This window comes from Arvicola amphibius, chromosome 15 (genome assembly GCF_903992535.2).
Source record: "Arvicola amphibius chromosome 15, mArvAmp1.2, whole genome shotgun sequence".
In the NCBI taxonomy this organism is placed as follows: Eukaryota; Metazoa; Chordata; class Mammalia; order Rodentia; family Cricetidae; genus Arvicola; species Arvicola amphibius.
The window spans coordinates 46,796,591-46,868,679 of NC_052061.1; positions in this window are offsets into that span (position 1 = coordinate 46,796,591).

Consider the following 72,089-nt stretch of genomic DNA (forward strand, 5'->3'; position numbering starts at 1 on the left):
ACTTAGCTGAGCTGCTGTCTCTCTAAAGACCTGCAAATGACACAGCGGGCATCAGGAAGGGGGCTGCCAGCCTGGACACCCCTCTGTCTTTTCTCTGAGCCCAAACTGTAGGGCCAGGAGCTCCCCCTTATCACAGGGTCTTGGCACAATCTACACACAGGTTGTAAATTGTGTCTTCAGTGTTTGCTCTCTTCTAGATGTTGTGAGTCTAAATCTAGATGCTCACGTGCACATACACACACATACACACTCACTTATGAGAACATTCAACGGCACATGCATGCACGCATGTATATACACACTTATGAGAACATTCACAACCATGCATACATGCACACACACATACTTATGAGCACATTCACACACATGCATACATGGACACACAAATACTTATAAGAACATTCACAACCATGCATACATGCACTCACGCAGTTATGAGGACATTCACAGGCACCATGCATACATTCACAGGCACATACATACATGCACATACACATGTTCACACACAGGCACATGCACACACATGCAAAAACACACCCTTAGTCATCTTCACACACATCTGAGAACATTCAAACACACACATGTGCACACACACTCAGGCACATTATGCCCTGCAATCCCCGCCCCACCTTCAGCATCTTCCCGTTCTAGGCCATTGGGAAATGTCTCAATAGGCTAATGTTTCTTTGAGGCTAATGAGATTCAAGTGACTTCTTTACCCAGCATCCTCTCTATCTCTTCTGGTCTCTTCCCTGTAAGATTGTGGTGGCTGATCTCTAGTCCACCCTCATTGAGAACCCTAGAGGTGTGGATAACCCCAGGAATCCAGTTCAAATCCACAGTTCACTCAGAAAACACTCTGAACACGAGGAGCCTATTTGACCAGTCTCAAACACTACCCTCCCTTTCTCTGAGGGGTCTATCGGTGGTGCTGTCCTGACCCTCAGAAGCCAGTGGGGCTGTCACTTACCTCAGAGTGGGTTTCGGTGGTGAGAGTCTAGAGCGGGCTTGTTCCCAGGACATGAGCTGAGAAAGCGTGCTCCATGAAAAGGAGGAGGAAACCTGAGAGAAGCGTCCAAACATGGACGCCTGAGTCCCACAAGGCAGGTGCAGCACCCCCCACCCTAGTCCCCCCCGAGTCCTCTGAGCTGTCCTGCCCACCCTGAGGTTCTGAGTAACACTGGACAAACTACCTAATCTCTCTCTCTGAGCCCCATCTTTGTCATCTGTGAATCGGAACTAACAGCTTCACCATCCTGCGGAGGATACACGCACAGGCCTGTAGATTATGGAGGTGTTTTCTGAGTCTGCATGCCGGCTAAGCATTTAGGACGGCAGGTGACACAGAGCAAGCGCTAAGCGATTCTTAGTTCTCATTGTCGTCACTGAAGGGCACATGCTAGGGCTGCAGCCTAGTGGAAGAGTCTTAGAAGATGGGTGGGGGGACGCTGGCATGGAGGAAGTTACAAGGTTGTGAAGTCTGGTGAGTGGACATGTAACTTTTAGATCTGTATCAAGGGTCTGCAGTCTCCATTGTGGAAAGCATGCAGTGAAAATTCGTAACCCTGTAGAAAGTTTTGGGAGCTGCCCAGGAGGGCCTATCCGCTTGCTGCCAAGCCTGATGAGTTGAGTTCAAACCCGGGACCTTATCTCTCCTTTAAATTGCTCCATAACCTCCATGTGTGTGGCATGGCACACCCCAACAAGCAAGCAAGCAAGCAAATAAATAAATAATTGTAATTAAGGTTTATGAAGATCTGTATAAGAACACTCAGGTACCTGCCATTCATTTGTGACTTTGAAATGTTGCTTGCCTGGTTCGCCACCCATCTGACCCCTCCATCTTCCCTTCTGTTCATCAATAACCCTAATTTTGGGTGTGCTTTTGAGCCAGTTGTGGACACCAGGCTCCTCCGCCTACCTGTGTTGTGGTGTTCGCTAGAGTTCAGCACTGCTTCATAGGGCTTTTTTCCCCTTTTCTTTTCTTTTTTGGAGTAGAATACACATGAAGCCAAACTGGATGTGGTAGCCCACACCTGTAATATCATCATTTGGGAAGCTGAGGTAGGAGAATTGATATAAATTCAAAGCTAGCCTGGGCTACATAGCGAATACCAAGCCAGCCAGAGCTTTATGGTACTGTGCCAAAAACAATAACACCCAAATGTATGTGGAGTTGGGTCTGAAGTATTGTGGTTTTGACAATACATTGTCTATCTTATTATTTTAGATTATTTGTCTGTGTGTGAAAACGTGTCACTGTTGTGGTGTCTGTGCACGTGTGTGATATGTGTGCGTGTCTGCGTGTGCATGTGGAATTCAGAGGTCAAACAGAGCTGTCCTCCTCAGGAGCCATCACCATTTTTTTAACCCATCTTTTCTCATTTTACATACCAGTCCCACTCCCTCCCCTCCTCCTACTCTCCCTGACCTCCCTTCCCCCTCCATCCACTCCTCAGAGAGGGGAAGGCTTCCCTGGAGAGTCAACAAAGTCTGACACTCACTTTGAGGCAGGACCAAGGCCCTCGCCTCTATATTTAGGCATTCCACCATTTTTAAAGACAGGCCTCCCTAGTCTGGATCTCACTGATTGGCTAGGCCAACTGGTCCCCAGGAATCCTCCTGCCTCCACCTCTTCAGTGCTTGGGTTACAGCATGAACTACCATGCCAGACTTTTTTGTATAGGTTCTAGGGATGGAACTCGGATCCTCCAGGCAAGCACTTTATCCACTAGGCCATCTTTCCAGCCATGATTGCCTACAATAAAAAAGGAAAATGAGCACAGAAACCATGGCTCCTTCTACGGTGGAGCTGAGAGAGGGGGCAAGGAATGGAGGACCAGAACCACCAAAGGAAGGATGCCTGGTGAAGTCGTCATGACAGTTTATCAGGGCCAGGGATCTGTGTGTGACAATGACCTTGACATCTGGGCCAGGGTCTGCTGCTGTTTCTATTCCCAATGACTGTCTCCTGCAACCTCACCTTAGATTCCCAGGCAGGGAGCACACTGGCTGAAGTCAAAGCTACTGGCCTCAGCCTGAAGGACATCGAATTCTGGTCTCTCTGCTCCAAGCTGTGTCCTAGTGGGTGAGTTTCTCAGAATTTGGGGGCCTTAGGATCTACATCTGGACCACATACTGCTCCCGGCATCCCAGAGGGGGAGAATTCTGGAAGCTTCGAACCTTGCACCTTGAGGATGACTTTTCAAAGTTCTGTCTGTTTTTGGCTTCTTTCAGAATTGGAAAGAGTCATAGGACACAAACCCAAGAGGGTTTCCTCCTCTCCCCGTGGCATCTCTGCCTTGCCTGGTCTCTGCAGAAATCCAGAGTGATGAATCGGCTTGCAGCCCGGTGCGCGCATTCTTTCTTTGGTTACAGCATGATTGCAGCATCTACTCAGTCTGGGGCTCAAAAATCGAAAGAAATTCTTGAGCCCTCTCCAGGTCCTGAATCTGACACCAGTGTTCCTCCCTGGGTTTTGGCAGAACCTTGGAGACTAGTGACCCAGCAGGGGTAAACAAGTTTAGGTAAACACTCTGCACACTGATTCGGGCCCTAAATCCATCAGTTAGCATTTTGCTTCACTCACCACAATGTTTTAATGTCATTAAGAATGTAACTTCTTAGGAAAACTAAGAGAGCCTGTTTTTAGCCCAGACATGCAATTAAGGGAATTAGTAACTCGATCCATCACCCGCCCAGCTCCAGCACGGTAAGAAAGCTCGTGTGACCCTCTATAAAGACATCCTTACAGCCCACGCCAGAGTTCGTCCAGCTCCCATCTGAGGGCAGCAGTAGGAGGAGAAACCAACAACAACAAAAACCCAAAACCAGAAAGAAGGTGGGATCCACAGAGAACGGGAGGATGGTTCAATGGCCAGAAAGTGGGGTCTGCACTCTGGAACACAGTCACTTGTGAAAACCCCTCGCCCCAGGCCTAAGGGGTCACAGATTTTGTGATCTGGGGGCTGGTCTGGGAAAAATAGAGAAAGGATTTTTAATTTTTTCCCCCTTAGGGGTTGTGACAGGGAATTCTGCTTCAACATCTTTGGGTTTTTTTTTCTCCTCAGCCTAGGGAACTTGGCCCCCATTCTTAACAGTGGAGCTTCCTGTACAGCTCGGGAGAATTAGGATTAGCAGCCTCCCTCCCTCTGGATATCAGATGTGCCCCTCACTCCGAGGAAAGACCAGAAAGGTCCCTGAGGCAAAGTCACTTTTGAGTGAGATCCACGGCTACTGATGAGTCCATCTGTCCAGTGCATGTAGGAAAGCTGAGGCCAAAGAAGGTGCCAGACTTAGACCAGGAGCACAGACTACAGGAGAGAGGGTGGCACAGGGCAGGTGACCCAGGCTCCGGGGACCAATGCCCAGACCCTCTATTCGGTCCTTGTGGAGTCCAGGTAGGGTTCTCAGCCAGGGTGAGGGCTTTTCCCTGTGGCCTAGAGGTCATGCCTCTGCCTGGCAGAGGAGAAGGCTTCAGTTACATAGGCTGGGCATCCCAGGTGCTGCACAAATGGTGCCCACTGTGGTGTGTGCCCATGTCAGAAACACAGACAAGCAGGCTGGTGACTTCCCACAATGCCAGAATTTACTGATTAACAATTTTCTAGATAACCCCGCTTGGCTTGATGGCCTTGGCTGAGACAAATATATACTCTTTTGTTCTAATTTTAATTATTTATGTTAATTCCCAGCTTGCATGTTATACATTAATAATAATAGTAAATATATTTATCTTCTATCAATCAATTGATCATCTAGCCGTCATTTATCTATTTATATAATTATATGTATATACATACATATACATCTTTATGTAAGTTGTGTGACAGCTACAGAGGTTGAAGAGACAAGAGGCCTCAAGGGGCCTCAAGGGTTTCAAGAGGCCTGGGAAGCCAAAGCTGGGAAACCGACAGGGGTGTGAGCATCTCTGTCTTGATAAGATAATGGACAAATGGAGCTGAGAAGCTGGAGAGGCTGCAGGTGGCTGGCCATGGTCAGGCTGCAGAGTCAGAGCTGAGCTGCAAGGGTGAGGCCAGGTGAACAAATGGGTGGGTTGATGAGGGGCAGGGCCTTGAGGGTAAATGGTAGCCAGGCAGGTGAGGATCGGTGTGTGCTGTGTCAGTAGCTGGCAGAGACGTCCTGGACCCCCTGGGATAACCAGGAGTCCTCTGCCTGGCAGCTCCTAACATAGTTGGATTGGGCAAATCAGAGGTCCTGTTGGGGCATCTCCATCTCAGGGCTGAGTGTCTGCTTATTTGTGGAGTTCTGGTGAGGGAGTTACATCTCCTTGGTTTGAGCTATGTGATGGGTTCTTAAATCTTGCTTCATCCTCATGGCTCGAGGTACCAGCTTGGCCAGGGGTGGCAGGAGAATGAAGAAAAGGCAAACACATGGATACACAGAAAAGCTGAGATTGGTTAGAATGGAATCTCTGATGGAGAAACCGCAGCAGCCCGGAAGCTCAGCGTGTTTATTATATAGAATCGAGCAGACGAGAGGCAGCGTTATTGCACACAGCTGAACAAGGAGGAAGGGTTTATGGCGTACAGCCGGATGGAGGAGGCAGGTTTAGATCAGCTCAGGAGCAGTCTTTGGATCTTGTTGGTCCGCTGGGTCTCCACCTCAGAGCGGTCTCTGTAGGGAAGCGGTCTTCAGGCCGTGAACACGCAGGGGGAGAAAGCTATGGTGGCCAATTTCTGTACGCACTGTCAACAGTCACAGGTGAACTCCAGATGAATGCTTTGCCGTCCCTTTGAGTCTTACCCAGAGGAGGCTTGGCCACTCCCGTGGAGATGGAGCGTTGAAGTCATGGCCACACTCATGTTAAGAACCTGCAGTTACCCAGGACTTCATCCACCTGGATCTCCCTTCACCCACAGGTGAAGCACCCCACTGGGCCTGCAAGGATTTTAAAATATGGTATATATATATAAAACCTTATGTACCCTTTCTGTTTCAATTCACCTGGAGAAACAATTAGGGTGCATCCCTTTCTGCTCTCAGAATAAATCATTTATCAGTCTGTACCACGTGGGTGATATGAGGCAGATGGTGGTATTCTCATGCCCACCCGAGTGCCAAGTCATCCTCCATCTTTAAAATGGAGGGGGGATCTGCTTATAAAATGGAACACAATGCCCAGCCTGAAACCCACTGTTCTGCCCAGTATGGAGTAAGTTAGAGCAGGGCGTGGCCTCTCTAGAATGGTGATGGTGACCGGCGGCGTTGGCACTATCAGTGGTGGAAATGCTGATGCTGATGTTGGCCTTAGTGTTAGGGCTGTGTGCTGCCTGATATTGGCGTTGGTTGTGTGGGTTTTGATGGTAATGTTATTTTTCCTAATTTGCTTTCCTGTTGCTGTGACCAAAAGCAACAGGGGGAGGAAGGGTTCATTTCATCCTGTCCTTCCAGGACACGGCTCATCACTGAGAGAAGTCAGAGTAGGAACCCAGGCAGAAACCTGCAACAGAAACCACCAAGGAATGCTGCTAGTTCCCAGATATCTTTCTTATGCAGCCCAGGCTCACCAGCCTAAGGATGGACCCTCTCCCATCAATTAGCAATCAAGAAAATGACCCACAGACATGCCCACAAGCCAGTCTGATGGAAACAAATCCTCAGCCGAGCGTTCCTCTTCCTAGGTGTGTCAGGCCAACAAACTAGCTATACGTTGTTATTGGTTTTGTTAATGGTGATAGTGTTCATGATGGTGGTACTGGCATTGATGTTGTTGCTAATATTGTTATCTGTTATTCTGGCATCATATTCATGGTGAGGGTGTTGTTGATATTGGCGTTCATATTACTGGTGTTGATATTGTTAGTGGTCATCATAGAAGAGGGTGAGGGGAGAACAGGGGCCTGATATCAGTGGCTGATGGGACTGGAAGGGTTGAAGAAAGAGGACACTCTGCCTATGAGCAGGGCCAATCTTTTGTGTCTCCCTGATGCCCTACTCCTGGGACCCAATGCAATGATGAGTCTCTGCAGGGAACCCAACAAGTGCTGCACATGAGAAGACAGAAGAGGTTGAGCACTTGGGTCTGTCTCTCTGAGTCATCTGTGTGTGAGAGAGAGCAAGTGAGAGAAAGACAGACAGAGACAGACACAGAGACAGAGAGAAACAGAGACATTATTGTGTGGATTATATATGAACACAGAGACATATATAATTTGCAGACAAATCTGGAATGGAACAGTCAGGGTTGCTTCCCGGATACCACCCCTTCCAAGCTGTTGGAGAGATGGGGGAAGGTGGAGCCTCAAGAGTGCCAGAGCAGCTGTCCGGGAGGTGGCTCAGCCTCAGTTATCCATCTTCTCCTCCTGAACCCTGATCTCTAGTTGCGGCTCTTCCTGCTTGGCTGCAGCCGGGAGGCCAGGACTAGGGAAACGGCCAGGCCCTGCAGAATGCCCGACCTCCTGGGCTCTGCATCTGCCCGGGAGCTTTGCTGGTTGCTCACTCTGCTCCTGAAATGCTCTGAAGCAGGGAGCAGCAGACTGGTCCTCCACCAGGAAGCCATGGAGGCTCACCCAGGCTCGTCCAGTCTGCCCTGACCCATGGCCTTGGTCTGATGTGAGCATTTCTGAGCTCTGGGAGAAAGTGATGTGGTATGGATGTGGCTGGGACTACAGGATGGGCCCCACTGGCTCTTTGCGGGGCTGCAGCTTCTTCACGAGGTGTACTGGGCTGGCTGCCCACTCTTCAGATGGGATCCTGGAGTATGTAGCTGGGGTACTTGCCACTTGCCAGTGCCGAGCTTCCAGGAGTGGCACTGCTGTGGGTCAGCACATTTCCCAGGTCAGGCCAGCAGGCCAAGAAGAGTTGCTTGACAAAGAGAATGTAGGATGGCAAGGACCCACTCTTGAGGAAGTGAACTGCTGGCTCTGGTCACCTTTTCACCTCCTACAGTACTGGGACATACCAGTTCCCCGTGTATGCTGGGTAAATATTCTGCACTGGGCAGATCCTGAGCCCTCTTCTTATCTTTAATTTTGAGACAGTGTCTCACTAAGTTGCCCAGGCTGAACTGAACTTTAAATCTTCCTGCCTCAGCCTTGAAGCTGGGCTCCAGCCTAGTGTCTTAAAGAACTGGTGGAGAAGCGTGTGTCTCATGTTCTGAACCAACCCCACACTCTCCCTGCTCTATGTTTCTGGGAGGCCTGTAGGCTGAGGTGACAGCCCAGCCTGAGTGTGGCATAAAGGGAATGCCAACCGGGTAGGCACCTATCGGACCCACTCTGCTCTCCCTTTCGTTTTGTTCCCCTGATCTCTTTCCCGGCACTAACCCTACAGCTCCAACCACTGTGTTCTCAGTGGTACACCCCGGGGCCATGTTGTTTCCCTGATCTCTTTCCCAACACTAACCCTACAGCTCCAACTACTGTATTCTCAGTGGTACACCCCGGGGCCATGTTGGGAGAAGAACTTGATTTTTTTGAGGAACTATGACCCTTAGCCTCTGACCCTTTCTGACCTCTAAACATGGTTCAAGCATTCAGGAAAGTTATGTGGTGAGATGTGCAGCCAACACTAAGATGCGGGGCACCCGACCCTCTCTCCCACCTGTCACCCTTCTGTCCTTCCTCCCTCTCTCTTTTCCCCTCTTACTTCCTCCCTTCCGCCTTTTCAGTCATACTGGTCATTTCAGCGCCATTATTTTTAGTATGTGTTTAGACTCACAGAAGCTTGAGTGCTGGTGCCCCCACACTCACCCAGACTCCCCTATTCTGTCAGCCAAGCACTTGTCCTAAGCAACCCGCCATGTTGGCAGGGTGGGAATCAAGCTTTTATTTCCCCGATGGTCCCACCCATCCAGGCCACCAGCATGTCTCCATGGGATCCTGGTCCTGCTGATCTCAGAGCTCCTGCAGGACGGTGCCCTGATGTGGGATTCCCCTCTGTGTGCTGTGAATACCATTGGTTAGTAAAGAAGCTGCTTTGGGCCTATTGCAGCGCAGAATAGGGAAAGGTGGGAATTCAGATCAGATAGAGGAGGACAGAGTAGGCAAAGTCAGGGAGGCACCATGTAGCCGCCACAGGAGACAGACGCTGGATGCCGGACAGAACCTTATCAATGCCACAACCACGTGGCATTGCACAGATTAATAGAGATGGGTTGATTTAAGATATAAGAAGTAGCCAGAAATGTTCATAAGAGCTAATAGGCCAAGCAGTGTTTTAATTAATACAATTTCTGTGTGGTTATTTTGAGTCTGGGTGACCAGGAAACAAATAAGCAGCCTCTGCCAACAGTCCCCTGATGGGACCCAGAACCTTCACTCTTGCTAGGTGAGGTCCAGGTTATTTTCTGATGAGTTTCTGGGAACCAGAGAAGCCATACCCACATCATGAGGTGCTGTGAGCCAGTGTCACAGGCACCTGCTGGAGCTTGACCCCCGAGTCAGGCTGAGGACAACCAATGCCCAGCATCCTGGGTTCTCAATTCCCTGTTGGACAAAATGAGCAGGGAACCCTTCTCATTCCTAAGCTGCATGGGGACTGACTCAGCCCTGGCAGGAATTAGAGTCACCATGGGGAAAACTGGGCCTATCCGTGAGGAAGTTTTTGTGTTAATTGAAAGGGGAAGACCCGCCCTGAATGTGGGGGCATCATTCCCTGGGCGAGGGTCTCAGACTGAACAAAAAGAAAATGGTGAGCTGAGTACCAGCACCCCTCTCTATCCGCTTCCTGACTGTGATGCCCTGTGATTCCTGCCTCCCTGTGATGGACCTGACCAACAAATTGCGAGTCAAAGTACATCCTCCCTTCCCTAAGCTACTTTAGTTAGGTATTTAGTGATATCAAGTTATAAATCAGCTAGTAGAGGTGATGATCACAATGAGAACTTCGGAGGCTTTATGTCATCTCTGACACATCAGGCACACACATACACACACACACACACACACACACTAAAATACAGATACACACTCACACATACACACACTTGTAGACACATACATTCATACACACACATGCATACATATACCCATAGACATATGCAGCACATACACACTCACATACAGACATACACTTATGTACATACTCATAGACATATAACAATGTAGCACAACACTCATAAACACACAGAAAACACACACACACACACAAACCGCATAAAAAAACAAATATTAAACAAATCCTACATCCCCCCTCTCTTCCTCAGCTCCAGTTTTCAGCCACTGGTCTCCCTAGGTTTCTGTCCACCCGCTGGGGCCCACACTACCCTGATAAGGAAGGGAGGCATAGGGAGACATTTCACTGTTGCAAATCTTTCCTCTTTATTGGCCCGACAGGAGATAAGCCAGGACCGCAGAGGGGCCTGGACTGCCTTGGGAAAGGGACCGTCCCAACCTCACAGGATCACTTGTGGAAGAGTAGGATTGCTAGGAAGCCAGAGCCCCACAGCCCAAGACCATGCAGGGCTCTTCAGCTGTCTCCTCTGTTTTACATCAGACGCCTTCTGGAAGCTTCTCTATGCTAAGGAGGCCACGATGCTGTGGCTCATTTGCAAGAGAGGGCAGAGCCACAACCTTCCCAAGGAAGCCAACGTTGCTGGAAGCCCAGACTTCCCTCAAAGCTCCTCAGAGCCCAGTGCAGGGATGCCACAGCTGGAAAGAGCTCAGAGCTGTCTCAAGGGCTGACATTTACGACATTCTCACTTTGTGGCTGGCTCTGAGCTAAGAATGTGGGGTGCCTCTCCCCACCACATTTCCATTTACGGGCAAGGAAACTGAGGCACACAAACCAAAGTATTGCTCCCAGACGCTGTGACCTGGGATTGTCAGCCTCTAGAACACGCTTCTTTAAAAGAAAATTATATTACATTTATTCATGTGTACATGTACTGTGTGTGTGTGTGTGTGTGTGTGTGTGTGTGCGTGCATGTGTGTGTGTGTGTATATGTGTGGAGGGCAGAGGTAGTCAGTTCTCATTCTACCATGTGAGACCCAGGGGTCAAACCCAGGTCACCGGGCTTGATGCTGAGTGCCTCTATTCACTGAGCCCTCTGCCCTGGTCTTCACAGCTCCCATAGCTCATTCATGGGGATACTCTGGGCAGAGCAAAGTCTCACAACCTATGTTGGGCACCTGTGTATTTTTTTCTGGGATTCTAAGCATTTAGAGAGACCCACTCTCACTAAAGGTGTGCCCCCAGTCTTCAGAGGGGAATGGGTTGCCATGGTCACCCAGTAAGCTGCGGGTGTGGCTGCCATCCTCCACAGGAAACCCACCTCTTTCCATCGCCATCTAGTGAGTCAAGATGCTCCTAGATTATTCTTCCAGAACCTTCTGTCTATGTGATACGCGGAGTCCAAACTTTCTGTGTGGAAGAATCAAGAAACAAACGCACCTGTGTGTCCCTTACCAGCATCTAGAATAGCATGGGACCAGAACCCTGGAAGTCCCGGGTCTCTCCCGATCACAGCCCCTGGAGTTCTCCTAGCATTCAAGGGTCTGTTGGAGGGCTATATGAATGGCATCAGAAGGCCTACAGTCCTCAGGCACCACCATTCTGTGGACTGGCCCATCTTCAGTACTATAGGCTGTGTCCCTTGTTTCCTAAGGGTCACTGGCAGCATTTCTTACTGGGAGCCACACAACTAGGGTGTATTTTACATTCTTGGGCACATACATGTTGGCCATCTTCCTGTTGTGTATATCTCTGGGGGAAAAACACTTCTTGATTACCCAGCAGCCATCATGTCTGCTTTAAGCAGATTCAGCCAAACCTAATCAAACCTAGAGAAGTCTGCACTCCCAAGATCACTTGCACATCCTTGCCAAGTGTTAATTTTAGCCCACTTGGTGGGCGAAGGCATACGCACATGGTAAAACATTCAGCTCTTTCACCTTCCCCATCCTGAAAGAGTTGTTTTTTTTTTTTTAAATCACTTTCATTTCCTGTCCCCATGATACACGCAAAGCCAGATACTGGATATAGATGATGCTGTTGGCCTAGGGCCTTAGAGGAAGGAGACCTGAGAGCAGGGTCCTGTCCTTATATGAATGTCTGTGGGAGTGTCTCAGGAAACTGCCTCTTCTCTTTGATTCAGACTGATACTGCATTGGGTGGGCATTGAGGATGGGCCCAGAACGACTGTGATGAGTCTGGCTTGTGTGGGAGGTAGTCTCCCTAATGGAGCTGTCCCGAGCATCCTTGGCTGTTTGGTTTTAGAGAAGCCCTGAATGGCTGTCCTAACTGTTCCGGGGTCTGTAGATACTGAGCGTCTAAATCAGCCCTGGGCTGCTGGGAGGGAGTGGAAACTTAGGGGAGACTTATGACTGGTGCCTGATACTTGTCCGGCCGGGATTTGATGAGAAGTCGACCCTTCCCATAAGCCCTACCAGCTGAGTCCATTAAGAACAGAACATGGCTTGCTCAGGCCCAGCCCTCTCCCTGGGTGGCCTGGGAATCCTGGTGTGCAGACCCTCCCCCCGGCCACCCACATCTGGGGTTTTGTGGGGGAAAGGATGCAGCAGGCTCAGCTGCCTGGGGATGGGGTATTTGTCACAGTGTCTCTGAGATGGAAGTGGGGTGCCCACCCTTCAGGCCTAAAACCCTCAGCAGCATCAGAAAGGTGACCTTCTATTATAGGGGGAGATGTCCCTGGCTAGCCAACTGTATCTTTAAGACCAGATAAGCTTGCTCAAAGATGAAGGTACTAATTCTGCTAGGAATCCTGAGAACTCACCTTCTTAGACCTGGGGAGTGGGAAGTTGTTTGCCCGGTTAGAGCTGGGGACCAGGCAGAACATGCAAAGGTCCAGGATTCCTGGGGGTCTCATTCTGTGGAGTCCACGGGCAGCAAGATCCTGGGACACTACAGCCACAAGTGGGTGCTGCTGCCATTCACCTGCTCTTGCTAATGCTCCTCAGTGTCAGGATGGCACCTTAAAAACACTGACTTTGTTAGCTTACCTTATTGGGCTGTTGAAGAAAAACAAGCTACCTTTTGTTCCGTATGCATGTGCCTACATGTGTGCGTGTGTGTGTGTGTGTGTGTGTGTGCGCACATGTGTGCGCGCGCGTGTGGGTAGGTGCAGCATGAGTACCTGTGCACATGCTATGAGGGCTAGAAACCACCATCTGCCTTGTGTACTGAGTCAGCTCCTCTGCTCTCAAGCTCACCAATAGACTCAGTTGGCCAAGAAGCCCAGTGCGCCACTGTCCCCACCTCCCCAGCCCTGGCATCACAAGCATGCACCACACCTGGCTTTCTCACCTTGGCTCTAGGGCTCTGCTCCTTTCCTCTGGTCATCCTTTACTGCCTGGCATTCCCTCTGGCCTACAGGATGTCTCCTGATCCTCTTCTGTGTCCTGTCAGACAAGGTTGCAGTGAGGAACCTGGGACAGGGGTATGGCCACCAGTAGCCCCACCTCTGCTGCTGCTGCCCCTCTAGTTTGATGGGCCCGGCTCCTTTATTCCTTTATATTTGTCTACTTCTTTGGACATCTGGGTTGCCTCACCTTTCCCCTCAGGTCTCCTAAGGTCATTTGCACACACACATACATACACACACACACACACATACATACACACACACACATACACTCTCTACATACGTGCATCAACACATCCATATATGCACATACACATGCACTTGCATACAATCTAGACCCATAAATGCACACACACAATCTATATATGCACATGTGTGTTCATACACACAATCTGTATACACACACACATCACACACATATACAGTCTGTTTTCAGAAGGTACATAAGTCACAGATCCCATCAGCCCGCATAAACATCGCACACGAAGTCTGCTTGTTCTGGTCTCGTAGGAGAACAGGAAATATTGCTTAAGTGACATTCACATTACAAAAGTTTGCAGTCCTGGCTACTTGGTAGACTGAGGCAGGAAGATGGCAAGTTCAAGGCCAGTCTGGGCAACTTAGTGAGGGCAAGTCTCAAAGTAAAAAGAATAAAGGGGCCAAGGATGTGGCTCAGAGGCAGAGCACCGGTCTGGTGAGCCCTCCAGGGCCCAGAGGTAAACCGCTCAGTCATTTACACTGTGGAAAAGAAAGGAGCTGGTGTGTAGGGTGGCACAGAGGGATGTGGGTGACACCGGAGGGAAAGGGTGGCTTCTTCCTGGAAAATATTATTCTCAATTTGGCACAGGGCCAGAAATATTTCAGGTAACTTAATTTTTCCTCCCAGTATTCTCTCTCTCTCTCTCTCTCTCTCTCTCTCTCTCTCTCTCTCTCTCTCTCTTTCTCTCTCTCTCTCTCTCTCCACCTTTCCCCAATCTGATCCCTCCTGTTCCCATCTCCAACCTCCCCTCCAACCCTCCCACCCAATAGCAATGTCTTTTCTATTTCCCCTTCACAGTGAGATTTATGATTCATGAGCCCACCCCCTCCCCTTGAAATTCAGGTAACTTTAAAAACGGTCATCCTTTAATGATGCTTGGGAACTGAACTGGAGAGATGGCTCGCAATTAAGAGCCCTAGCCATTCTTGTGGGTTCAGTTGACCTGGGTTCAATTCCCAGAACCAGTGTGGCAGCTCACAAAGGTCCATAACTCTCTAGTTCCAGTTCTGACCTCTGTGGGAACCAGGCACACATGTACAGACACACGTGCAGGCAAAATACCCGTACCCATTAAATAAAATAATTTCTAAGTCACTGGGCATGTATTTGCCCACAAAGACATTTTATTCTACTCGGGCAAAGAGTTCTAACTGTGTCACAATGTAAGAGCCATCCAGCCTGGGTGCAGAGAGCGTCCCAACCCAGTCTGCCACCTTGTCTCTCCATGTCTGTGCCTCAGAGAGAAATGGACACACAGATTGAAAATCTGTTTTCTGACTGAAAGTCTCGGTAACACCAAATGATCTGCACCAACTCTCGGCAGCTTCGGTTCCTCTGAGGATGCCCCGGAAAGGGCTGGAAAGGCCCTTCTCTGAGGATGCAGCCCTCTCCAGCTCCCACAAATCCTGACATTCCTTTGTTTAAAACAAAGCAAAACAAACTTGTGGTTTTTCTCAAAATGACAAACCAACACACAGAATCCGAGACTCCCCAAGCAGGGCCCAGCCATAAACCTTCCTGACCCAAAGAACAGATTTTATGGAGACCCCAGTAAAACCCAGGGCAGCCATAAATAAATCCCAGCCTGCCCTTGCCCACAGCCCATGCCTTGAGACTCGAACCTCTGGAGGCAGAGGGCAGCAGAGGATAGCCCAGTACCCACAGTTCTGGGTCCTCTAACCAAAGTGCTTCTGGAAAAAGCCAGTGGACAGAAGCTAAGAGCAGAAGTAGGGGGGGGGGCACACAGGTCCACCTCTCATGGGAATTTAGAATAAGAAGGGAAACCATAGAACAATCTTTTAGCTGGCAGATGACAGCCATGCACAGAACGGCATATCCCGAGGCTTACCCCAGTTCTGCCACACCTGCTGGCTATGACAACGGTGCCCCTTCACCCAGTCAAACTTCACACCCTTTGTCCAGGTATGGTGTGGCTTCTCCCTTCCAGTTCTCTCTGGGACTTTGTGTGGAGATAAGATGAAAGGGGGCCAGCAAGATGGTTCAGTGTGTAAGGGTCTTTGCCGTCAAATCCAACACCCTCCATTGAATCTCTAGAATCTGCATGGTGGAAGGACAGAGCTGACGCCTGATTTTATATGTGTGCCATGGCACATGAGTGGCCCCGCCCCCCGATAAATAAATAAGTCTAATTTTAAAAGGAAAAATATAGAAAATACTTCATAAGATATTTAAATGAGAGCATGTGTAACTACAGACAGGAGTGGAAGTCATTGTCCTCTTCATGGGCCACTCAGCCTCATCTGTCCCCTCTTGAGTGTCCAGGAACTGTGCATCCCAGGGTGCATGAGGGGCAGAAGTCCCTGCTGCTGCACACAGAGCATCTATTCCATGCCTGCCAGGCAGGGGCTTCTCTCTGGCAGGCAGCAGCTTCCTCTGCAGGTGGTCCTGATGTCACCTCTTCCAGAAATTCCTCAGCAAACAATGATTCATCCGAAAGAGACTAGATCCCTGGCACAGGAGCGCATGCGGTACCTATGAATGTAAAACCTCTCTTACACACACACACACACTCAGAATGCCCCCTCTACACACTCCTGCACAGCCTTGCCCACACTACACTTGCACACATCCACATCCACATTTGTGTGTTTCCTGTACCTTGTGTCTGAAATAAGGGCCCAACATGGTTTCCATTTGATTTGGAGCCCCCCTTGTCTATAGCCCCCTATGCAGAGCCAGCTATGAGGGTGAGCTCTGATGGTCATGCAGGGGAGAGATTGAAGACAATTAGGAACCAGGTGGTTTCCACTGGGAATCAGTTTCCTCTCGTGTTCCCTGTCTTCTGGTCACAGAACCTTCCACCCCACAGCAACAGGTCTAATATTATATTATAAATGCAGGCCAGCTTTTCCTGTAAGTTCTGGGGGCAGGGCGGGGCCGGGGGCACACCTGTCTTTATAGCAGTCATTCAGGGCTGCATGACCCTTGTAAGTGTTATAGCTGGTTGTGGAAGCCAAGGGATCCTTACAGTCCTGAGCCACGTCAGCTGCCCCACCATGCTTGTGTGGGTTGGGATAGGCAGGATCCTGTGGGACACACGTGCAGTCTGAGAATCACGGGGCAAATGACATTCTTTAAAGCCCAAGAATTCTCAAAGGAGACCAGGGTTGAGACAGTCTCCAGTTCCCTCTGCTGTCACTCATAGTAGGGGTTGAGCCCCTAGTAGGTTCCATCCTAGATTCAGTGTGGGAGGGCCCCAGTACAGAGGACTCTTCGCTGCCCACAACCCAGTCTCATGCCCCCAAAACTCTCGTAGGCTGACAAGTGCCGGCCTCAGGCTGGGTGTTCATCCATTCCCGTGTCCTCCTGCAGGTCAAGCTCTACTCCCTCCAGAGGATGCTGACATGCTGGCTGTAGGGCTCCTGCATGTGTCTGAAGTTGCAGGAGGTGCGAGACCTCAGCGCATATATCCTTCGGTCTTAATGTTTATTCTCACTATGGCACATTGCTTCTTGAAGGGAGTCACAGACACGCAAACCCTTTCTTGCAGGCAGCATGAGGAGTGGGTTAGAAGTCCTTCAGGTCTGGAGAGATGGATCGGTGCTTAAGAGAAAATACTTCTCTCTCAGGGAGAGATACTCATCACAACAGCCTGTAGCTGCAGCTCCAGAGGATTCAATGCCCTCTTCTGGTCTATGTGGGTATACACACACACACACACACACACACACACACACACACACACACACTCAGAGACTGTCAAGATAAGCCTGTGACTGGTTGATTTAGAACTTTAGCCCAGTAACACACAAAAGGCTCTAAAAGCGAACTAAGTCCAGGTCACTCGAGACCTCAGAAGCCTGACGCTGTCCTCACCTCTCTCTATAAGCTGATGTCACTGGGCTATGATGATCCTAGGGCTTCCCTGTGCATCTGAGATGGCGAGATCCTCACCACAGAGACAAACAACATCCCAGCTCAATCATCGCTCACATCCTCAAGAGCTGTGGGCTCAATGGACTCCTCCACGTCGTGGGACCTGGATCCCAACAAAAGCGAATTGTGCGGAACCCAGACTGTGTGCCGGTCGGATCAGCATCGACACCGAGGAGGAAATGGAGACAAGAAATGCATTGGGGTCAGTTTTGGAGCCATGTGGTCTTGGTTTGGTTCCAATTAACGTCAGGAACTTTTTTCGTCTCCTGTCCTCCACAAAGGTAGAATTGCCTCCGAATGGCATTTCCTGTAATTGGCCCTGATGGTCACCCAACCCTGTGGGCTGAGATCGACACCCCAAGTGCTGCTGATTTCAGTGAAATTGAACAGCTTGAACTGAAATTGCAAACCAGCCGAAAAGAGAACACTCGGACAGCGGAGGTGGGGCCCAGATGGAGTCAGATGGACGTAATCACTGTGTTCTGGATCAGAAGCAAGTCCAAAGAGCCCTGGCGTCCTGAACCACAAACCTTTGCCCACGGCTCTGGAAGAGGGATGGGGCTGAGATGCTGAATATACAGCTACCCCCGCCCACCGTGCACTCCTCACCACCTCTGGATTCCCACATCTGAGCCAGTCAATAGTACTTGGCCATCATCCAGGCCACCGTGAGCCCTAAGGTTGAAAGTGCTTGACTTCTACAGAGCATGGGATGTGTCAAGAATGGAACATGCAAAGCCAACAACAACTGGGAGAAGTTCTCAGTAAGTGGAGCCCTGTCTGACCTCCGCGGTGAGTCTACTACAGCCCAGCAGTTGGGGGTGCTGATAGCACCTGACCCCTCCGTCAATGGCCACGGCCTGGGAGCCACATGGCCATAGCGACTCTATAACGAAGGACCAGGAGACCTGTGAGGAAGAAGACATGAATGGCTGTGAGCAGCCCTGTGCTTCTTTTGTGTGAACCCACAGGTCATGAGGTGACGGAGGAGAGGGCTGGTGTAGAAGTGGGGATGACAGCACAGACAAATCCCAGAATCCTCCACGGGCAAGGAAGATGTCTAACCAAAGTCAGTGCCAGGCGATCCCAGGGTGTCTGCCCAGGGTGCTGAGGAGAGAGGTGGGAGAAGAAAGGTGAGTCAGCTCGGGGCAGAGAGTAGAATGGGGACCCGCGTGCCATGGCCTGGAGGGGCTTTCAGGGATGGCAGGTAATGCAGGCGCGCTTGAGTAGCGGTCCTTGAAGTCAGACTAGCGGCTGGGAGGAGGGTGCTGGGGTGGGGGTTGGGGACACCAATGTGGAAGCAGTGAGGATAAACTGACCAGGAAATGAGGCAGCAGAGAAAGAAAGTACAAGATAGAATGGGCTTAGAAAGGTCACGGGCCCTGTCTTTCCCCTCCGGTGACACCTTCATTCCCTGGTTGCGGGTCCACCACAGAGCCAGCCTGCCAAGGAGCCAGCCCACTCTGGAGGCAGCCTGCCACAGAGGCAGTTTGCCACAGCCCCTGCCCGTGTTTCCATCCTTAGTTTTCTCAAGCTCAGCCAACAGAAGTTCAGAGGATCTGGGGCAGGGATGCTCCACTCACCTTGAAGTCTTCCCTTCAAGGTCTCCTGAGATTGCCAAACGGAGTCCACTATTCCTGTCACAGTGACCACTGGTACAGGACTTTTCTTCTGAATGTTTCTGACCCCTATTCCTTTGTCACCCCTGGTCTAGGAATGGCCACCACTCTGGGGCTGCTGTCCTGCCCCCTCCTTTCCCCTGGTGCTCCGCTACACCCCACTTACACACCGTTCTCAAGATGAACAGCCACTGGAAGTTCTCCAGACTTCTGCTGCCACAGGGACCCTGCCTGAGACAGGAACTAGTCTTTAGAAGGCCTAGGTCCTCATGAATGCTGTCTGTTTCTAGAAGTGTGAACCAGACAGCAGAAAACTGAAGTCAGCCTCCTGTTCTCACAAAGTCAACCCACATCTAGAGGGTCTCTGCAAATGCACAGAGTCCCGAGAGGGGGGCGGTAATCCTCTGGGGAAGTGTCCTGGATGCTCAGGATAAGGTGTGGGTCGTAAAACAGTGTGAGATGTAGCTATTATATAAGAGATGAAGTTCCTTTCCTTAACAGACACACAGCATGGTCACTCAGGTAGGGTATGTAGAGAGTGAGGGACTCACCGTACTTTGGGACATGACAGAGTTATAGACCTCAGGGACCCTTGCATCTGGGTGCCCTGTGCTCTAACTCCCAGGTGTGTCCTTGCTCTGTTCTCATCCACACATTCATCCAAAATTTCCTAGTCCCTGTCTTATGTGCAGGTTACACCAGAGAGAAAGCCTACACCCAGCACCCACTGGGAGCTCTTTGCTGTCACGGATTCAGGCATCCTCTTCACCCTACAACTTTGCAATGTTTCAAAGCAAAACCAACCTGCCTTTGCCTCGTGTCTTAAACACAGTATCCTATGTGTAGGCATAGGTAAAAGCTTCGCCGCCGGCGGCCCGGAATTCCATTGCCCGGCATAAAAGCATTCATCTGCTTGCCTTTTGGATTGGATTTCCAAATGGGTCAAACATTTACAGAAATGGCCCAAACTGTACAAATAAACCTCGTGTCTCATGAGAAAGGCAGTTTACATTACTCCAGGTCAGATGAACACACAGCCACAGCCCTGACTTTGAAAACCACTTCACCCAGTATATGTGTGAGTTCTGGGCACCGCCTGGAATCCGTCAGTTCCATCAAAGGGCCTGGGGACAGGCATGGCGACCCTATAAACCCATGCATGGTTTCCACGCCAGCTGGGTGGCTATTGACCCCAGCAAGGCAAACAAACAGGGTGTGACCAGGTCTGCCTCGTGCTGTGGACCTTTGCTGGGTCCACATTCTGCCCCAGAGTCCACCTGTCCCTCTACCCTTGCATAGCACAAGAGCTGGGCTGCTGTCTTGTTCTGGAAACCCCGCAAATTGGACATGGTGCTTTGCACAAAGCCGATCTATGTCTGCTATCTCGTTCAGCTCCATTTTGTAAGTGGGAAAGCTGAGATGCTGGAGTGGCTGTGACTTGCGGGGGCAGAAGTGACTGTTCCCTGGCTTTCAGGACAGTATTGCTCCATCATTGAGCTCTTGTCACTCAGCTCAAGTCTGGCTTGTCTGGGTGGGTTCAACTGTGTGAATATTATTACTTCATTTTCTCATAGCTGTGACTCCATACCTGACAAAGCAGGTGAAGGGAGGTGGTTTTGGCTCACAGTTTGGAGGACTACAGTCCATCATGGTTGGCACGACATGTCAGCAGGTAGCCTTGTGGTGCTGATGGGATTCCTACCATTTGGGTGTAACAGAAAGCGGAATGGACAAGAAGCCCATTCCCAATGACGTACTTCCTCCAGCAAGGCAGCGGCTACAACCTTCCAAAATAGTGAACTAGCTGGGGGGCCAAGTGTGCAAACACAGAAACCTGTGGGGGTATATTTCACACTCAAGCCATAACAGGGTGTGAATTATAGTAGACCTCGTCTCAGTGGGATGACATCTCTACAGAGATGAGTGAGACACGGCGGGACAGGGTAAGGTGGAGATAGGAGGCTGTGGGAAGACAGTGGTAGAGATCTAAGGGACTTGGCTTGTGGGTGTGGCTACAAGCAAAGGTGGAACCACAAGGAACTGGCGGGGCGGGGGGGGACGGGGGTAAGGTTCCCTTGGAGATCCCAGAAAGAGAGATTCCCTGCTTCGAAACTTAGCTTCCAAGACGTGTGCACATAGAACTCTGCCTTGTGGGCCACACACAGTTGGTGGCCCTGAGTAGACAGCCTCAGGGGTTGACCTGTCTCCTCCACTCTGTCTGGGCCACTAGCGTCAGGCTTGGGACCCTTCTACTCATTGCCAGCTGCCCCCTGCATGGCTCTGCAGGGAAGGGGTGCTAGATTGGGAGTCAGAAGAACCTTCTGTTCTCACTCCAGTCTGTCTGTGTGGTGGTACCCATGCTCCTTCATCCCACAGGGGCGCTGGCTCCTCTTTCAGAGTGCTTTCTTGTTCTTATCACTCTGCCCGCCACCTCTAAGACGGCAGCACCAGCTCAGCCTGGTCCCCTTGGGGCTCTGGGTTCCTCTCAGTGTCCCCTGGGGGAACTAGACACGTCTGCCCTATCCTCCCACAGAGCAGTCTCCAGGATCTCTTGCCTTTTCAGTCTTCCAACATTCCATTTTAAGGACTATACATACTAAATACTCTCTGTTACAACAGTTGGGGTGTTGGGGTGAGTGTGTTTGGAAAACGAAGGTGCTTTGGAGGACAATGGTGTCTTGATGGTTAAAGGAGTCGTGCATTTTTAAAAAATGTATTTATTTTATTTTGTGTGATTAAGTATTTTGCCAGCATATATACGCTGTGTGCATGCCTGATGCCCAGGGGGTGAGAAGAGGGCATATATCTGATCCCCTGGAACTGGAGCCACAGAAGGTTGTGAACCACCATGTGGGTGCTGAGAATTGCACCTGAGTCCTCTGCAAGAACAAGTGTTATTAAGCACTGAACCTTCTGACTAGCCTTAAGGTGGTAAATCTTAAACCATGTGAATATTACTCCACACATGTACACAATATTCACACACACACACACACACACACACACACATACACATAATATTTGTTTGACTGCTGTTTTCCTGTGATAGCACAGATTATCTAACTGATGTCTGGGCTGAAAAGATAGCTCAGTGGTTGAGAGAACTTGCTGTTTCGGCAGAGGACCTGGATTTGATTCCTACTACTATATGGAGGTTCACAAGTGTAACTCTGGCCCTCAGGGATCTGACAACCTCTTCTGGGCTCTATGGGCTCCGGCACTCACACACACACACACACACACACACACACACACACACACACACACACACGTACATACTTACTATTAATCCTTAAATGTTTTTAGTGACACACACTCTTCACTTTCTGAATTATAGTAATATAAGTATTATCCATTCCATAGGTGCCTGGAATTGTGGGGTGTTTTACTTATGTTCCTCCCTTGTTATTCAGTTTGGGTCGTTTTTTTTTAAAAGATTTCTTTGTTTATTTACTTGGAGAAAAGGTCTCACTAAGTAGCCCATGATAGCTTTCAGTTCTCAATTCTCTTGCCTTAGCTTCGTAAGTGCTGGGATGACTGGGCAGGTGTCGCCATGCCCAGTGCAAATGGGGCCATTTCCATTGCTCTGACTGGAACTCAGTTGTTCTTCCATCTCAGTCATTCTCCTGCTTCAGCACAAAGCCTCCCAGGTGGGCTGCAGCGATGTTCAAGTCCTCCATTTTCTTTCAGGTCTTTCTGTCATCTTCCTTGTTGAAAGTCTCTCTGTTCAGAATACTTCAGTGGCTGCTGTTTTTAGCTCAGTGGGATTATTGCCGACCATCTCACTGTTGGGTGTGCTTGTTCAAGATTCAGTGATGAGGGTGATGGGTGAATTCGGTTTAGATTCTTGACGTTGTCAAGCTCTGGATCCTCCATAACTTGACTTTTTAAAGGGGAACAATCCCCCTGATAAGATGGGGCCTGAAGGGGTGCAGACATAGAGACTCAAGTAGACTTGAGTGTGCAGGGTATAGACCTAGGGTAGGTATTGTGGACCTAGCTTAGAGAGTGTAGACTTTGGGTAGAAGTTTGACACACTGAGTAGAAGGTGAAGACATGTAACTGAGCATTGTGATATGGTACAGTGTGTAGACCTAGGGCAGGGGCTGCCTTATTTAGGTTTCTACTGCTTGATAAAACATCATGACCTTGGGCAGAAAAGGGTTCATTTTAGCTTACAACTTGAACTCCATCATCCAGCAGAGTCAACAGAAACCCAAGGCAAGGACCTGGAGGCAGAAACTGAAGCAAAGGCCATGGAGGAATGCTACTTACTGCTTTGCTTCCTCCGGCTTGCTCAGCCTGCTTTCTTATAATACCTGGGACCACATACCCAGAATGACATTACCCCCAGGGGGCTGGGCCTTTCCACAGCAATCATGAACGAAGAGAATGCCCTGCAGACTTGCCCACAGGCATTCTTAAGGAAGCATTTTCTCAATTAAGAGTCCTTCTTCCCAGGTTACCCCAGTTTACATCAAGTTTCTATAAAACTCGCCAGCACAATTGGCCCCTTGTTAACTCAACACACATATTACCATTAAACTATAACCTTTCTTTTCTTGTTGTCCCTAATATTCTTATTAATATCTATATCACAATGTAAAACATATTCCAAACTTTAACGGTCCCAAAATCTTTAGAAATTCAAATAAGTACTTTAAAAGTTCAGTCTCTTTAAAACATCCAAAATATCGCTAATACTCCAAAGTTTCTCTAATGCTCCAAAGTCTCTCTAAGTATCCAAAGTTTCTCCAAGATTCTTGTCTCTATATAATTACCAAGTCTCTCTACTTTTCAGGGGCTCCTGTAAAATCAGCAACAAGTTAAATATTTTTTTCTTCCAAGAGGGAAGAACCAGGGCACATTTATCAAAGCAAAAGTGAAGTTCGGTAGCATATAGCTCGATGTCAGACTTCAGGGACTCGGGATCTCTAACCTCCAAAGTGCTTGCCATACAGTGTGTACCAAAGCTCAGGCTGTCTCCACTCCACAGTCTTGGTGGTCGTCCCATGGTACTGGCATCTCCAAAATACTTGTATCTCCACTGCAACTTCACCAAGAACCTCCTCTGGGCTCTTTTCAGGTCATATGGTACTAAACCTCAACTTCTCCCCAGGACCCCTGTCCCCAAACCCCATCCTGGGGCTTCAACGTCAACTGAGGCTACACTTGAACCAGTAGCCTCTCCTGGCCTCTCCTGGGGCTGAGTCAGTAGCTCTCTCACCCACCCCCACTTCATGCCTTCAAAACCAGGAGCACCTGAATGACGCATACACGTCACCATGCATGGTTGGCTGCCAGCATGAACTCTGTGCTCAGAGTCCGAGCATTCCCAGAAGATGTTGCCTCCATTTTTTGTGGGACTCTTCTTAACCGCCACTAATTTCTTCACTCCAGCTGAACAGCGTCAACTGTCCCAGGAAGGCAAATGTTTTGCTTTAGTGGTTCTGCTCTCTTGTTAATCACGGCCGACTCTCCAGCCCCAGCTGACCAGGATCAGCCTTAATTCAAAATTCGGGATAGCCCCAAAGAATTCCTAAGGGGCACTCAGACTTCCTTCTGGAACGCCATAAGCCAGGCCTCTGTCATCTTGACTGCTTGCCGGCTCCCCTTCTTAGATCCCGCAAGAGATTGCTATGTTCTGAGCGCTCAGAGCTCGCAATCTTCCCCAAAACACATGCTCCTGCCTGCCACCCTAAGACCCCCACAAACCTGGCTCTGACTTCTTTCTTAGTTAGGGTTAATATTGCTATAATGACCAAAAGCAACTTGAGGAGGAAAGGGTTCATTTGGCATACACATCCTAAATCATCACAATTCACTGAAGTAAGCCAAGGAAGGAACAGGAACTGGGTGGGAACCTGGAGGCAGGAGCTGAGGCAGAGGCTGTGGAGGGGTGCTGATTACTGGCTTGCTCCTCATGGCTTGCTCAGTCTTCTTCCTTATAGATCCCAGAACTACCAACACAGGGGGTGGCCCCACCCAGAGTGAGCTGGGTCCTCACACATGAATCATCCATCAGGAATATGCCCTACAGACTCGCCTACAGGCATTCCGATGGGAACAGTTTCACAATGAAGATTCTTCTGAAATCATGCTAGCTTGTTTCAAGCTGATGTAAAACTATCCAGTACAAGGATGTAGACCTAGGGGAGTGTAAGGGTAGGTCAGGGCATCTAGATATCAGCTAGAATGTATAGACCTCAAACAGGGGGTGTGCTAGGGAGGAGACTTGGGCAGAGGTTGTAGACCTAGGGAAGCAAGTGTAGATCTAGATTAGGGGTGTAGACATAGGGTAAGGGTGTACACATGGATATGAGCAGCTGTCCTACACTACGGGTGTAGACATAGAGTGGGATGTTTAATTAGAATGGGGGTATAAACCTGGGATAGGTGGTACAGATCTAAAGTAAGGTTTTTTGTTTTGTTTTGTTTTACTTGCCTAGGGTAGAGGGTGTAGACCTAGAGTATAGAGTATAGACAAAGGGTATAGATGTAACATAGAGGGTGTAAACCTAGGGTAGGGATTGTATACATAGCACAGGGACTGTATACATAGGGTAGGGATGTTGTCCTAGGGTAGGGGTTAAATATATAATATAGGACTGTATATATAGGGTAGGGATGTTGTCCTAGGGTAGGGGTTGTATACATAGGGTACGTAGGTCTATACCATGAGCCAAAATGAGTCCCATCTCTCTAAGGTTGTTTCTATCGGGTTTTTGGGCATAGCAAGGAAAGATCATTAATTAAAGACCCTAGTGGACACAGCACATCCTCAGCCTGTTCCTTTCAGCCCTGTTGGTGCCCGGGCATCAGAGCCTTGGTCCCCGCTGAGCCTTGATGGCAGTGTAGAGACTGATGAGTGGCAGGAGCCAGACTCCCTCGCCTCGCTCTCAGGCTCCTTGCTGTTGGACGGGGCAAAGGTTCAGCTTCTCAGTAGGCAATCCTGGTACTGCCTGCTGCTCCTGGGGAGGTGATGGGTGAGGCCCCGGTGTGTCTATCAACACCGACAGGTGACTAAAGGGAGTGCTAACTCCCTGAGGCTGCCATGGGGGAAGCAGAGAGATCCAAGAGGGGCCCCCAAGTCATGGATAGCCATCTGGATTTTGCGAGGGGTTGGCAAAGGTTTCCAGGTCCACAGCAGTCTTCCTGGGGTATGGACTTGGGGAGTCAGGGCTTTACAGTGTTTGGCCTCTGTATCTGATGACTGTCTGGGCTCTGGACAGCTCTGGACACATGAGAGACAAGGAGGGACTCGGGGACACCTGCTGCTGTGTCATCTGATGAGCTCCAAGGTACTCAGCATTGTGCCTCATTTAGTCTTCATTCCAGAGGCCTTGATGGCAAGGGGGCTGTTCACAGGCTCTGTGGTTACCGAGGAAAGATCGGCTGAGCAAAGCACTTCCATCTTGGTGGAATCTAGAAGTTTCTCTGAGTAAGACAATCTGAACTCTTGCCTCCCTGAGTCCTGCTCTCAAGCCTTGTCCCCCACCACCTGGGCCGCAGGCCATCTGCCAACAGCACCCATCAATATGTCTCCCAGGCCACCTGGAACCTTCTGGGCTGAGACATGCTGACCCCTGACCCCAGCCTTCCTGGCTCATCACAGCTGTCTGATCTTCTCCTGTGGATTGCCCTTCAGGTCGACCCACGGGCGCAGGCTGACTCAGAGCGTGGGCTCCAACCACTTCCTTGCAGTCTTGGCAGCCTGCTGACCTGCAGCTCCTTCGCACGACACTTCATGTTCTTCAGTCCCCTCCTGAGGACACACTCAGGGGACAGGCATCCCGTCCCTTTGCTCCACGACTTCTTGGGTGGCCCAAGGAGACTCATCAGCTCAATGAGAACCACAGCCCCCTCATCCAAGGTGGGGAACAGCGCCAAGTGCTCATGGGTCACGGAGGCCAGTGAAAGGCAGGAGGACAGGCAAGGACTGCGTTCATTGTCTTGTGCTAAGTTATAGAAACAGCAGGTCTCTTGACCCAAGTCTTTGTGCAAAAAAGCTCGAGATCCTTTGTAGAAGCTGAGCATTAGCCAGCCAGCCAGCTAGCCAGCCAGCCAGTCAGTCAGCCAGTCAGCCAGCCAGCCAGTCAGTCAGTCAGCCAGTCAGTCAGCCAGCCAGCCAGCCAGCCAGTCAGTCAGTCAGTCAGTCAGCCAGTCAGTCAGCCAGTCAGTCAGCCAGTCAGTCAGCCAGTCAGTCAGCTTGAGCCAGGGATGTAAATGAGTGGCAGAGTGATGGTCTAGCAAGTGTAGAGTCCTAGATTCTATCCCTGGAACAGAATTTTATTTTTAAAATTACCTGTAATCAATGAGCCTAAATGGAAATAAGCAGAACCCCTCTCTTGACTGGGAATTCTGTTTTGAAGGGGTCACAGGGGGAGCTCAGCCTCTGGGAAGCTGGTCTGACCTTCCTTATTACCTCCTTATCCTTGCTCGCTCTTCTTGGCTCTCCTTTCTGTAATGTTATTTTATTTTTCAAATAAAATTGAATTATTCACTTACTTTGAGCTCTCAGTCCCTACAACCTCAAGTTCATTCTCCACTTTAAGTGTGGGAAACGGGGTAGAATTTGGAAAGTCCCTTAGAGGAACCAAGAAAATGGAAGTTACAGCATGTCGTCGGGACAAAGTGGCCTTGCCCACCCTGGAACGTGGGTTCCAGGAACCAGCCTCCCAGTCGTCAGAGGGTGCCAGGGAGGTGACACTGGAAGAATCCAGGGGCCAGACAAGAGTTACCTTCCATCCCTGTCAGTAGCAGGCTTAAGAGAATGGCTCAGCTGGGCAAATATTCGGAGCATCTTTGAGCTCATCTCAAAGGCAGCTCCGTGCTTTGTCCCTGAATGGGCAGCTGGGAGAAAGAAGGGTTCTTGAGGAGGAGAAATGGCCTGGCTCAGACAGAGAGACTGGAAAGGCTGACGCTGGGCTGCCAGTCTGGCTGCCTTGGTCCCTCTAAGAGGAGACCCATGCATCCCTTTCAGCAGCTGCTCTATATAGTCATCCACAAGTCATTCTCATCCAGCTGTGCCACATTCTGGGGGGCTCCCTGCTAGCCTAGACCACCGCCAGAAAGGTTCCCCCTTTAAAAACTTTAGTTCTGGTCCCTTCCTCCCCTCTTCCCCCAGTTTCCTCCTCCCTCCTGCCTCCTGCCCCCTACCTGGGACAAAGGGACTCTTTACTGACCCTGTTGTGTAGCTGTACCCCTATGGCCACCCGAGGAAGGAGCCCAGATTGAAGATGTGGAAATACGGAGGGAACGTGTATCTGTATCATTGATGACCTTGTTGGGTACTGGGATCAACTGGAAACCTCAGCCAACACAGAAATCTGCACTAACCCTGGGAGACATTACAAATGGGTGGGGGTGGGGTGCAGTGACCAGAGTGCTTACTTAGCATCCTTAGGACCCTGGGTTTGAGCCTCAGCATCAAATAAACAAGACCTGGTGGTAGAGGTCTGCCATCCTAGCACGTAGGAGGAGGAGAAAGTAGAAGGATCGGAATTCAAAGGGGTCCTCATTGAATGGCTTAAACTCCCTACGTAGGATCTACAGCTGCTGCTGACAACACCCTGCTGTCCCCCGTGTGTCAGGAACCCTATTCTGTTCCAACTGCTTGCCTCCTGGACTGGGCAAGAGACCAGCATGGGTAGACTGGCCTGTGGGAAACTGCTGAGTCAGCCCCTGCCCAGCTGGGGCTAATGACCCCAGTCCTCCAGGGTCTTAACTAGCACCTCTGCTCAGCTACAGCCTTGGCTTCTCTAGGGTCTTTAGGGCAGGCAAATCCCTCTGTCTCTGTCACAGACCAATCGATCCGAGGGTTGCTGGGGAGAAGCAGGCTTTGATGAGACCAGGTTCTGCTTTCCCTGCAGCAGAGGAGGACAGGGAGACTGGCTTCAGCATCAAGTGCTTTGAAAGGAGGCTCCATCCGAGGTAGGTTTAGAATATGTCACAGCACAGCTCTGTGAACCATAAAAACAATGTGCCAAGGGGGCACTTGTGTTTCCCAACCCCCACATTCAATGGAGACTTGAACACTAGGTTGCTTACTCTGCGCTGGGTCCTGTTCAGTGCTGGTCTCTTTAACCTCATGATCCACCAAGATCCCACGGTGGTGGGACTGAGATCACACAGCAGTAAAAAAGTAGAGCCGGGCTTGTGAATTACTCTCAAATGGAGGGATGTCTAATTAAAGACACAGAAATGGCCCTGGTCCATCTAAGTAGCGTCTTGGACAGCCTTCTTGACTTGGGGACAAAGAACTCCATGGTCTTAGCAGTAAATTTCCTTCATCCTAAGGGAACACATCCAGGCTTACAGCAGCATCATGAAGAGGTTGACACAGAGGGAGGCCTGCAAGGGCAGGGTCAGAGATAGCAGAAGCAGCCTTTGGCCAAGGAGTGCAGTGAGGAGAGATTGCAGGGACTGGAGGACAGCGACCCACCCAAGGAAGGGGGTGTCATGAGAGAATCAGAGAAGCACCTTTGCCCTTGAGCAAGCAGCCTGACGTTAGGGATGCCCTTCTCGGGCACCTTCTGGACTTGCAGTTAGTGGGAGGCCCTAGAGACAGTGATTAAGCCAAGAACTGACGATGTCTCACTGGGGACGCCGAGTGGAAAGCCTAGCCAAGCAAGGACAGGAGAGCTGCAGAACTCCCTGGAATAATGGCACAATGGCCCTCGGACTTCTTTCAAAGAAAGAGTTGCTTGCCCAGGAACCTGCAACATCACACAGCCAGGCCTGTTCATGTAGGTGATGCCACATTCCTCTTCCCACAGCCAGACCCCACTGTACACAGATAGAATGGTAGCTTTCTCTGTTTACTTTTTAATATTCTTTGAGGCAGGGTCTCATGTAGCTCCAGCTGGCTTCAAAGTCTCTGTGTGTTGAAGGATGACGCTGGACTTCTGATCTTCCTGCCTCCACCTCCAGAGTGCTGGGATGGCTGGCATGCACCCCACCACATCTAGTTCGTGTGGCCCCAGGTACCGAACCCCAAATCTTTATGAAAAGTTAGTAAGTACTCAGCCCACTGTTCCGCTCCCCAGCCCCTCTCCCTAGACTCTCAATGCTCCTGGCTTGGGTGGGGTGAAGAGGGCTCTGGGCTGAGGCAACTCTCTGCTGTCATTCGTTTATTATTGTTTCGGCCCAGACTCCGAGTGAAGCAAAACGCAAGCTCCAAATAGAGCCGACTTCCCAGTGACTCCCGAGACTCCTGTATGCTACACACAGGGAAACTGAGACCCAGAAAGGCGATGTTCCACTATCCTGGGCCCAAAAGCAAGAGACAGGATGGAGTCCTCCCAAGAGTGACCCTGATGCTAAACGGACCTAGAGCCTGCGTGGTGAAAGTGTCCTCAGACAGACAGACACCAGACTTCGTCTGGGTTTGGTATTTAGTGTTGGGCTTGTTGGATACCAGGTTCTGCAGGCTTTTGCCTTTTTGCATCAAACAAGGAGCAACAGGGCAAGACAGTCTATCCAGATGGAGCCGCGTCCTGATAGCGGGCAGATTTGGCCCAGGCTGGCAGGAAAGCAGAGGATCCTGGCTCTCACACCTTCCCAGGGATGCAGGAGGTAATTAAGGGGCCTCCTGGGGTGGGGAGAGTAAACAGAGGCAGGCCCCCTCTTGTGAAGCAGCTCTTTTAATAACGCCAATAAGAACTTGAAAGCCAGCCCTGCCTTGGAGAATTGGTCACGCTGATTTAATCTAAACCCAGAAGCTAGAAGGTCCCCACCAGCATCCTCCAGACAGGGCCAGGGTCCCGAAGAGGATCAACTAGCCACCCACAGCCTTTCTGCAAGCAGAACTCACATTGATAACCAGGGTGCTGCAGACCTTCTAGAAAAATTTCGGTGGGGGGCAGGCACATGCCTTACTGTGTGTGGAGGTCAGAGGGAAAGCTGTGGGAGCCAGTTCTCTCCTTCCACTGCCTGGGTCCTGAGGATTATGATTCAGATCACAAGGCTTACCCTTTCTACCCACTGAGCCGTTTTGCCAGACCGTGGCAGGCAGGTTTTCTCATCTTGGGCGTCTCTTGCTCCCTAGCTCCAGACAAGGGAGGGCATCAAGGGGCTTTCATCGTTTCTGTTTATTCTTATTCTGAGTATCACTGTTGTGGAGACAGAAGCAAAAGCTGTTGTGCATGACTTCTAAGCAAAGATCCCAAAGGCTTGACTCAGCTTGCAGAGCGGCCTTCATGTTCTCTTTCCTCTCCCAACGCTGCTTTGGTTCTGCTTGAAACTTTGATGAAATAGATGGGGCTCCAGCAGCCTTGCAGAACTACGAGACCCCAAAGACAAGCACTTCGTGGAGTAAATAACCAGATCTCTCCTTCCTCCCTCCCTCCCTCCCTTCCTCCCCTCCCCTCCTCTTCCTCCTTTCTTTTTGTCTTTCTTCTGCAGAAAACAATGCTGTCCCCACCCACACTCAGCAAGATGTTCCCAAGACAAGCTTCTTGAGCTGCCTTCAGAGCCTGCTGCTCAGCTTTGGATTCTGCTAGCCTCAGACACGGGAGGCCCAACAGTCCCTGTTCTTTATGCACCCTTCCATGCCCGAGTCTGGCCTCCACTCTTTATTGGCTATTGAGCTGTCCTTCCATGAGTCCCATCTGCCTGTGCTGACTGTGAGCACAGTGCCCCTCTCTGACACAGCCCTCCCTCCAGCTCCTTGTGAAACAACCAGGCCATAGAACGGCCTGCCTCTGCCACCCTTGTCCCTAAGCCTTCCCCAGTGTCCAAACCCAGATGCTTGTCCCTGACTCACAGAATCTGGATGCCTCGCTGGATGAGCAGTGTGGAAAACTCAGCCTGTAATGAACCCCGCTTCTCTCTGCTTCCCACTGACTTCTTCCCGCAGCAGCCCCCTCTGCCCCCCCAACATAACGCCAGCTGAGATCCTTCTCTCAGAAGCCCTGGCCAGTGGAGTCAGGTCCTTCTCAAGAAGGGGTGGCCTCCAGGGTGGCCAAATCCATGATGTTCCCCAAGGCCGGCAGAGGCTGTTCTCATGGTGAATGTCGCCACTGGGCTGTGAGGACTTGAGTTTTGTTTATGTCCTGGAGCCTCTCACCCAGAGGGCTATGGGGAAACTGTGCCTGAGAGAGGCCACAGATTCCAAGGCGACAGCAACAGGGTCCTTCCCAAGAGACAGAGAGACAAGGGTTCTCAGGAAGATGTCTGTTCAGTTGCTGACCCCAGCAGCATCAGCAGAGGAGTGGGAAAGAGGGAGGGCACGGAGGGCAGCCGGAAGGGGCAGATTCCAAAACCACTGGGCAAAATGGGCTATGGTCTGGGAAGCCAGGAGCCGCTTCACAGCCACGGCTCAGAATGTTGGTGCCTGTGTATCTTTGCACCTGTATGTGCACATTTACACAAGTGTGTGTGTGTGTGTTTACTTGTGCACGCATGCACACATACATGTGTACTTTGCTCTCTCCACAGTAGTTCAGTGCATCTCTATAATAACCACAAGTCAACTCCGTAAAGTGTTTCTGTAATTTTTTCTTTTTCTTTCTTTTGAGACAAGTGTTTCTCTGTGTAGGCTATCTTGGACCTCTCTCTGTAGCCCAGGCTGGCCTCAAACTCACAGAGATCTGCCTGCTTCTGCCTCCTGAGTGCTGGAATTAAAGGCGTGTGCCACCACCCAGCTTAAATTTTTTTCTACTCATTATTTGAAGTCTATTTTTAAGATGTATTTATCTTTATGTGTACATGTATGTGCCTGCATGTATATCTGTGTACCACATGCATGCGGTACCCTTGGGTCAGAAGAGAGTGGTAGACCTCTGGAATGGGAATTACAGGTGGTTAAGAGCTGCCCAATATGGGTGCTGAGAAATGAACCCAAATCCTCCACAAGAGGAGCAAGGGTTCTTAACACTGAGCCATCTCCCCACCCCTAACATTTAAAAATAATACAACTCATTTTTTAAGCTCCTTTCTAGTTGTAGACACGGCTGTGGAGCCATGGCTAGGAGAAGCAGGGTGGCCCCAGACCTCACTCACCTCTCCCTTTGGGCCTCTTGGGGTTCCGTGAGCGATTCACTGATGGGAACTAAATGATCTGGGCTCTGGTTTCTGCTCAGTGGGGCCTCAGTGCTGGATGACCAACAAACAGCAAAGCCACAGCATCCTTTGGATACTCCTTCAGCCGTCCACTGATGCATGGGAGCCTTACCCCTTGGGTGGACCATGTGCCTGGCTCTCAGCACCTGGGATCTGTTTTTCCTGGAGGCTGAGGAGGAAGACTGGGGACCACAGAGAAGAAAGCACGTGCACTCTCTCCTATGGAACCAAAGCCTTCTGGAAGGTGGGAAGAAGGAATTTAACTCCAGCAGAGGAAGGGCAGGGGTTGGTCTGTACATAACCTTCTCTTACAGCGTGGCTTCTTTTCTGTCTCCCTGGTATAAAAATACATCTTAAGAAACTGCTGGGTGGGATGTGGCTCACTGAGTGTTCACAAAGCCCTGTTTCATCCCCAGCACCAAATAAACCAGGTATCATAGCGTTTGCCTCATGATCTCAAAACATGAGAGGTGGAGACAAGAAGATCAGATGTTCAAGGTCATTCTTAGCTCCACAGTGGCCAGCAAGAAAAATGCTGTCCCAACAGAGATGCTGCCCCTGTGGGTGTCCAGCTCACTGAGACCCTCCTGAGTCTGATGGACTCTATGGTGGGCACTAACCTGGCTGGAAGAAGGCTGAGCAGAAAGATGGCTCTTGGGGCTCATGTACTTGCCTCACAGGAGCTCTGGGTACCATGCACTTCCCATCTGCTCTGTCAAGAAACCCCAGGTCTCCAGGGAGGAAAGCTCTGGAGGTCTTGAGTTTGAATCTCCACCGCTGAGGGCTGTTTCAGACAGGGTTGACCGGATGAATTCTTGCATATGGTGTGGAATGGTGCCAGGCTCCTGGCTGCTGAGATAAATGTCTAAAGGCATTATCTAAAATGATGAGGATGAAGGCAACGAGCCCAGAACGTGGGGGATAATTAAGGATTTAAATAAAGATAGGACCCCCACCTGGTGCCTGCCAAGCCATTCTGCTCTCTTTAGCCTAGATCTGAGTGTGTACTCGACTCTCTTTAAAAGCTGTTATAACTGCAGTGTGGTCCTGCAATCTCAGTACTCGGGAGGTAGAGGCAGGAGGATCTCTGGTCGTTACAGGTTAGTCTGGATAATACAGCAAGATCCATTCTCAATGGAAAAGAAAATGTGTTTGTGTTCTTTGCAGGTTTATTTTGGGAATATATTCAGGCTTTGCATCTGGATGACCTAGCTTTGAGGGGGTTGGAAAGGTGCGTGAGTTGCAGTGTACCCACAAGGAAGGTCAGTGTAGGGGTGCTGGGTAGTGTGTGGGGCTGCAGACAGGTTGTACCATGACCCTGAGATGTTTGCAGCCTGGTAGCTCAGGGCTGCCTTCCCCACACACATGCATGCATGAGTATACATCTGTAGAACACTGGATAAAACCCCTGGCACCGGCTGTTCCCAGTGCTCAGCAAGTAACATGTAGTGTGGGAGAATTGTCTGTATTCTGTCAATCATGTTTTGAAAAAACACTGATTGGCCAGGCAGGAAGTATAGGCAGGTCAACCAGACAGGAAGTAGAGGCGGGGCGATGAGAACAAGAGAATTCTGGGAAGGAGGAAGCTCATTCCTCGGATTCCTGCCCAGACCACTGAGAAACAGGATGTGACCTGCCCCACTGAAAAAAGGTACTGAGCCATGTGGCTAACATAAGCTATAATAATGGGCTAACATAAGTTATAAGAGCTCATATGAAGCCTGAGCTAATGGGCCAATCAGTTTCTAATCTTATGGAGACCTCTGTGTGATTTTCTTTAGGATCTAAACGGCTGGGGGACCGGGTGGGACAAAAACCCCAACAAGCAGCAGGCCCTCATGTTACAAACATGCTGGGAAACTTTAGAAAACAGGAAGGTGACACCAGCTGTGTGTGAAGGACTTGCCTGTCCTCAGGAGAGACACAGAAGGAATTTGAAAGGGAAGCAGAGTGGAGTTGTAGACCTAGAGAGAATTCTAGCAAAGGCACACAAGACCTGGGTCTCGGGCTCCACCTCTTTCCTTTCGGGAGACCCGTGGATGCGTGCGTGTATGCATGCCCCACCATCAGACACCACTTAGATTGCATGTATGTCTGCTGTCGCTTGCACTCTCTCTTTCCAGTGTCCTCAAACAGCTATGAATCCCACAGCCACTCTTGGTCCCTTTCAGGGGACAAAGTGTGAGTCCTCTGGGCATGTTTCAACTTGGTAGCAGCATACAGAGCTGCATCTGCCCTCACCTCCTGCATGGGGCACCAGCACCGGCAGTTCGCAATAGAGCCTCTCTCGGAGGCTTGTGAGTCCTAGGTTCTTCCACAGACTTCTTACATTCTCTCTTACCCCATCCCTGCCCTCAAAAAAGCCTTACTAAATCCAACCAATAAACAGCACAGCTCAGAACATGGATCTGATGGAGAGCTGTCCTTTGGCACCAACTGCCATTCTCCGGGGCACTGTCTAAACCAGCTATGGTCACAGGGAGTGCTATGTGTTGACATGGAACAGCTGAGGTGAAGCTGCCCACTCAGGTGCTCAGCAACCATCCCCTCCATCCTCTTGGCTTTGGAGAATGGCGTATAGGGTGGGTGTTTGTACAGAGTACATCTGGGCCCCCAGTATATCCTGCCTGTGATTGCCTATGGGAAGAGATGGGAGGGTGGGGTCCCTGCTATTGGTTGCACTTTTTAAATGAGAGTCTATTTCCTGCTTCACGAGAAACTGTGGCCCAATCAAGTGAGTTCACCTTTTTGCAGCATACACTTTGTTGAGTTCGGAGTGCCTGGTTTTCTCTGTAAAGCCCCGAGAAGGGACAGTGTGACAGCCAGGGTGGAAAGAGGATGTGGGGAGAAACTCCTAGGCTCAGGGAGAGTGTTCTGCAGCATGTGAGAAGGTACCAAGATCTGTTGTGCGTGCTTTAAGATTGGGCTTGTGTTTTGTGGATTGAGCATCTACGGAAATGTGTCCCATTCTGCAATACAGAATGTGGTTGGCTGCTGCTTACCCCACATCCCCATGCAGGCTCGCAGTCTAACGAGGCATCACCAGGACAGGGCTGTCCCTGGTCAATCTGCTGGAATCCAGAGGTGACTCAGTGAGTCAAGCCGGCTTAGCTGCAGTCGCTCTCATTTGGTCGGAAAAACAGAGAGATGAAGAGAGGGGCATCCCGGCCAGCGACACACCTACAGCTCTTAACTGCTTCCTGAGCTTACATGTGCTCTCTCTGTGTGTCTGTCTCTGTCCCTCTCTCTCTTCCTTCCCCTACTCCCGTCGAACTCTCTCTCACTCTCCCTGTCTAACAGAGGCTTTAATGTGGAGTCAGGCACGATGGCACCTATACCAGTAGTTTCAACACTCAGAAGCTGAGCAAAGAGGACCAGCATAGGTTGAAGAAGAACTGCGTGCTGTAGGGATGGATACCATGAGCACTGATGAGGATGTGCACAGTAGGGAAAATACATACAAGCAGGAGCTGGTTGAGAAGGTCCAGGAGCAAAACGGGGCACACCCACAAGGCCATGCCTGACTATAGGTTGCTGGGATTCCACATGCCTCCCTCCTACCATATGCAAGAAGCCTTTCTGCCTCCCAAGGTCCTGAGATTCTCAGGAGGCTAGTTAGAGGCATTCACCTCTGCAATGGGCACGGAAGATGGACGTGGAGTACCCCCGACACATTTACCAAACCCTCCAAACTGATCCACCCTTCCTCCAGCCACACGCAGGTGCACACACGGCTGCAGACTGCTCTTATCTCCCACACGTGTTTGCACGCTCAGACATGCATGTCCAGGCAGGCCTCTGTATATATCTTCATTGTAGCAATTAGGAACACTAACCATACTGTGGCCAGGTGATTTATGACCATGCGTGAGCTGGGGACGGAGGTGTGAGGTCCACAGATGGGGGCTGGAGGTGCTGGAGTCAGAAAGGTGTGGAGCAGTCTGCCACAATTTATGCAGCAGCCCCGTGCAGCTTGGCCCCTGGAGCTGCATGGGCATCCTTCCTCTGCACGGGGCCAGCTCCTTCATCCTGCAACCCCGCCCCTCCCCCTCCTCTCTCTCCTTCCTCCTGAGGAGGTCCAGCTGGAAGGAGACAGGGCTCTGAGTTCAGCCGGTGCAGACAGGACTAAAGTAAACATGCCGGCCATCGCAGCAGCGAGCGGCCTCTGGACAGATGATGGTTGCTGGGCTGGTGAGGACCACACACACGAAGCTCCATGGACCACACAGGCGCCCGCCTGCCCAGCCGCCTGCCTGCGCCACACGCTTGCACGCAGAGGTGCAGAGGCATACATAGGATGCCTTCACTTGTCCATGGGGTCCCACAGCCCTGTGGATGCTGGGAGACACACTTCTAAGATGCCCTGTGATTTCCAAACTCCTCAGAGGAGCAGAGGGTGAGGACCCAGTCAAGTCATGGATGCTGGGGGCACCAGGAGGGTGTTCTTTAACCTCTTGGGGCCTCAGTTTCTCTCTTTGGGTTGGATGATCGGTGCCTTACAGAGTAGATGGCTGACATGTCCTGTGGAATGTTGCTCATCCATGGTCCTGTGTTTGCTGTACCCCACCTTGAATATGTGGTTTGCACTCCCAGAGGCTGGATAGAGGGCACCAGCTCTCAGTGAGCTTATCAGTACTTTGCAGAGTCTGATCACTCTGAGACAAGTGTATTGCCCTCTCTGTGCCCCAGTTTGAGCCTTGCTGGAGTAAGAAGGGCAACTACCTGACCCAGAGCCAGTGTTCAGGCAGCAGTGGTCTCACATGTGGATGGGGAAGGGCTACAGAAGCTGGGCATGCTCTCCAAAGATGCCTCAGATAGCCACCTCATTGGTCCATCTCCCTGTGCACAGCCTCTATAACCCAAAGCTCTCTGGGAGGCTAGAAGCTGCTTTCAGTCTGCCGGGAGCCATGCTGGTCACCAAGAGGAAGGCTCTGCCTGGAGCTAGTCAACAGCCTCTTGTGTCCCCCAGCCCAGTCTTCTTCCCACTGCCACTATGCCCACTCGTGAGTGGAAAGCAAAGACAGGCAGGCAGGTTGGCGTCTGCCCATCCTTGCCTCCTCTCTCTACACTCCCCTCAATAGCCCCCAGGAGGCTCTGTGTCCTAGGCAGCAATCTAATGGAGCCCTTGCTGAGCCGGGTAGACCAGCGGTTGGAGACCCACCTTGGAGTGAAGCTCAGCTGCCCGCAGAGTTAGAATGCAGAGTATAAGGCAGATTCCTCCCAGTGGGATACCCACTGGGACACCCAAGTGGCTGCAGGCTGCCTGTGGCCTCTTTAGGCTACGCTCAGGGGCCAGCACGCTGTTGCAGAACAGCTCACTCTCCACCATGGCCTTTACAGCTTCTACTGTGCAAAGCTACAGATTAGAGCTGAGGAACGACCCCAGACAACAGGCTCTGTCCTGGAGGTCGTAGGCGCCATTGCTGTCCCCATCATCCAAGGCTTGCTCCACAATGGCAGCAACCACCATGATAGCATGAGGCCCAGCTACTGAGGCCGACATCCATGAGGAGCCTCTCTGTCTGGAGAGAAAGGCAGGTACACTAAAGAATCTAATAAGTTCCTCAGAGAATGGGGACCACTCTGCAGGGTGACAGACAAGAGTTCACAGGGTAAGGGCATAGACAAATCTCAGGGCCCTATGGGAGCCTGTCCCTCTGTGGTGCTCCTGCATCCTCTGTCTGACAAACCCTCTTCAGTGTCCTCACCAGGACAACAGGTGATGGACAGAGCTAGAGCCTAGAGCTGTCCAGAGCCCAGTGTGGCCACGACAGTGGGCACAGAAAACCCTTGGGTACAGCTGCCCAGAGATCCCCTGCAGGAGCTTGTGTGAGCCCTTGGGGACAAAGAGTTGGTGGAACAGAGTTGCAACGAATAGGCCAAATGGACACAGGTCTCTCTCCAGACTGGGGAGACCTGGACCCATTTTCTTCTTGCTAAAAGCAGTATTGCTGGGCCTCAGAATATCAGAGAAGGAAATGGAGAATGACCTAGAGGGATGTGAGGTGGCTGAAGAATGGAAGAGCATGCTGTAATGTTTTTAGGAACCCCTTGGCTTTCAGCATCACCTCTCATTGGACCGCCTCTGTCCTGACTGGAGCAGAGGGGAGCTGCACCATCGCCCCAGACCTCAGTGTACCCATCCACAAATGGGGGCTGAGGCAGCGGGCAGGGCGGTGACCGAGCAGAGGAAGGCACATATCAGACATACCTCAGAAATGCCCCAGATACCCCGCAAACAGCTTTTAGCCTTCCCTTTCTTCTCCAGCTTCCTGTCCTGATGACCCTCTCATCCAAACCATTGACACACTCTGCAGAGATGTTGGGGTTCTTTGAGAATGGTCGGTGAGGGCAGGAGCGCACCCTGTTCAGACTGGAGTCCCATCACTGTGGGCAGGGTTAGGACAGGTTGTATGGGATGCTCACCCCCAAAGGATTTGGATTCCCTTCTGGAACCCAAGCTGAAGGGAGCTGTCCAGAGAGCCCAGCCCCTCTGCATTTAGCAGGAAGGCAGTAACATTTCTGGCTTATTGAGTACTTACTATGTGCCTGACTCCCTACTGTCTGCCAGGCTCCCTGGGCTTCCTGTGTTTCTGTTCCTTGATCTGTCCTGCTTTTTCACTGTGGGGAAACTGAGGCACCATAAAGCAACAAAGTTCCCTCCAAGGGTTAAATGCCCACACCTGCCCCCACTACCCTGCCCCAGTCTAGAAGCTCTGCCTGGGACAATCCCACCTACTAACCAGATGTCGGCAGGTGATCAGATAGCCAGCTGTGCCAGGCCATAAAACAAGCCCCAGAGCCCGTGCCGCCCACACAGGCACATCTGACGCCAAGGCCCACCTCGGCACAGCACAGGCCTCTCGCCCCGCTGTGGAGGGTGCATCCACTCCCGCTGAGAAACATGAAGGTCGTGACCCTGGCTTCCATCTGCCCTTTCCTCACCAGAGGGAACTGACAGCAGCCCTGTGATTTATGCAGCTTAATGCAAGCCAGAGACGGAGGGCCTGATGCTGAGGGAAGCAGACCGAAGGCCACTCCAGAGACCAATTTCACTAGATCTGTTCCCAGCCGGACATCATCCTGAGGGAAGGGACACAGGAGAGGCCATGGGAGACCAGCGCCCAGTAACCTGACGTGCAGGCCCAGGCGACTGTGTGGGGCAGCACAGTGTGCATGCATCGACATTCCGGGAGTAAGGCTTCCCTGGAGCTGCTGAGCTGGAGGGGACATGCTGCAGTCAGTTCCCACAGCCAGCTGCCTGCTGCAGCTTCCAGCACACTGCAGAGTTTCCCTGTAAGGGCTAAGATACTTGAGGGCAAAGCCACACCGGGCCTTAGAATTTTTAAGGTAGCTTTTCCCTTCCCCTGAAGACTTATAAGACACAGGATCACGCCCGATAGCATGGTGATGCTGGGTTTCATTTTGTTTTGTTTGTTCTCTATGCTTGGGTGGTAGCATTGATGAGTACCCAGGAGGCAGAGTGGTAGCATCACCGCCTTGGTGAAACACCAACCTCAACACCCATAGATTGGTGACCTTCACCAGGTCACCGAGCTCCCCAAACAGCTAAGAACTGGGTTCACTCCAAGTGCAGGCTAGCAGAGGCAATAAAGCAGCAGAACCTCCAAGGCAGCTCCACATTCTAGTTCTCCTCCCTGTACAGAACATGTGGCACAGGATGGAACAGGCAATGGTAGCGCTGGGTGCTCTGGGTTCATATCCCAGCTCTACCCCTTGTTTCCTGTGCAACCTTGGGCAAGTTACTCAAGCTCTCTGTACATCTCTGAAATGTGGGATGAATAATGGATGTGAAGACCAAGGTCGCAAAGGCAACCCTAGCCCAAGGCTAACTGTCTGTCACTCACTGGCCCTGCACAAGGAAGCCCGGGATTTTCTAAAGATTTCTCTCCCTTTACTGTAAGTTTAAAAATAATAGTCAAATAAATAAAAATAAGTGAATAAATGCAAATTTTAAAATATGCACCACCAACAGCACATTAAAAAATAAAAGAAAACTGGTTTAAACCTGTCATGAATTGTGTCGTGAGATGCTTCTGCTGCAGAGAAGGTTTTGAAACCTCGGCCATGAGACGTCCTGAGCTGACCACCTTGGGAGCACAGACTTAGGGTCCTCACCATAGTGACCATCACGACACTCCGAGGTCATCGTGGTTACACTGGGGGAGTGGATGCCGCCTCTGGTGCTCTGTACCCAGCATTTCTTCGGCCCTCTCCCCTGGGAGACACAGGACAAGCGGCCTGTGCTCTGTGGGTCACCAAAGAGACCTTAGCTGAGGGCTTTGCGGCCGCCCCTGTGACAGACCCACTGTGTCTGTGTTACATCCTGTGCTTGGCCACACAGACCTCCGGGGATTTGTTAATTTTCATTACTGCATAATCACTTAGGATCTAGGAAGAGATCAACCAAGAATATGTGTATATAAATGGAAGGGGAAAACTTCATAGGTAGGGTCTTTTGATGAGGCTGTTAAAAAAATCCTTTTCCATTTTCATATATGTATTATGCAAATGCGTGTACATATATTCTCATAGGTGGACTTGTGTCTATGGGTGTCTGTACTTGGAGGCCCGAGGTTGAGGCTGGGAATCTTCATCCATTGCTCTCTGCCTTATTCACTGAGGCAGGGTCTCTCAATCAAACCCAGAGCTCTCTGGCTCACCTGCCTAGCCATCTTGCTCTGGGGATCCTGCCTCCTCCTTTTGAAGCTGGGATTGCAAGTGGGCCACCACACCCACCTGGCATCTACCTGGGGATCTGAACTCCAGCACCATCACACCGAATAGGCAAGCACTTCAGCCCCTGGGCAGTTCTAATTCACAGCTGTGGTTCAGTGGATGACAGCGAGTGCACACTCCAGCTCCCCGCTATCTCGGCCAGAATCCCACAGGTGAACAGAGTCAGCCTGACTCAGTTTCCCCAATGTCCAACCCAAGCCTTGTAGCAGGGGGATGGAGAGGAATCACAGCAGCATGGTCCCAGCTCCTTGTTTCCACCATTTATACCCCTGACCCTTGTCCTAGACCCTCTGTCTGCTTGGCCTCCCTTCAAGGGAGGGGTTCAAGACTCAGGTTTTGAACTCATTCCCATGGTACCTGTGCTCACAGCCCATCCCAGGAATTGGGTCTGTATGCCAAGAGAAGCCAGGAAGGCATGTTTCCACTGGCCACCAGGCCCTGGCTTGGTTTCCTGTTTACTGCTGAGGGGATCTGGGGACTGTGGGGTCTCTGGCCAGTGCTTCAGCCGAGGCCAGCACTCAGAGGTTATCATACTATCAACCCAGATAGGCCACTGGCCCTGTGATCCATCAGTTGTCCTCTGAGGTCACTGGGAGCTCTGAGCGCTGGGAGGTCATCTTGTTGGGGGCCTGGCAGTCAGACAGAGGCCTCAGCAGAGCCTAGATATCCGTTGTCTTTGCTCAGAATTAGGGCACATGATGCTCTTTGAAAAACACACTAAAAAGATTCCTTATGAAATTGCTCAAGGACCATGCATGACCTTGCATGTCTATTATCCAGGCACTCAGGAGACTGAAACAGGAGGATCATCACCAAGTCTGGGGCTAGCCTGGGCAAATGGTGAGATACACTGGATCGCACGTCTTTCTTTTTCAAAGCCGGGGTGTTGGCTGCTGTACTGCTGCTGACTCTCTGCCCAATAGCACCAGCAGAATGACCAACACATTGTATATGAACATTGTATACTACCCCACCAAGTTTAAACTTCTGCCAGCTCTTTACCATGAACAATAATGGCCCTGCAGGGAAGGCCTATGGCACAAAAGTCTCAGTCTTTCCTCAGGACAAAATGCCAGCATAGGGACAGCTGGCGAATGGACATGCTGACCATCACCGTGCTGAGCTTGGTCTTAAAAACTCCCATGTACATCAACATCAGGGGTATATGCATCTGTGAACTGGACCAGCAGGTGAGGATAGATCCCCCAAGCAGTGAATATCTTCAATGGTCAGCAAATCCAATCCCAATCTGAACCTCTATTGGTCTACCTCCCAACCTTTCCACCCATCATCCACCCATCCATCAATCTACCCTCACATCCATCTACAGATCCACCCATCTACCCATCTACCTGGCCCACACCCACCCATTCATCTATTCATCCCACTCCATCTACCCATTCACCTATGTATGCATGTAGCCATCCATTCATCCACATATCTAATCATTTACCTATCCATCTACCCACCCATTCATTCATCTATTCACCTACCCACCTTTTCATCCAACTGCCTACCTATCCATCCACTTGTCCACCCATCCACCCACCCATCTATCCATCCATCCATCTATCCGCCCACCCATCCACCCATGCATTCATTAATCTAACATCCACTCACTCTCTTACTCACTCACCTACCCATTCACTCAGCCATCCATCAGTAGATACTGAGTAAGAACAAATGCCTTTCTAGAAAAGATGGCCATGTCTGTCTGGGAACCCCTAGGACAGGGCGGTCACCACAGCTCTTCTAGCCCCTGCATTCACAGCTCAAATCCATTAACCCTTCCAAGGTAGAGCATGTGACTAGCCTACACTGGGCTTAGTGCTGTGTTGAGTTCTCCAGGACTGAATCTCAAGCTGCTCTCTGTGCCTAAAGCACATAGTTCCTTCTTCCACCACTTTCTCCATCACAGTTATAGGCACAGAGAAGAAGGCAGCCTGCCCAGAGCCACACAGCAATGAAGAAGTAAAGCTCCCTCCCCCTCCCCCTGTTCAGACCCAGAGAACTTTTCCACTTTAAAGCCTCTGGGGTAAGCTATGTTGCCTAAAGAGAAAGTAACACTTTTTTTGGTCCCTGGTCTCAGAAAAGTGTCTTGCTTGCACAGGCACCGGCATTAGCTGTCCAGGCAGACAGAGCCACTGTCTAGGTACCTGAGAAGTTCATCATCTCAGAGGCTGCAATGTAGCAGAGGGTCCTAAGGACATCCCGGGGGATTTGGGTTGGGATGGCACCTTTCCATTTGTTCATGGAAAGAAGGAAGAGGAGGAGGAGGAAAAGGAGAAGGGGAAGGGGAAGAAGAAGAAGAAGAAGAAGAAGAAGAAGAAGAAGAAGAAGAAGAAGAAGAAGAAGAAGAAGAAGAAGAAGAAGAAGTCCAACTTCATCCATACAGAGGCCAAATTAGCTCCAAGCTTCCTCTTCCATTTTCCTTAACAGGAGACAATTTCAACGAAGCACAGCTTTCCAAGTACAGAAGTGCCTTTAAGAAATCAAGAGACATAGCTTGCCATGATTCCCAACCTGTCCTCCACGGTCCTTCCTCCCGTTCATCTGCCTCCCTGTTTCCCAGACACCCACCTAAGTTCAATGCTGTTCTTTAGAATGTCTTTCCCTGGGGATTCAGGTCTCCAGACTCCGAGGGAAAGGCCCTATCATCAGTCAGTCACACTTTGAAATGAGTTAGCCCAACCGTCGGTTCCCAACAGGAACGTGTGTATTTTTAGAAAGAGCTGTTCCTCACGAGAGGAATGCCTGTGTTTTGGACAGAAGGCTTCTCAGTCTCACCGAAGTTTGTCTTCACGATTTATGTCACCCCTCCTCTCGTGGGTACTTGAACCCTTCCAGGCGTGTAGGCAACGGGCTCAGCCGGGAATTGCTTGGAACCGGAGGAAAACAGCCACGAAAGAAAGTCTTTTCACTTTTTCAAAATAAGCTTCACGAAATTCAAAGGAAAGAAAAGCAGCCATGAAACCGAGGGGTACCCCAAGATGCCTTTGGATGAGCACAGCCAGTGGTCCCCAGCTTCGATTCACCAATTACAAGGGGAAGACAGTGGGGGTGGGGTGACTCTGCTTCCTCTGGGGTGAGCACCTTGGCTGGAAACTCCAAGTTCCCACTCTAAATTTAAAAGCTCACGTCCCAAGACCCTTGAGCAGAGGTTACCCGAGGCCCATTCCGGGTTCAGGCGGAAAGCAGCGACTTTATTTGGCAAGGAAACGCCTTGCAAGAGGCTTCTCTGGCCAGCGGAGTGGAGGAAAGCCGTGACTCAGTGCGTTCCTCTCTGGCATTTACAGCCCTGAAAAATGATTGCAGCTTCCTCCGGGCCGCTGGAGCCAGAGCCTGAAGAAGTGACCTTTAAGGCAAGTTTGTTTACCCCAAGTTGGGGCGAGGGCCCTCGCGTGAGCTCTGGGGCAATTCGCCTGCTCCTGCTGATCCCAGCTGACCCTCTGCAGCCCAGAGGGGGGAGTGGGCAGCTAAGGACCGCTCTGCAGAGGAAAGAAACAGGGAGGCCTCTCCCGGGGATGTTATGTGAGGCAGGTCTGCGGTGACCCCCCACCCCCAGCCCGGGAAAGCACCCCACAGCCAACTTCAACCTCTGGCTCTCCAGAAAAAGCCAGAAGTGCACGCACGGCCTCCCTCTCCTTCTGGGCCATGCCACAGACTGGATCTGAATCTCAGTTCCTTAGACTTTGACACCAAGTTCCAGAGGAAGAGAGATGGGAAAAGCACGCACTTAAGGAGAGGAAGCCATGAGCTCCCATGTCAGCACACAGCCATCATCTTCCACCAGGGTTCAGCACCAAGCAAACCAGCCCAGACGTCAGGAAACGGCAGGAAACGGCTCCTGCTTCTTCCAGAGCAGGGATGAAGTTTGAAGCCTTGGATTTATCTGCTTGCTTGCTTGCTTGTTTGTTTATTATTTATCAATTCATTTAGAGGCTTGGTCTTAAATAGCCCAGACTGGCCTCAAACTCTCCACGTTGCCAAGGTGACCTTGAACTTCTGATCCTTCTACCTCTGCCTCCCAAATGCTGGGACGACAGGCTATGCGCCATTACACCAGCTTTCTGTGGTGCTTGGGGTGGAACCCAGGGCCTCATGCAATACTCTGCCTTCTAAGACCCAACCCTAAGCTCTCAGCCCTGCATTTACTACTGATGGGTTCTTTCTGGGCCCTCCTTCCTCAAGTGCTTCCTCTACAGACTCTGCTTCCCTGCAGTCATTTAGTTTCCGGTACGAACACAATACTCTTTCTTTGGGGGAAATTTAGGAAAGTAGAAAAAAGACAATAAAAGTGACGAGGTCTCACCGCTGTGACATGACCAGGGCTCAGTTTTCCGAAGCCATTTTTAATGTGGGAGTATGTGAGCGCGTGTGTGCATGTGTATGTACATGCATGTGTATGCCTGTGTGTGTGTATATGCAAACAGAGCGTGTTTTATAAGGCTGATCGGCCAGGAGTTTCACATTCTTCCCCCACACAGATGGCCCACAAATCCTGTCTCCTGTCTTTAGTTCTTTTTAAGTCTTGTGCCAGAAGAGGTGGATGATGCCAGTGTGTGCCTATACCCTGTTACTTGGACTTATTTTTCTATTCTCTTGACAAAAATCATGCCAAAGTGTATGATGGAAAAAAAGAAAAAAATTGCTGTGGCATGGCAATGTGTGATTTCCTGAAATTAAGTTATATAAAAATTAGTTTTTTTTTTTTTTTTTTTTTTTTTTTTTGGTGAGCCAAGTGCCTACTTCCTGACAGATTCTGAATCATGACCCTGTGCTGGCTGGAGGAAGGGGAGTGCTGAGACCCTGGCTTAGAACAGGCGGTGGCTATCCCCTCCCCCATGCGGATGTGCCACACAGCTCTGGGCTCCGCTCTGTGGGGCCCCTGGGGATCCCAGCTCTTGGAGCCTAATTGATAAGGCCCCTGTTACTCAGTGGCAAACCCTCCCTGCATCCTTCAGCCTGTAACTCTGGTAAGAAAGGTCATAAAACATTTGTTCCAATCACTGATGTCCACCAGGGAAGCGCCTGTTCTCTCCGAAGTTCTTCCTGGAACCCGACTTTGAGCCTGTCACAGATCAAGGGTGACCAGAAAGCGCAGGTAGCATGCAGTGGGCACGCAGGTGTTGCGGTTGGCATTCAGCTGGCATGCAGCTAACAGAGCTGGTATGCAATCATCGTGCAGCTGCCACACCTGAGACCCTTCCAGAAGGAACACCTGTTTGGGGACCAGAGAACTGGCACACGTTTGTTCCCTGTTTCAGGAGAGACTTGATTGAGCTGGGAAAGACCCCATTTCTTCTTCCTGCCTTAGAAAGACCAGGGCAAGTACAGGGACCTAAGTTCAAGCCTCAGAACCCACATGAAAAAAGCTGGGTGAGGTGGCACATCTTTGTGATCCAGGGCTGTGGGGGTGGGTCCCTGGGCACCCTGGCCATCCCGTTTACACTGAGGAGAGAGCTCCGAGGCCAAGGAGAATCCCAGCAAGGCGAACGGCTCTTGAGGAGCTACGCCTGAGGCTGTCCTCTGGACCCCACAGGAACACTCACAAATGTGTGTACGCACGCATGCACTTATGTGTTCATGCAGACCACCAGGATGAGCTGCCCAGAAAGTAGATGACTAGTGACCACCAACTGCGTGGCTAGTGGCCACCAACTGCGTGGCTAGTGGCCACCAACTAAGTGGCCAGTGGCCACCAGCTGCTTAATTTCTTAATTTCCCCATCAGAGCCAGCGGAGGCTTGGTGATGACGCTCCCAGAACCTCCCCATGCCTGGCACCCTGTAGCACACAGTAGTGGCTTCTGAGAGCCTGACATGTGTGTGTGTGTGTATGTGTGTGTGTGAAAGACTTTTGTCACTGTGGACCGTGAGGCTGGTCAAGAAAGAGGACCCCAGTGTGTACATTGTCTCCAGTAACTAGAGGCCCTGGTGGAAGAGAAACGGAATGGGGGAGGAGGAAGGGAGGAGAATTTGCAAACCAGCAGGTCACCATCAGCACAAATTTGGGAAATGTGGGGAAGTTAAGGCGATCACTTTAAATTAAATATCTTAAGTAGACGCGTGCTCTAAATACGACGAGACAGCTATGGTGCATTAAGCCAGTGACGCTCTGTAATTAAAAGCGGATTTGTGCAGGCGGAGCCGCCGGCAGGGCCCATCAGCCTCAGGAAGTTTGGTTCTAATAAGCCCAGGGCTCCTTCTGCCCTCTACCCACTAGGCAATAATAATTTGTTCCCGTAATGAAATAATATCCATTTACCACAGAGACACAGTGCAAACCAGCATCACAGGCCCGAGTGACCCAGAGCAAGCGGGCGGATTCCATCTGGGATCCAGCGTACAAGGAACAGCATCAGCCCTGCCTAGCACACAGACCAGATGCAGGTTGTGTGTGGCTGGCTGTGTGCCTCAGGTCACTTCCGGAATATTCCAGGAGAATGAGCATAAGCACTCCTTCCTCGGTCCTTCCATCTTCTCCTTTCTCTCCCTCCCCTCTCTCCTTCACTCTTTCGCTGGCCCAGGCTCCTTCTCCCTCCTCCTCCTCCTGTTCCTCTGGGCCTCTCTTTTATCCCTATGTCTGTTCCACTCTTTTTACAGCAAAGAATGGGACGGCAGAGCCGAGACCCCCACACTCTGCAGTGTGCTCATTCCTGGCCACAGACATCAGGTCTCACAGTGGCCCAGCTCCAGCCCTAATGGAGGTATCATCAAACTCAAGGGAAATCTGGATGACCCCTGCCCTCAATATGATCTGCCCCTCTGTCCAAGCTCATGAACTGTTCAGATCGCTCTCTGCAGGAATTCCTGTGGCTCTTCCCTTCTGTGTTTTGCTACTTCGAGTTGAGCTGGTTGTGCCTCCCATAGATACTCCCCTGCCTCTGTTTCCTCTCTGCTTCCTGTCACTGTCTTCCGTATAGAATTGTTAAAGGCTCAGAAGGGCCACACGGTTTGCTTTCTGGTGACAAGATTCCCCATGCTGTGGAGCCTGCCTCCAGCCTGGTTGCCTATTACCTATGTCCCTCCGTGGCTCTTTCTTTGAATCATGAATATATCTAAGTTTCCTAACTCACTGGGTGCCCCAAACAGTCTACAGGACTAGGAGGTAGGATGGCTTTGCTCGGATGATCTAACTGAACAAGAACACAGGGAGACAAAACAGAAGCCAGGCTTCGTGCTGTGGGCATGAGGTCAAGTTATTCAGGAGTCTGAAGCGAGAGGACAAGAGACACAAGGCCAGCCTGGGCTACAGAGGGCATTTGAGGCCACTCTGAGTGACAAAGGCATTCAAGGAAAGCCTGGACAACTTAGTGAGACTCTGTTTCAAAGTTCAAAAGTAGGGATCTAGAAAGATGGCTCGGGGTGTCATGAGGACCCGAGTTTAGATCCCCCAACACCCAATGGGACTGATGTGCTGGCACAAGCCTGCAACCCCAACACTAGGCAAAGGTTTCTGGCAGCCAGACCAGCTAGTTAGTCCATTCTGGTCCAGAGAGAGACTGTGCCTCAAAATACTTAATTAGCTGATGTGGGAGAGTAAAAGACAAAAATAAAATTAAAATTAAAAAAAACTGTCATTAACTTCTGACCTCCACATGTGTGCACACATGAATTAGTAAGTGAGATTAATAAGTGAAAAAGGCAAGTTGTAGAGTGCAAGCAGACAGTGACTCTCTTGTGTATGTATTTGCACGTTCACGTGTGTATGAACATGCAGTGTGAGGCCAGAGGTGAATTATGAGTGTTTTTTCTCCGGGGCCATTCAGCTTGCTTTTTGGGACAGGGTCTCTGACTGGCCTGCTTCTTCATCTAGGCCAACAGGCCAGCAAGCTCAGCAGGAGGGTCCCAAGTGTGCAAGCTCAGCAGGAGGGTCCCAAGTGTGCAAGCTCAGCAGGAGGGTCACAAGTGTGCGAGCTCAGCAGGAGGGCCACAAGTGTGCGAGCTCAGCGGGAGGGCCACAAGTGTGCGAGCTCAGCAGGAGGGTTACAAGTGTACAAGCTCAGCAGGAGGGCCACAAGTGTGCGAGCTCAGCGGGAGGGTTACAAGTGTACAAGCTCAGCAGGAGGGCCACAAGTGTACAAGCTCAGCAGGTGGGTCACAAGTATGTATGACATACCAAGCTTTTTTTACACAGGTCTTGGGGATTGAACTTGAGTCCATGTGCTTGCAAGGCAAGCACTTTACAAACTTAACCATCTCTCCGGTCCACACGTGGACCCCTTTTTGTAAGTAAAGTACAAAACACAGAGAAAAATTGTCCCTGGTCCCCAGCTGTGCTTGTGTGTCACATAGTGCGGGAAGCCCAGGCTTGTTCCCTGTTCCCAAACAAGTGTTGATTTGTTTCTGTATTCAAAATTGAAAGTGTGGCAGGGAATGTTCTAGAATTCACATGGAAGAGACAGACGCTTCCATTGGGATCAGGGGTAGGTTTGAAATGGGGAGGGGGCAGCTTCTGGCTTTTCCCCCGAGGGACTGTGACATGGAGATCCTTCAGGAAATGGCAGGCTGCTCCTGAGCTCACCTATGCTGGACCGTACAAGCCCATCAGGAAGGGACCTGGACCCTTCTACTCCATTACCCACACTATTGCGCTTCATGACCCAGCCTTGAGGTGGGACTGCTTTAGGTGAGTGTGTGTGTATGTGTGTGTGTGTGTGTGTGTGTGTGTGTACGCATGTGTGTGTGTGTATGTGCAAACAAATAGAACAGAGGTCAGTTTCAGGTAGATGTCATTCCTAAGGTGCTGCCCCCTTTCTTTGGAGACAGAGTTTTTCATGGATTTGGATGTCTACAATTCATCAAGTAGGCTAGGCTGGCCAGCCAAACCCTAGGATCTGCCTGGCTCCTCCTCTCTCTAGGATTGCAAGCATGTGCCACCTTAGCCAGCGTTTTTACATGGATGCTAGGGATCTGAGTTCAGGTGCCTGTGTTCGCATGACAAGCACTTTGCACTGAGTTGTTCCCCTCGCTCTTTACTCTTTACTCTTTTTTGTTAATCAAGGGTTTGGGGAATGGCTCGGTGGGTGAGGTGGGCTCCGTGGGCTCCGTGGGCTCGGTGGCAGAAGGGGGCTCCTTTCCATTAGGAAGGAGATCACGCAGGATGGAGTGGTGGGACTGTGTCAACCACTCTCTCCCTGTACTGCTATCTCTGTCCCCTCATGATCCAGGAACCCTACAGCCTATGTCTTCATCTACATAGTACCCCAACTCCAAGGACAAGGTTCACCACACAGCAGACGCTCAATAAACATCGCTCCCCAAAAGTTAGCTAGTCAGTCTGCATATGGTGACACGTGCCTATACACCTAGTGCTTGAGAGACTAAGGCAGGTGGATTGCCATGACTTTGAGGCCAGTCTAGTGGGAGACTCTGACTCTTATTGGTGAAAAGCTACCTGCCTACTCTCCTATTTGATGACACAGAGAGGTCGTCGTTTGCTACAAAGACTGTGTTAAATGCATTTTGTTGCAAAGGCTTGTTTGTTTTTTACTTCTTGAGGAGTCCTTTCTTTGCTTCATCTTCTGAAGTTTTTGAACTTTGGAGGTGATGTTCTGCTGTGGAGAAAGGGAGGAAATGTGGAGGCTATAGAAGGCAGGGAATGTGTTCGGTATCTTACGCTGAAAATCACAGAATTTATTATACTTGGGAAAGATTGGAACTCAGGTCCTACAGAACCTCTACTGTCAACCTCCTGGACGGAACCTTTGAGGCTGTAAACGCCTCTGCTGTCTAGTTGTGCACTCTGAAGGTGCACTCAGATGTCACTGGATTTTAGGTTTTAGGGTGATGGCCAGGAAGTGGCCCTACTAATTGAAATAGTAGAGGAAAAGGCTGCCAGAGACGATTCTGGAATATTCTGATCCGTCTAACCTTCTCCACCATCTCAGTTCTGATCCACTTTCTCTTTTCCTCCCTTCCTCCCTTCCTTCTTTTCTCTCCTACCCTCCCCCCCTTTTCTTGCCTTCTTGCTCCGATAGTTTCGTTATGTAAGCCAGTCTGGCCTTGAGCTCTCAGCAATCCTCCTGCCTTAGCTTCCTGAGTGCTGGCTTCCCAGGCATGAACCACCACACCAATTTTCTGATATTCTTTCCATAGGGAGCCACGTGTGAGGGGAAAAGCTGCCATCCACACAGACCGTGGTTCAGTCTGATTCTGGGATACCCCCTCCCCCTGCCTGATTCTGCTATCCACTTTTCTGCCACATCCCCATGGCAACACCTTTGCCTCTGTGGTCTTGTTCTTCATTATGAAGTTGTGTTTTACTTTCAAACCCAATAATGGTGGAACTGACTTAATTAGGCTCCAAAGCCAAAATCGCAGCAAAATCTGCACTGTGGGATCTGAAATCAGATTAGCGTTAACTCTAAGCTGTGGTGGGCTCCAGCTTCCATGTATACAAGGCCTCTGTGATGGGAGCACAGTATACATCTCCAAGAAGGAGAAACGACAGAGAAGGGAATGGCTCTGATGCCCTGGATGGGGAGCCTTGGCTCCCAGGCTCCAGCTCAGCCATGCCTGCCTCCCTGTCCTTAAAGCAGCAGCCTGGGAGCCAGCAAGTATCCGTGGGGCCCTGAGGACATGTGTGGAAACACAACTTCACACAGCACACAAGGAGTAAAATCAAATTGTGTCCTGGCACGAATGGTATCACTAGCTTCATTTTATGTTTTTATTATTATTTTATGTGAGTGTTTGTGGGTGGGCAAGTATAGATGTGCCATAGTGTGCTTATGGAGTCTGGAGAGCATCTTTCTTCCCCCGCCTCTCTCTCTGAGACAGGGTCTCACTGTGTAGACCAGGGATCCAGCTGCCTTTGTAATCCCCGAGTATTGCCAAGTTGCTTACCAAGGCAGCAACTTTTGGGAGTCAGTTCTCTCCTTCCACTGTGGGTCTGGGGACATAACTCAGGTGGGCAGAGTTCCACAGCAATACAAGTCCTTGTCTCAGTGACAAAATCAGAACCAAAGCAACGCAGGAAGCTGTTGCCCTGCTGAAGAGGTGCTCAGGAGTGAGCAGCAACCTGCACACTGCCATCCTGTCCCATCCCCAGCATCAGGGAAAGTCAGTTCCAAACAACACAGGGTGTGGCCCATGTGACAGGGCTCATGTCAATGTGTCCCCACAGAGAAAGAAGAGCCTTGTCTTCCCCAAAGGCAGTGGTGCTCCCAGGCTAAGAGGGGATCTGGGATCCAGTTTCACAAGTCACATGGCTTCCCAGTTTATTTGTAAACTGTAGGGCGGGTGAGATCAGAAAATGAGGCAAGCAGGAATGGAGCGATTAGGCAGCCTCACTCCTGACAGCTGTGGGCAAGACCACCTCAGCCTCCCCAATCTATCCAGTCACATCAGGGACCCCCATGGTTCCAGCTAGCCAAGTAGACTTCCAGACCTGGACAGCTTGGCTCAGGGAAGCAATGCCCAGGGAACCCCTATCTCCTAGGTTCTAAGATCCTAAGGTACTCACTCCTGAGCTCCCAGGCAATTTCAGAGTGATTTAGTCCCTGGGTCCGGAAGGAAGTCAAGGCAAGTCTTGGAAACAAGAAACTGTTTTGACCTGGCATCCTAACAGGGTAGCTGGCTGCTGGCTGGGGTGAGGGTGGCTCTCCCCTCCCCTGGAGTTGAGTTTCATGGTGCCTGTAGACAAGATTGTTTGATCCCTGATGCCTACTTATCTTCAGCGTCTGCATTCTCTAGGGCTATATATTTTGGTGACTTCAACACTTGGTCCTTAAATGACACAATAAAACAAAAAGAATTCCTCCCTGGGGATCAGGCTGACCCCAGGAGCTCCCAGATCTGGGCATTTTTTGAGGGACCCAGTGACCTTTCTCCACAAACAAAGGCATCAGGCCTCTTCCTTCCGTCCTCCCAGCAGAGGTGGATAAACACAGAGCCATTCTCTTGCCATGCGCTAGTCACTTGCATCAGAACTCTCTGCCAGAGACTCGTCTGGGGTCCCCCAGCCCTGACACACACAGCCTTCCTTTAAATGCAGGTGCAGAGGCCGCTAAGCTTTTGAGGAATCCTGGCTTGGAGGTGTCCTGGTCTAGTGACCTTGTCTCTCATGTCCTGCGAGGCCAAACAGGACACAATCTGAGACAATTCTCCACTCTGGGCCACTTGTCCTGAGTGTCTGAGAGAGCTGTTGCCTGCTAAGCACTAGCTGCTGTCACCTGTGGAGCTGGCAGCAACCAAGTTCTCAAATGGCCCTTCCTTAGGAGTCACCTCCTACGGGATGTAAATTCTGATGTTTACATTGTGATTCATGACAGTAACAAAATTACAGTTGTGAAGAGTATCAGTGAAATGTAATTTTATGGTTGGGGGTCACCCCCAACATGAGGAACTGTATTAAAGGGTCACAGCGTTGGTGAGGTTGAGTACCACTGAGATAGGAGATGAGAAAGGACACCACAGGGTTGGGAGCAGGGGACTCCCTGGGGTCAGAGCTGCCCAGGAGGACCCACCCCTGTCCTGGACAGGCTTCGGAACCAGTCATAGAAAATCAAGAGGCTCATGAGCTACCTTTAATTTGATTCTTCCATCAACCATGAGCCATCAGGGTTGTGTAGTCAGTGTAAGGAAACTGAGGCCCAGAGAGGGAGGAGGCTATCCTGGGGATACTCATTAATGTGTCTCTGGTCTGTGGGTGAGGCCAGCTGGAGTTTGAAACCAAGTGAGGGAGCGAGGGACTTTGTGTGTGACTTCAACCCTTGTAGTGGCAGAGACTGTGGGAGGGAGGCACTACTAGGCTTTCAAACCTTAGACACAGTGAATCCGAAGCTTTGTGTTTGCCGGTGTGTACTTTTCTCCCCACAAACATTCTTTACAGGCAGGGAACTCATTGTGTAATTTGAGGCTGGCTTTGAACTCACAGAACTCCTTCTGCCTCTGGTTCCTTCATGGTGGGGCGGGGGGGGGGGCGTGACAGGCACGCACTGCCATGTCTGGCTTTCTTATGGAACTTTAGGGGAGACGAGACACACATACAACCCGTGTGTAGGCCACGGAGCAGCCAGCACAGCACAGCACAGCTCTGTGCCAGCCTGTCTGGGGGTGATTTCAGATCCACGTGGGAAGACCCACTGGCCAACAGCTAGCAGGGAAGAATCTGTGTTCCTGAGAACCCAGCTTGGTGATCTGAGATTCTATCCTGATCCCTTTTCTATGACTATCACCTGGCATGGAGGACTGAATGACTCTGGAAGATAAATTCACTTTGCTCTTAGAAGGGCAGGAGCAGGCAGCACATCCTATGTACCTGCTGGGCCTGAAATGTGTCAGTGTGGCTTGGGGCATCAGATTGTGAGACAGCAGCAGGCCTACCCAAGCCCTTCACCCCACTCTTACAGACCTACGGACTCTATCCTGGTCTGGGGTCACCCCAGGACTCCTCTAACCCTAATACCCTCCCTCAGATCCAGCTCCGTATGCCATGTCTTGTGAATATTCAGGCTTTCAACACATGAATTTTACAGGGAGTTATCCAAGCCTTAACCGAGGCAGCAATCTTTCTGGGGTATTTATAAAAGATTCTCCCATTGGCTTTCCAACGAACTTTCTCTGACATCTTAAACACTGGGAAGCAAGTGGCAGAAGGCGTGGCCCTCAGGACACTTAGCCTTGTCATCAGAAATGGGTAGATAGAGGAGGTGACGGGCAAGAATGGGCCCCAGCCTCATGCACCTGTTGCTTAGAACATCACTGTCCTGCATCTGTCTACTGCCAGGTCATGGGGACCAGCCCTGTCCCCAGCCTGCTGCCTGCAGTTCCTTGCCTTTCTCGACACTCAGCCTCCAGAACCCTGGGAACTTCCCACTAGGATTGGCCAGGTGGTCTGGGTAGGTGCAGTTTGTCCCTTTGCCGAGGGAACAGTCCTTCAGTGGGGATGGAGCTTGAATCCGGCCTGTGACATCCCTGCCTGGAGCCCATGCCTGCTCTGACAGCCCTGAGGACACCACCAGCAGCTGATGGAGGTAGCCGACATCTCGGTCAGTCAGACAGCACGGGTCTGTGAGTCTCTGAGGCAGTCACCCCTCACTGGAGGTAACAGGAGAAGGGTGGCCTCACGGCGTGACCTTTCACCTCCTCTTTGCTAAATGGTCCTAATTATTGCATTCGTCTGTCATTTGAGCCACAAATGACCCATTCAGGTCATGGAGGGGAGCTGGCCTTCCAGCCCTTGTCTGAGAACTCTGCTAATTGTACCCTGCAGGCAGCTTTGCCTGGCAGCTCAACCCATTTCTGGCAACAGACTTTACTGTGTGTCCCCCTGGGAGAGACAGTGGTCTTGGGCATTGCTCAGTGAAGCCCCTGGCACCAAGACTGAACCCTGCTTCTCCTCCTGTTCCTGCCTGGGATTCCACAGGGGAACTAGAGACTTTTTTTTTCTCAGCAGCAGGGCCAGCTGCCCACTGTCCACCCAGTGGTGGCACCAGGCATTATCACCTGTGAACCCCATCTCTCTCTGTGAACGCAGAACCCAGTTCCCAGCCTCCTAAGCAGTGAAGTGACCATGTGACCAGTGTTGGCCAATGAAGTGTGAGCAGGGGAGGCAGGAGCCACCACCTCCAGCCCCTCTGCACTTATCCTCTTCCAGTGATGGACTCTCAGCCTTGGCGTGAAAGCTAACAGTCAGGAGATGGCTGGTTCCTCAGGGACCAGGGTTCTGTGCTGACCCTCGGACCGCCCCCGTCCTGAGAAGAACCTGGGCATTAAAGCATGTGCAGGCAATTATGAGTGGCTGGTGCCTGCGTGGAAACAGCTGTGATGCTCTTATGGTAGATAAGCTGCCCGGGGAGAGTGGGGAGCTGAGCCCCCTGCCTGCTTTGGTCTTTACTCTTAGGAACCAGCAGTGGGGCTGAGGGTGTGAGTCAGTGGGCAACATGTCTGCTCAGCATTCTCAAAGCCCTGGGTTTGATCCCAACACACCACACACACACATGATGTGCATACACACACCTGTCTGTGCATGTACACACATATGTGCACAGACCCATGCTTGTGTGTGGCACCAGGTTCCACCTGCTGCTGTCTACCTCCTAACCAGCCTCTGAGACGCTTGGTCCCAGGTGGTGCCTGATCTCCCCACATGTCCAGTATACATGGTCACTTCTCCACTTTTGTATGTCTTGCCCTCACCCTCTTAGATAGCCACCACTGGAAAGGGCACAAAACCTGAGTCAGGTGCATGCAGACCCCCCACACATGATTTAGGCAGCTCCTGTTATGAGTGCAGCCCTCCCATTAATCTAAAATAATACCCGTGTATCCCAGAGAGGTGTGAGCAGTAGTCAGCGCTAAGTGGATGGGACAAGTGGAACCAACGACTCCTGTTTCTCTGGCTCTTGTCTACAGGAGCCAAGAGGGGCTCCTGGGCTGTCTCCTGTCCTTGGTGTTCTTTGGTTACAGACGATGAGAAAAGGATGTGCCTGAAGTCCTCGAGGAAGGGGCTGTGGGTGGGCCGTGCAAGAACTGCAGCCTCACCAGCTCACTGGCAGCTTTGTGCTTTCATCCAACTCTTGGTTCCAAACAACCCCTGCAGGTCACTGACAACAGCAGTCAGCCTAGCTGGGCCAGCGACTCACATCACTGCAGGCAGTAATGACCGTGGAGTCATGTTGGAAGATGTGGTTACCGTAACGCTCCTAATAGCCATTGGCAAAGGAAGACCATAAAGCAACCCAGCTGGGTCAGAATCAGGGTGGAGCCAACTCAGCCCCTCAGCTGACAGCTGGCTCATGTTCCAGCAAAGACATGAACAGTCATCAGGGGATGTGGCCAGAGCCGCAATGACCTCAGGTAACTGGATCCGGAGGGGGCTGGTGTCCTTGGCATTTGAGGTAGCATCCCAGAGGATCCCTCCTGTTAAGGCAGGAGCAGAGGTTCCCAACCTGATTTCTGGCTCAGTTGGATGCTGTCAGATGTTCAGGGCACTGGCTCTCACCCCTGCCTTGGCCTACAGAAAAGCATGCCCTGAGGCCAGGGAGGAACCCGTCCAGGGCAGCTGGCGTCTTTCCTTGCATCTGTTTTCTTTTTGGGTAGCTGGGAAGATGGAAAAGAATGCTCCAAGCATCCCTGATGGATGACGTGTCTTGGAAACAAAGAAATGGGGGATTTCAGAACTAACAGTTACCCCAAAGATGCTTGCCATGCCTTCTAGGTTAAGAAGTTTAAGTATCTCCACCCCAGATGCTCATGACATGCATGAATCCTGACAAATGATGTCTCCTTGGATGTCCCCCACTCCCGCGAGTGAGTGGAACAGATCCCGAGTCTGAAGTCTCTTACAAGGGGCACAGCCCAGCCTGTGAAGAGTGGTATCTAACCCCAGTTGCTCCTAAAGTCCCGGTCTGGAGTACCTGTGGAGCCCCATCCCACCCTAGTGAGGAACTATACAGGCAGAGACCATCCTTGTGAACTATGACCTCCTGGCAAGTCACCTTGGAGGATCACAGCACAGCAACCCATGTCTTCAAGGAAACAGACATTCCAGAACATCCCTAGACAAGATCAGGGGCGAAGATTTTCCTGACAGGCGATCCTCATTTCAAAGGGAGTCGGAAGATCCCTAAATTTCAGAGTACAGCGTTCTACTTACTTCAAGGAGATAAACCAGGCAAAAAAGGCTGACTCCAAGTTCCCAGCATGTGCAGTGTGGCGGGGCAGCGGCATGGCCAGAGGCCAGCTCAGCCTGGAGAGAAGTCCCCAGATGGAGTCTGTGCCTGTTGAACTCTCAGCTCACCGTGGTTCTGCCAGGGAGTAAAGACCTAGCTTGGGATACAGCGGCCTTGGGGGACACAAGTACTCTCCACTGATGGCCCTGGTTTACCCACCAATGACCATGCTGCCACTCTCCGTGGCACTTCCTATACTCCAGGTGACCCGGCATTTCTAACCACCCAGGTCTCCGATGCTAGTTTGCTGCCCTTGCTTTCCCATGAGGCTACCTTAGCGTCTTGCCTTGCTGCCCGGACAAACAGCCCCATAGAGGGACTGAAGTGAGAGAGGGCTTATTCAGCTCACAGTTCAAGGGTGTGACCCATTGAGGCGGCAGGAGTGTGAGGCCACTGGTCACATCCACAGTCACAGGCAGAAAGAAGTGAACACTGGTGCTCACCTGGCTTCCTCCATTTTACATTTTGGGGATCCCTGCCCATGGTCAGGAAGGGTCAATATTATCTCCTACAGGTATGCCCAGAGGCCCATCTTCCAGGTGGTACTAGATTCTGCCAAGTTGGCAGTTGCCATTAGGTAGCATCAGAAATCACAATATCACTTCTGACCACAAGAAGGTGGGGGCTGACGGGCTGTGGGGCTGATTATATTTAAGTTTGGAGGAGAAATGCCTGGCTTCTCAGCAACTGCCTGGAATTCCAGGGCTGGGGAAGCACCATTGTGACCATGGCCTTGGGCAGATGCCTTGATCTCTTGCATTTTAATTTCCTGTGAAAGTCCGAGGAGGTTTGGAGACCTTGCTAAGAAAGCCTTTGCCAAGGAGTTCTGCAGCTGGTTCTCCGTCTTCTTCAGAGGCCCTTTCTGCCCAGTTTCCTGAAAGTGTCTGGGGAAGTCCATCCCAGCCAGGAGATGCTGAGCGAGAGGAGATGACCTGCCCACCTCCAGACACATGTGGAGGGGCAGAGGAATTTCCAGAGACCCTATTTTTATAGCATATTCCCTGAAATGGAATGTAAGATCCTGCTCGCTCCGCCCTCTGCTCTACATGGAAAGCACTCAGCCCCCTGCTTCCTCCACAGCTTCCTCGACCCTCCCCTGGCTCAGGGCAGTGCTGCCAAGGCTTGCAGGATCCTACATCCCTCCTGTCTGTGCCCCTCAAGGGAGCAGTGGGTCTGGGGGAGGACTCAGTCCCACTGTGCCACCTCCAGGCAGATAGGGGACCCATGGGGGAGGGTGCATCAATAATGTGTCTTGGGTCCTGCAGCCACAGTGAGCAGAGCCAACCTCCAACACTGGTTCTCCCTTTAACTTCCCCCTCCATGTCCAAGGACCTCTGTGATTACATTGGTACCAAATGTGTCAGCATCATCGCCCGTCTCAAGACTGATTAGCAGCTTAATTCCACCTGCTGCTCCAGTGCCTCCCCACGTGTACACTAAGTCACCCCAATTCCTTGGATGAAGCCATAGATGTCCTGGAAGTCTTATAGTTATTGTCAGCACAGAAAACACAAAGCGTCCCTCCTCTCCCTCCCCCATGCCCAGCCATCCTGTCGTTCACTGGGTCACATAGCTAATCAGTAGGACTCTGAGGGCCACCAAGTCCTAAGTACCCCCCCACATCACCATCCTGGGGACCTAAGGTTGAGTGGAGGTAGAGGAATACCCTGCCCAGGTTGCTATTACCTGGGGTCACAGTATCCCCATGTTGGGGGGGGTGTGGGTTTCATACAGGGAGGACATGTTAAGGAGAGAGACACACGTATAGTGAGCTGAGCAAGCAGAGATAGGGAAGACCTGATACCAGCTCCCCCTCAAAGGTCTATGCACAGGGTCTCCAGACAGCTGGTGGAGGGAGAGAGTGCCTGAGCCAGGATTGGGTGCCTTCCATCTATCTGGAGGTGTGTGGGGAGGGGCAGGAGGTGTTTATCTCAACGGTTTGACAGAAGGCTGCCTTGTTGAGCTTCCAAGGTGTTCCAAGGGGCTGCGGCGAGGAGAGGAATCCAGTCCTTGCGTTCATGCAAGAAACACGCCCAAAAGGTTGCCGTTGCTCTTAGGAAGAACAGTGACAGCTACAAACAGAACTTGCCAATGGCAGCTATAATTTTGTTGTTTTGAGACAGTTTTATGGGGCTGGAGCTGGCCTCGAACTCTTGATCTTCCTGCCTCCACTTCCCCAGTGCTGAAATGACAAGCGTGTGCTGCTGCACCCACCTGTCACCCACATTTCTCCTGGACTGTAACGTCTTTACAGGACCACAGGCTCTGAAGGTTAAGAAATTGTTTGAAGTCAAATGGCAGCAAAGTTAGGGTCCATACTGAACCAGGACACCATCAGGTCACATCACACATACCACGGTGTGCTTTGGGGAACTGGTCAGAGCTGGATGGACACTTAGCCCAGCACCCAGGGTTCCCACACAGTCTGAGCCTCTACCCTTGAGAGAAGTACTCATGTCTTGGCCAAAAGATCACTGCCAGCCTAAACCTACCAGGCAGGGGCTAACCGAAGCTCCTGCCCGATGTTTGGGTACAGCAGCTGGAGACAGGCAGATATGTGGGAGTGTGCAAATGGGTACCGGGGGTGATGGGAGGGACATGTCCGTCTCCCTGGAAGATAGCTGCAGGGGAGCCAACTGTTTCATCGTCTCTCAGAGAGCACCACCCAGAGCTTTCAAGGACACCCAAAAACCACCAGAGCCTGCAGGGTCCCCAAGCTTGGCTGGTCTGAGGCAATGGAGGTGGAGTCTCTGACTTCTGGGAGGATGCTCCTGGGTTCTCACAGACCCCTGCCTTCCGTCACCTCAGCTCCCATGGGGACAACTTTCCATAGTCACTGAAAGAGACTTAGGAGGGACTGTGGCCCTTTCCACCAGGGTCACAACAGGAACAAGACCCTAGCCCCAACCAGCTCACCACCCAGAAATGGGCTTCAAGTAATCGTCTTGAGAAGATGTGTATTGGTTTCTATAACGTATATTATGGATATATGTATATATGATACACCGAGATGGGATCACATATAGCCCAGGCTGATCTGGAACTCATTAGGATGACTTTTATCCTGCTCCAACCTCCCGAGTACTAGGATTACCACTATTTGTTTCTATTTTTATATGATTTTATATGTTGTATAAAATTGTTATATAAGATCTAGATATTAATAATATAAATAAGTATGCTTATGAATATCTTTAAATGAGCGTGAATGTATTTGAATACATTAATAAATGCACTTTTCTTGGTCTGTTGCCTGGGACCGTAACGGAAGACCTGAGACTAGAGAATTTTTAAAGAACAGAAGTTCATTCCTTAGGATTCCAGGAGCCACAAGGCCAACATCCAGGCTTGGGTAGATGTCCAGGATCTTCATACCACACTCTGGCCTCTTCTGTGCCTTTGTTTTTCTTCCCTTTCTGCTCCTGCTCCACCCCTGATGGCCCCACTGCTCAGTACACAGTCAAGGAGCCATCTGTACCTGTTCAGAAAGGCAGAAGCCCAGGGACCCCTGCTGTGACCATGTCCACCTTAAGGTGCCATGTACAGACCACCTCTCAGAGACATACCCCAGTCCTGCTAGGGCAGAACAAACCACCACCCCATAAACGTAACTTCCTGCTGGGCACGGAGCACACTGGTCCTTTCTGCCTGTGCTGCCTGTCGAATAGGCTCCTTCTGAGCCAGCCCCAGTGCAGACTGTGAGACACCAGAGGTCCTGAGATGTTTGCTGAATGAAGAAGTGAACCCCCAGAGTGAGCCTCCACCCCACTGTCCCTCACACTGGGCCGGTGGCAGCCATTTCCGATAGACGCGAATAGACACTCTCCTGGGAAATGTCTTTTCCTGTCATGTTTCCGATTCTGATGTCCCCAAGACAAAGGTCCCCCACAGGCTCGCCCTCCTTTCCAACATGCAGGACCTTGGGGACCACAAAAAGCATCCCCTAGACCTAAGGCTTAAAAACATTCTCAGTTTCCCACAAGCCTCTGGTCCGAACAAAGCCACCCTCCCTTCTTCTCTCTCTCCTCCCCTGTCTGCTCCCTCCTCCTGTGGGGTCACCCTGGTGTTGGAAGCTCCAAACTCTGTGAATGGTCTGGCCCAGGCAGAGCAGCCCCGGGCTTTGGGGAGCCAGGCCAAAGCAACTACAGAGCTTTCCATTCTACCCAGAGTACTTGGAGCACAGGGCTCACGCAGGTAGCAAGTCAGGGGGTGCTGAGTGCTGCGCCTCAAGGTGGGAGGGATGAGGTAGCACCTGCTGGGGGAGGCTGAGCCTGTCAGTGTGGGAACAGTGACCAGTGACTCTTTCTTCTCCTATTGAGTCCTCTCAACTCTGGCTGTCCCTGCTGTGATGGCCACCATGTGGGACTTCTCCCTCCTCTCCCGCAGCCTCAGGAGGCTCTGGAGCTGTTTCTCTTCAAACACAGTGCAGCCCTGGAGCACCAGGCACCTTGGGGTTTCTGTGTAAGTGAAGGACAGTATGTGAGAGAGCGGTGCATGGAGACGGCCGTGAGGGGAGACTGGACACTGTCTGCTCCTCACAATGAGCCCCCAGTTCCAGAGAGCTTCTCATGGGTGTTCTCTGGCAGCCACAGAAAACAGTTATGTGTCACCTCGGGACAGTGCCTGGAATGGGGCACTTCTGTCTATCCATCAATCCACCCACTTATCCCCCCCCCATTTATCATCCATATAGCCACTCTTCCATTAACACCTTACCCATCCGTCAACACCTTACCCATCCGTCATTGATCCAGTTACCCATCAACCCATCCAGCAGCCATTCATACATCCACCCATTCATACGTCCACCCACCCATCACTGAGCCATCCACCCACAAAATCCATCCATCCATCCATCTACCCACCCATCCATCCATCCATCCATCCATCCATCCATCCATCCGTCTGTCTGTCCATCCACCTGTCCATCCATCCGTCTAACCATCCATCCAACCAACATATCCACCCACCTACCCACCCATACATTCATCCATCCATATGTCCACCCATCATCCATCATCGCTCCACTTATGAACTTATTTACCCCCATCCATCCATCCATCCATCCATCCATCCATCCATCCATCCATCCATCTATTTATTCATCCATCCATCCATCCATCCTTCCTTCCATCCCTGCATGGTCATTTCTCCATGTCATCCCACCATCTCTGTGGCAGCCTGTGGAGAGGATAGGTCCTGAGATGCTTCACCTGGCCAAGCATGGCCTGCAGCCTCTACACCCCAAATGGGTATCTCTTTCCTCTCACCTCCTGGGAAAGTAGCACACCTATTTACACAGCAGGTGCCCTCTCCAGCCTGCCTGTTTGACAGGTAGTTTCTGGAGGCTCTGCTGTTGCCACATCTCTACAGTCTGGAGTTCTCTGGTTGGGGGTTGAGATGGGACCTAACCATGACCCTGGAACTGGAACTGACCAGTATGGAGGTGCCCAGAGTGGCTGATCTGGGGGGAGGGGGGCAGCAAAAGCTGGAGGGAGACTGCTTTGTTCCTTCAGGAGGACTTGTTCTTTCTCAGTCATGCGTACACATTCTGTGTAGGGAAATAGCGCACGGGATGACACCAAACCCTAACCAACCTTTGAGGATATGGGGCTTGTGGGCCTCACCCCAGCCCTCCGTCGATGTGAGCCAAGCTGGTCTGGCCTCACATTTGGCAGGGTCTGCTGTAGTTGCATGCAATATGGGACCCTTCGACCACAGGCTCTTTGCTCGAGCTCTTCCCAGGGTGGTTGACTCCTCCCCCTCAGGAGACTCAGCTTCTCCAGGGTCTCTCACTCTAGTTCTCTCCTTGGGCAGTTCCCTTTCCTCTTCCTGCTCTTCACAGATTTCTGGAGGGCAGAGCAAGGCTGCCTCACATCCGGGGATGCCTCTGCAGTCCAGGTATGACACACAAATCTATCCTGAGGTCCCCCGCCCAGACCCCACGCTCCGGAATGGAGCCCTCACACAGGTGTGGATAAATCCCTGTGCTTAGGGGACTTGGACAGTGGAGACGGCAGGTTCTCCCAGAGGTCACTTCCTGGCACAAGTTCCTCGGCCAGGAACACCAGATGCCTCAGGGAAACACAGACGATCCCAGAGGAGCTGGTGCATGGGGCTGTAAGCTGCAAGGTTGGGTGTTCTCGCCTGTGGTGTGGGTGGCACAAGCTGACCTGCCCCAGACCTTAGCCTTCCAGACCCACAGCTGTGGCCACATACATGCACTCACCACCAGGCGGCGCAGGGAAGTCCCATCCCAGCACAGGGCGAGCCCCTGGTAGGCCAGCAAGCTCTATCTTGGATTTCATCTGAGATACCAGGGAAACGTAGGGAAACATATTTTCAACTGTGCTTTCCAGATGCATAGAGCCCCTCATGGGGAGCTCTGTGAAGGTCATGTGCTGCTAATGTATGTGCTTCAGTTGGTTCCAGCAGAGCCAGACCCCCGGGAACTCAAGGACCCCAGGACCCCGCCGGTCCTTATCACCCTTTTAATTATGAGATTTAACATGGAAACTAAGTAGTGAAAACTGACACCATTGCCACTCAAAGGTTGGTGAGGGCTGGCCAAATATCCCAGTGGTTAAGAACATGCAGTACTCTTGCAGAAGACCAGAGTTCAGTTCCCAGCACACACAGCAAGGTAGCTCACAATCACCTGTAACTTCAGCCCCAAGGCATCTGACTCCCTCTTCTGGCCTCCACGTGTGCATATGCCCCCCTCCTTCCAGACTTACATATAAAACAATAAAACAAAGACAAAACGAAGAAGAGGAGGAGGCTGAGAAGGACGGCGAGGCCCTAAGAATGAGTCCCTTCTTTGGGTCCTTCATTCTCAGCCAGCAGCATCTCTGGGTTCCTGCTGGCTGCACTGCCCTATGGCTGGTGCTCAAGGACAGAAGGAGGACTCTGTGGGAGGAGTTACAGTGGGAGGAGTCACCCCAACACTGACAGAGGTAAAGGGGGTGGGCTGGCAAGAGACACTTTACTTTCTCTATGGGTGCCAAGACCGTCAATTTTATTTCTCACTTAAAAGAAACTTTCGTGAGGCAGGATAGGCTAGCCTTGAACTCTCTGCTCGGCCAAGGATGACCTTGAACTTCTGATTTTCCTTGTTCCACCTCCTGAGTGCTGGGTCACAGGTGTCACCACATCCAGTGCTGGGTCACAGGTGTCACCACATCCAATGCTGGGTCACAGGTGTCACCACGCCCAGTGCTGGGCCACAGGTGTCACCACACCTAGGGCTGGGTCACAGGTGTCACCACATCCAGTGCTGGGTCACAGGTGTCACCACATCCAGTGCTGGGTCACAGGTGTCACCACATCCAGTGCTGGGTCACAGGTGTCACCACGCCCAGGGCTGGGCCACAGGTGTCACCACGCTCAGGGCTGGATCACAGGTGTCACCACGCCCAGTGCTGGGCCACAGGTGTCACCACATCCAGTGCTGGGCCACAGGTGTCACCACATCCAATGCTGGGTCACAGGTGTCACCACGCCCAGTGCTGGGCCACAGGTGTCACCACACCCAGGGCTGGGTCACAGGTGTCACCACGCCCAGGGCTGGGTCACAGGTGTCACCATGCCCAGGGCTGGGTCACAGGTGTCACCACATCCAGTGCTGGGTCACAGGTGTCACCACGCCCGGTTTATATGGCACTGGTGGCAGAACTCCAGCTTCCTGCACACTGGGCAAGGCCTCTACCGACTGAGTTACATCTGTATCCTTAGCAGGGGGCACACTGATGTAATATTAACCTGTGGTGCCGAACCTCTGGTCCCAACGAGTAGCAGGAAGCAGTGTGGACTGGGACATGTGTCTGCCGTGGATTACCACTGTGAGAGAGCATGGGAGGGCAAGTGATTGTCTGTCCCTCACAGTTGGTGTTTGCTGCAAATGCTTCAGCGTTCCACAGTGAGACAACTCCCTTGGTGTGCCAGCGTTCATGAGCTCACACCACGCCTGCCCTCGAGCCTGTGAGACAGGACCTGGAAGGCTGTGCCCCCGGGTCTCCAGGGAAGTCTCAGTGAGGGAACAGTGAAAGCTGAGCTGTTCATTGGTGGGTGGAGCTACAAATGACTGACAGGTGAGCTAAAAAAGATAGATGATTGACAGCTGATAGACATTGATGGGGACACTAGACTCTATTAGGAACCTGTCTGTATGAAGCAGGGGCTAGCCTTGGCAAGCTGCCAACTTAAATGCCCATCTTCCTATATGGTGATGTATTAGGAAGTAGTAGAGAGATGCCAGGCCCTTGAGGAGGGTTGTGGTACAGCAGACAGGCTGTCGTGGAAACCCTTGCTTCAGAGAGTTGGCAGAGGAAACACCTGACCCCACCCCATGGCTTCATTTCACAGACAGGAATGCTGGAGCTCAGAGAGGTGAGGTGAGTCACCCAAGGTCACACAGCTATTCTGTGGCAGAGCTGGACTGAGTTCGTGCTCACGAGTGTTTCCTGTGTGTGACGCAGTCAGCCCTAACAGTGAGTCTGGGAAGAAAGGGTCTGGCTGGTCTTGTGGGCACTTCTGTGAGGGGTGGCCCGAGATGACCCCCCTGAGGAGGACCCAGAGGACACTTGTTTCGGATTTGCTCCTCCTTCCACCCTCCTTCCCCTAATGCAGAGAGCCAGCGTGCACACACAGCTGGTGGCCTCTGCTTCCCAGCCAAGTTCATCCTGACATAAGACAACTCACAAGCGTGCTCCGTGGGGACCGACTGTTACCACGGTGCCATTCAGCACGGTTTACGATTTTCCTGGAGCCTCTCGGCCGCCGATGCCAGAGAGCGAGCCAGAAAAAGAACATTCCTGGGTGACGCAAATGCAGCCGGGGGCCGCTACAGGGGCATGCCCTTTTCCTGCCCCGGGAAGGGTGGGGTGTGGGGACCAGAGCCATCCGCCATCCAAATACAGACAGAGAAGATGAGTAGACCGGGTGTCTCAGCATCCACTGCCCCAGTGAGGTCCCAAAGCCCCCAAAGTGCTGGTGACTTCATCAACTCCATGGCCACACAGGAGAGGAGGCCGGCTCAGCCTCAAGAGTGAGACCCCCTGGGGGCATGGGACGGCCAGGACACTCACGCCTTATTTTATTTCCAGATAAAGTTATTTTTGTGGAGCCAGGCCTGCCAGCGAAGGAGGAGATAAGATCCAGCGGCCTTTCCCTGCCAGATGGCTGTTGGGATGCGAGCAGCCAGGCTGGACTGACAGGACAGCCCTGAATCCAGGCAGCAGCGATGTGGTCCTTGCCAGAGGGAAAGCCCAGAGAACCAGGACCTGGAGCTGAGGGGCCACGTGTCCCTAGCTGCCAGGCACTGTCTGGATTTAGTCACATGAGCCACATGGCTCTGAAGCCCTTGAAATAGAAAAGCAAGACTTTCTTCACCAGCTTTTCATGGGGAAATTCTTGTTATTTTCTATAGCATTTTTATTAATTGATAGATAGATAGATAGGTGATAGATAGATAGATAGATGATAGATAGATAGATGATAGATAGATAGATAGATAGATGATAGATAGATGATAGATAGATAGATAGATGATAGATAGATAGATAGATAGATGATAGATAGATAGATACATAGATACATAGATAGATACATAGATAGATGATAGATAGATAGATACATAGATAGATACATAGATAGATACATAGATAGATAGACAGGTGATAGATGATAGATAGATAGATAGATACATAGATAGATACATAGATAGATGATAGATAGATAGATGATAGATACATAGATAGATACATAGATAGATACATAGATAGATACATAGATAGATACATAGATAGATAGATAGATGATAGATAGATAGATACATAGATAGATACATAGCTAGATACATAGATAGATACATAGATAGATACATAGATAGATAGACAGGTGATAGATGATAGATAGATAGATAGATAAATAGATAGATAGACAGGTGATAGATGATAGAGAGAGAGAGACAGACAGACAGACAGACAGACAGACAGATAGATTGGGGAGAAGTATGTGTGTAAGTGAACATGACATGGCATGTGTTTCCAGGTCAGAGGACAAACATGAGGGAGTTGGTTTTCATCTTTACTATATGGTTCCCAGGAATTGACTAGGTTGGGTCTCAGGCTTAGAGGCAAGTTAAACACACTTGCTGGCAAAGATCTCTCCACAAAAAAAAAAAAACCAGAAACAAAAACAAACAAACAAACAAAAACACTCCCATCCTCTCACTCAGCACAGAGGTGGATTTGCGAACCTGTGTCCAGCAAACTGTTGGTTGACTCTGGTCCCTGGTACCCACATAAAAGTGGAGGGAGAGACCAACCCCCACAAAGCTGTCCCCTGTCCTCCACATTCGTGCTGCGGCATGTTGTATTTGATGTGATAACAAATACATTAGAGAGTGAAGCTGATTCCTCCTCTCCCTCCTCTCCCACCTCCTGTATGAGGCACCCCACACGCACTTAGAGACGCCATGATCACAAGACACATATTCATACCCACCAGTGCCTCCCATCTGCCGACTCAATCTCCATTGCTGGCCACAGGGCCCCCTTTTGCCTTGCTTTAGCTTCACTGTTGCTGTGAACTTTGTTTTCTGTTTCCTTTTGGGTGGTAGGACACAGTGATACCTGGGACCAATCCCTAGTCCAGAACCTTTTCATTGCGCTGAGATGAAGCTTTGCCTCCACTTCTATTAACCAGCTTCCCATTCCCCTCTTGATCCAGCCTATGGTGACCTCCACTCTCTCCTCCCAACCTGGAGTGACCTCCACTTTCTCCTCCCACCCTGGGGTGATCTCCACTCTCACCTCCCAGGCCATGGTGGCTGTCAGTCTCTCTCCCCAGCCTGTGGTGACCTCCCACTCTTTCCTCCCGGCCCGTGGGTGCAGTCAGTCTCTCTGCCCAACTCTTGGCAACTGCCATTCTCTCTAGCTCTGTGAATGTCCTCATGTGCCACCCCTCAGAGAAGTGGCCGTACAGAATATCCACTGTCCTCTGACTCGTGTAGTTGGCAGAGCACAACTATTGTCTTCCGGGTTTGTTCACGTTGTAGCATGTGTCTCCTTTTGCAGCTGAGTGATATTCCATTGTGTGGCTATGCCCCCTTCTGCTCGTATTTCCCTACGGGAAGATACCTGAGATGCCCCCACCTTTACCTCCTGAAGGTTGCTGCTGCTGTGAACATTTGTGAGACTGTCTTACATTGATTTACCCAAACTCCCTTCTTCTGTTACCCGTGGTTTTAGTGTCCTGGCCATGAAGTCACAGCCAACTTCAACAGGTAAAGACCTGTGCTATCTTGTAGGAGTCTCATAGTTTGGGGCCCTGTGTTCGGTTCTCAAGCCTGTGTCTCTGGTGTGTTCTGAGTGCCTGCCTGTCTGTGATGTGAGCTAAGGGTCAGCTTCCTGTTAGCTTGTCCCGAAACAGGTGCATTCACTGCGGGTTTTCCCTAGAAGTTCTAGGCTCCTGTCTGCATATTTGAGGCCATCTGGGTGTGTTAATGAGTACTCAGTTCTACTCTGTCTGTCTGCCTGTCCCTTTGTATCAGCCATGTGTTGATGACTGAGGCCTTGTTGCACGTTTGTATCAGGCTGTGGGATGTCTAATCCCTACCTTAATTTTTATCTTAAAAAATTCACTTATTGTATGTGTATGGTTGCCTATCTGTAAGTATGTATACCACATGTGTGCAGTACCCTTGGAGGCCTGAAGAGGGCAGGGCAGGCAGAAGTAAATAGAAGGGACAGTGAGGCTTGGATGTGGACAGAGATGGGACGGGGCAGAGGTTCTCCGGGACTGTGTGGCCACAGGTCTGGATAGACACAATTGCTCAGATCAGCTGAGCAAAGAAGCCCACCTGGGGCATTCACTCCCCTTTCACCATGGAGTCCCTCAGTGGACCTAGGGAGGCCATGCTACAAAACAGGACTCTGAGGCTCAGCAGGGAGAGAGATGCAAAGGATCCCAACTGAGCCAGGGTGGCTCCAGGCCTGGGAGGAGTCTGGTCGCCATAGGCCCCAGTGCTGTACATAACTAAATCTTCCCACTCTCCCTGTGGGGCTGCTGAGAGCATCAGGCTTCCGTTGGATGGTCACGCCAGCCCAAGGCATGTACATTTATGGGTCTCCAGGTGCTAAGTCCAGGGACAGCCTGCTGAGAACCTTAGTTTGGAGAACAAACCTCCTCTTATCACATTCCTGAAGCAGGGTCTCTGGTGTCCCCCAAGTGTAAGCACCCCACTCCTCAGTCCCAGGCCAACTCTGGAGCTACATGTCTGAATATCCCTGAGATCATGAGTATGCTAGGGCCTGGGGCTGCGGCGTGCTTGGGTGTCTCAGAGGCAAGGGTAAGAAGGACACTCCAGCCCACCGGGAAGCTCCGAACACACATCACTTGGCAGTGCCACCCAGCCCCCAGAAGCAAGTCCAGCTGATCCAAACCCTGCTCCTCTCTAACAGGACACTCCCTTGTACACACACTCCAAAGGACTCTCTTCTCTCCACCCCTGGAGAATACCTACCAAGGACCGTCCCTAGGGTGTGGACCAGAAGCCAGGCATGATGGCACAAATCTGAAATCCCAGCAATTAGGAGGTGTCAGAAGTTCAAGGTCATCCTTGGCTAAATAGCCTGGGCTAGCTCATATAACCGAGACCCTGTCTCTAAAGACCAACCACCACTCTAGAAGATGCTCTGAAGACTTCCAGTCATACAGAAGATGGAAGAAGGATGCATTGGCTCCTGGACAGGCTGCCTGTTGCCCGGGCCCCACGTGCTGCTCTCCGGACCCCACAGCTTGGTGAGGACAGAACCAATCAGTCTGTGCCCTGCGTAGCTTTCTTCTTCCGGTTAAAGAAGTGAAGCCAGCACCAGCAGTTGCTGGTGATGTCGTCTGATGTGCACTGACAGTGTGTGCCTATAGAAACCACCAACGAGCACTGTCTCAGTCATATATTTAACTTTGTCCTTATTTTTAATCAGAGAAACCAGGCACATTTGGCTGAATCAGGAACTCATCTGAGCTAGGGCCATTTGCTTTCTGCAGCCCTGCCCTTCCCAACAATGCCCACGACCAGCCTCCCCCACCCTCACGTGAGCCCGGTTTCCCTGGCTCTGAGGTGCACCCAGGACCTGCCCTCAGGGCTCTGGGCCATGGCGGGCATCATCACACCCAGTCGAGTGAATGCCTTCCAAAGAAACAGACAGCTTCCACCTTTGGGCCAACATTTGTTTTCTATTTTCTTTTCTTTTTTTTTTTTTTAACATTGAATCCTTCTATAAACTCCTCAAAGTTTCAGTTTATCCAGTGACAATTAGTTTATGTCATTTCTGAAGTGGATTTAGATTCAAGTGATAAAATTACAAGCCAAAATTGCAACCACAATGGAAACCCGGGTTCGTGTTTGGTCTTTAAGACCACAACAGAAAGATGGCGGGCCGGTGCCAAGGAGCAGAAGGAAGCCGCAATCACCGGGCATTCCTGTCCGGGGACCGGCCCCCTGGCTGCTTCCTGTGCTCAG